This window comes from Sapajus apella, unplaced genomic scaffold (genome assembly GCF_009761245.1).
Source record: "Sapajus apella isolate SASKATOON/1434 unplaced genomic scaffold, GSC_monkey_1.0 scaffold24, whole genome shotgun sequence".
NCBI classification, from domain to species: domain Eukaryota; kingdom Metazoa; phylum Chordata; class Mammalia; order Primates; family Cebidae; genus Sapajus; species Sapajus apella.
Window position 1 is genome coordinate 21,387,633 of NW_022436964.1, and position 72,089 is coordinate 21,459,721.

General features: G+C 38.2%; 1 protein-coding gene across 1 annotated transcript; it reads right to left on the minus strand.

The window, feature by feature from the left end:
• Nucleotides 1-4,350: 4,350 nt before the first annotated feature.
• INSL6 (insulin like 6) lies at nucleotides 4,351-34,766 on the minus strand. Its single transcript, XM_032291058.1, has 2 exons — nucleotides 34,178-34,766; nucleotides 4,351-4,754 (listed from the first exon to the last, which is right to left on the minus strand). The coding sequence occupies exons 1-2, from the start codon at nucleotides 34,464-34,466 to the stop codon at nucleotides 4,396-4,398; spliced, it is 648 nt and encodes a 215-aa protein (XP_032146949.1). The 5' UTR covers nucleotides 34,467-34,766; the 3' UTR covers nucleotides 4,351-4,395.
• Nucleotides 34,767-72,089: the final 37,323 nt, after the last annotated feature.

Sequence of the window (72,089 nt, forward strand, 5' to 3'; positions counted from 1 at the left end):
CCCAGGAGGTGGAGGTTGCAGTGAGCCAAGATCGCACCACTGCACTCCAGCCTGGGCAACAAGAGTGAAACTCTGTGTTTACAAAAAAAAAAAAAAAAAAAAAAGGTAGGTAGGTCACAAAACAAATCTTAAAACATTCCAAAAAAATTTAAATAATATGTCTTCTCTGACCACAATGAAATAAAGCTAGAAAGCAATAACAAAAGCAATATAGCTAAAAGTGAAGTGCCTACATCAAAAAAGGAAAACTTTAAATGAACAACTTAATGATATATCTTAAAAAACTAGAAAGGCAAGAGCAAGCCAAACCCAAAGCTAATAGAAAAAAAGAAACACCATAGTATACATAAATGGAATTGAAAAGAAACAAAAGATCAATGAAACAAGTTGGCTTTTAAAAGCCAAAAAAATCTGACAAACCTTTAGCAAGACTAACTTAGAAAAAAGAAATTCAAAGGATCATCAGAGGCTACAATAAGCAACTATATGCCAATAAATTGGGAGACCTACAAGAAATGGATACATTCCTATACACATACAGCTTACCAAGATTAAGACACGAAGAAATCCAAAACTTGTGAATAGACCAGTAACATGTAATATCATCGAAGCTATAATAAAAACTCTTCAAAGAAAGGCTCAGGGACCAATGGTTTCTCTGCTGATTTTAACATTTAAAGAAAAACTAATCCAATTCTCCTCAAACTAATCCAAAAAGTAGATATAGAATACTTCCAAACTCATTCTATGAGACCAATATTACTCTGATACCAAAACCAAATAAAGGCACATCAAAAAATGAAAACTACAAGCCAGTATCTCTGATGAACACGAATGCAAACAACCTCAACAAAATACTAGTAAGCCAAACACAACAACACATTTAAAAAATCATCATAACCAAGGAGTATTTATCCCAGGAATACAAGAATGGTTCAACATTTGCAAATCAATCATTGTGATACAGCAACAGAATGATGGACAAAAACCATATGATAATTTCAAATGATGCTCAAAAAGCATTTGCTAAAAATAAAAACACCTCATGCTAAAAACCCTAAAAAAATTGAGTATAGAAGGAACATACCTCAACATAATGAAAGTCATATATGACAGACCCAGAGCTAGTATCGTACTGAATTAAGATATACTCAATAGGGATGCAGAATAAGGAATAGGGAAAAACTGAAAACCTTTCCTTTATTATCTGGAACCTGACAAGGTTGTCTACTTTCACAACTTTTATTGAACATAGTACTAGAAGTCCAAGCTAGAGCACTCAGCTAAGAGAAAGAAACAAAGGACATCCAAATTGGAAAGGAAGAAGTAAAACCATCCTTATTTACAGGTGATACTGTATTTGGAAAAATGTTTAAAGACTCCAAAAAAAAAAAAAAACCACTATTAGAACTCATAAACAAATTCAGTAAAGTTGGAGGATACAAAATCAATAGACAAAAACCATTTCTATGTGCCAACAGCAAACAATCCAGACAAGAAATTATGAAGATAATCCCAGCACTTTGGGAGGCCAAGGCAGGAGGATTACTTGGGGCCAGGACCCCAGAGACCAGCCTGAGCAACACAGCAAGACTATGTCTCCACAAAAAAATATTTAAAATTATCCAGGTGTAGTGGCATGCACCTGTAGTCCCAGCTACTCAGGAGTCTGAGATGGAAGAATCACTTGAGCCCAGGAGGCTGAGGCAGTAGTGAGCTGTGATCACATTACTGTACTCCAGCCTGGGCAACAGACCCTGTCTCAAAAAAAAAGGGCAATTTCTACTTATGATTTTATTGACATCAGTAGTACTGAACAAGATGTTAGTATTAAAATCTTGATCCAGTTCTACCACTAACTAGCAAGTAACTTAACATGGAGCCTCAGTAAGTTGCTTAATATTAAGGTATCTCAGATTTCTTTTTTTTTTTTTTTTTTTCCAATTTGGGTTTCCTCTAAGGAATCTATAAAATAAATGTGAGTGTTCTATCAAAATGTACCACATCGTTAGTGCAATTTTAAATATTAGAAGGCAGACTTAAACCAAAAAGCAAACTAAATACAACCTAACATACAAATTATTAAAAAGTGGGTAGGGAAGTATACAGCTATGCAAGTAACACACTTGGTTAATATCATGATTTTCTATATGGGACTTCTGATGTGTGTTTATAATAAGTAAGCTAACAAGCTGCGCTTTATTCTTCAACCACAAGTACAGATGTATACCATTTCAAACTGGATTGTGTACATGGCTGTATTTTAGCCAAAGCATAGATAATTCTCAATAAATGGAGCATTTTCATCTAATGCTTAGCAGACCTACTCCACTACTGAACCATAATATAAGCTGTCATTTTGTATCTACATGGGTAGCTCCCTATATTGACAGATAATTGCAGACTGTACCCTGAAACTGATGAAAAAAATCAACAATATTTATTAATGCACTGAAAGTATATATGACATAGATATAAGTGGAAAAGAACCTTTGTTGTAAGAAGTAATGAAGCCAAATAGAAATAAACAATTAAAAAGAACATTACAGCACATGTTTGGGAAAGAAACTAGAGAAAGATCTCAAATGCTACTTAGCCACAAATTAATGGGTACAAAGTAGAAATTCCATTTTGGGTTCACTGGGTTACATCTTGCTCTAATTCATAGTACTAAAATTATGTCATGTGTTGACAGGGAAAAAAACACCAAAAATTTAGTACTGTAACATCTACATTGAGTTGAGATATGCACCACTTGAATAGAAAAACTTCAACAATATTCATACAGTAACTCTATTACCAGTGGTTCTTGATCTTTAACCTACTTCAGAATAACCTAGAAGGCTTATAAACACAGATTGTTGGCCCCCATACCTAGAGTTTCTGATTCAGTAGGTCTGGTGTGAGACCTTAGGACTGCATTTCTAACACGTTCTCACATGATGCTGATGCTGCTGGTTTGGTCAGGGACTATGCTTTAAGAATCTTTTCTACAGATTTCTCAATCAAATATTGAGAATTATATGTTGACTCACATTATATCAGTACCTTCAGAGTAAAGACAGGGTATCTTGCAGAGATTTTAGTTTAGATTCACTAAATTCTATTTTAAGTCCTCAGTAGAAATTGTGAAGAGAAACTAATAAAATTCAAGGAATTAGAAGCGTAACTAGACTTCTAAGACCCATTGGTATGCTACATCCAGACCCATCTCACATGCAAGGATACACAAAGACTCAAAACAAAGGGATGGAGAAAAATTTACCAACCAAATGGAGAGCAAAAATAATAAATAGAAAGCAGGAGTTGCAATTTTCGCTGATAAAATAGACTTTTAAGCAACAAAGATCAAAAGAAGCAAAGAAGGATATTACATAATGATAAAAGGATCAATGTAACAAGAAGAGCTAAAGATCCTAAATATATACACACCCAATACAGGAATACCCAGATATGTAAGACTTATAAAGAGACTTAGACTCCCACACAATAATAGTAGGAGACTTCAACATCAATATCAGACAGATCAATGAGACAGAAAGTTAACATCGATATCCAGGACTTGAACTCAGATTGGGAACAAGTAGACTTAATTAACATTTATAGAACTCTCCATTTTAAATATACAAAATATACACTCTTATCAGTACCACATCACACCTCTTTACAGGTTTAAATGAAATATTGGTTGGCTGCTTGTTAGTTATTTTCTTCCCTCATTTTTTTTTTCCATGTCTCTATTACTAAACACAATTACAGGCATACCCATTTTTAGACTGCATTCTAGCCCGGGCAATAAAGCAACACCCCAGTTCTCTCTCCCTCTCCCTCTCCCTCATTCTTCCTCTCCTTCATTTTTTCTTTCTTTCTTTTTTTATTCTTTCTCTTTCTTGAAAAAAAAAAAAAAAAAAAGAAGTGTAACTACTATTATAGTACAAGGGCTTCTACTAGGAATAGTAGTTGATTAGTTATTTTTAAGTTGGTGGGACAGATAGGTTGGCCTTTTGGAGTAAGCCTAACAGTCATGGGCATCAGTTTGTGTGTCATGCAGATGGAAAGCAGAAGGTTCCATAATTCACTAAATGTAGCTTAAGAGAGTTTCAACCATAATGACAAGAAGTGAACAGATAACTCTTAGATGTCTGCATGGATCACACCACCTCCAGAAATATCACCTTCAAAAAGGTTGTGAAAACTAAGGAAAACAACAGGGTCACCAAAGAAAACACTAAGATTCTTATTACTACTATAAGGTATGGTCAAGTGCTTGCAAATATATTCAGACACTGTTCACAGCATATCACTTACAACCACAATTACAAAAAAAATAAAAATAAAAAAAGAGTAAGATAAATGTATTAAGCTTTTATTATGTTAGTATAATTTCTAAGATGGTTAGTATATCTTAGTCACAAGTGATGATCTTTCTTCCTTTAAGTTTTTAAAATCAATATATGGAAGACATGCAATACTAAGTTCTTCTCTTGTACATCCTGTAAGACAACACTTTTCTGAATATCCTCTGCGTTTTCTTTGGGGATGATTCCCCCAAAATAAATTGCTTAAGGTTTTAATTTTGTTTCTACTTTTCTTCTGAAATTTTGCATTCTCACGAATATACGGATTGACATTATGTGATGAAGAAAATTCTCTTGTCTTATCAAGGGGTGAGTATGGCTTTTTGTACTGATACTCAGGTAATGACTGCAATTCCCAACTGTTTACTGCTTCTTCCAAAGAGGCAGAAGTAGACACTGTTGAGAGAGAAGAAAAGAAATGCTCCTTTATTAAAATCTTCCTTTAGATGAAAATTGAGTACTGGAACAGTAAAATCAGCTAATTATTAAAAAATCAAGTAATCACATTTTAAATAAAGAATAGAAAGTACGGTTATTCAAAAGCAACATATATTTTAACTAAAGTAGGTGTAGTGTTTTCCTATAAAAAGGCTGTAAACCTTTGCTTATTTTTGTATTAACAATTTAAGTTAAGATATCATCACGTCATAAAATTATTCATTTTAAAGTATATAATTCAATGGTTTTTAGTATATTCACAGGGTTGTGAAACTATGACCAGGATGTGAAACTATAAATCTAATTCCAGAACATTTATATACAAAAAGAAACCCTATGCCCATTACCAGTCATTTCCATTTCCAACTCCTACTATCCCCTGGCAGTCACCAATCTACCTTATGTTTCTATGGATTTGCCTATTTCATATTGAAAGCACACAATATACGACCTTTTGTGTCTCGTTTCTTGCACTTAGTATAATGTTTTCAAGGTTTACCTATAGTAGCATGTATCTTTTCATGGCTTAATAATTTTCCATTGTATGGACATTCCACATTTTGTTAATCCGTTTGTCAACTGATGGACATTTGAGTGCTTTCCACTTTTTGGTCATTATGAATAGCGCTGATGGCCTGGCGCAGTAGCTTGTGCCTGTAATCCCATCACTTTGGGAAGCCAAGGTGGGCAAATCATTTGAGGTCAGGAGTTCGATACCAGCCTCACCAACATGGCAAAACCCTGTCTCTACTAAAAACACACAAAAAATTAGCCAGGCGAGGGGAAATCCAAGATGGCCGATTAGACACAACTCCAGCGCACAACACCCAGTGAGAGAGATGCAGAAATCCAGAGATCTCCTAGCTCCAACCGAGGTACCAGGTGCATTTCAACGGCTCTGGTCTCATGGTGAACAAAGCCCACTCAGGGCAGACCGAGGAGGGGAAGGGTGCTGCTTCAGCCAGAAAGTGCATCTGACCAGCGAGTCAGAGGCTTCCCTCTGGCAAAGCGGTCCAGATACAGTGCTTCCCCCAAAGCCTCAGCATTACACAGAACAGGAGATCTTTGCCAGTCAATTACAAGCACAGAGTTGAATAAGAGCCTGCAGACTGAGCTATCGCCCCCTCCCTCTGCCCGGAGAGAGAGAAGGCTGTAAGCGGGAGCAGCTGGGTGGACCCGTACCCCATGAGTGGAGAGAGAGGAAGCTGAAACGGGGAGACAGCCGAGTGCGGCTGGGCGGGTCCCTACCCTCCTCCACAAACCCCAGAGGGCTGAAGCTCTGACTCTAGTGGGTTGCGCAGCCAGTGCCACAGTCTGAGATAAACCCTGAATGATCCAGCCCGGTGGAGGAAGAGCACAACCCCACCACTAGAGGGGTAGGACTGGGCTACATGTTTTAACAAAAAACACAGGGAGCCTACGTAGCAACGGGATGGCATTCTTGACAACCCAGCAGTACCTACAGGTCAGCGGCCTAATTTCCCAGTATAAACAAAAAAAGACACTGGAAGCTTCCCTAGTAACCTGAAGGAGTCCCTAGAAACCCAGTAGCGCCTCCACAGGCAGACAAGCAACCTCATCAAGCAGCTCCCTGACACCACAGCCAAGCAAATCCACAAAGATGGGAAAAAATCAGCACAAAAAAAAGATGAAACCATCAAAGAGCAGAACACCTCTTCTCCTTCAAGGGATCACAACTCCTCAACACGGGATCACAACTTGACAGAGGAGTGCAACAAATTGACAGAAACAGGCTTCAGAAGGTGGATAATAAACTTTTCTGAGCTAAAGGAACACGTTCTAACTCAATGCAAAGAAACCAAAAACCTTGAAAAGAGGTTAGATGAAATGCTAACTAGAATAACCAGCTTAGAGAAGAACATAAACGACTTGATGGAGTTGAAAAACACAGCACGAGAACTACATGAATTAAGCAAACACAAGTTTTAAAAGCCGAATCGATCAAGCAGAAGAAAGGATATCAGAGACTGAAGATCAACTCAATGAAATAAAAAGAGAAGACCAGATAAGAGAAAAAAGAGGGAAAAGAAATGAATAAAGCCTCCAAGAAATACGGGATTATGTGGAAAGATCTAATCTACCATTGATTAGTATACCCAAATATGATGGGGAGAATGAAACCCATCTGGAAAATACACTCCAGGATATTATCCAGGAGAACTTCCCAAGCCTAGCAAGGCAGTCCAAATTTCAAATTCAAGAAATACAGAGAACTCCACAAAGATATTCCTCAAGAAGAGCAACCCCAAGGCACATAATCATCAGATTCACCAGGGTTGAAATGACGGAAAAAATGCTAAGGGCAGCCAGAAAGAAAGGTCAGGTCACCCACAGAGGGAAGCCAATAAGACTCACAGAACACCTCTTGGAAGAAACCTTACAAGCCAGAAGAGAGTGGGGGCCAATATTCAACATCCTTAAAGAAAAGAACTTTCAAACCAAAATCTCATATCCAGCCAAACTAAGCTTTGTAAGTGAAGGAGAAATAAAATCCTTTATGGACAAGCAATTATTGAGAGATTTTGTCACCACCAGACCTGCCCTACAAGAGCTCCAGAAAGAAACACTAAGCACGGAAAGGAACAAGTACCAGTCACTGCAAAAGCAAACCAGTTGGCAAAGACCAAAAATGCAATGAAGAAAGTGAGTCAACTAATGGGGAAGAAAACCAGCCAGTAACAAAATGGCAGGATCAAATTCACACACAGCAATATTAACACTGAATGTAAATGGCCTTAAATGCCCCAATCAAAAGACACATACTGGCAAACTGGATAAAAAGTCAGAATCCATTGGTGTGCTGTATTCAGGAAACCCATTTCACATACAAAGACACACATAGACTCAAAATAAAGGGATAGAAGAAGATTTACCAAGCAAATGGAGAACAAAAGAAAAGCAGGGGTTGCAATCCTAGTCTCTTGATAAAATGGACTTCAAACCAACAAAGATCAAAAGAGACAAAAAAAAAAAAAAAAAAAAGGACACTATATAAAGGTAAAAGGATCAATCCAACAGGAAGAGTTAACTATCCTAAACATATAAGCCCCCAACACAGGAGCACCCAGATACATAAATCCTTTTAGCAAGTTCTTAATGACCTAAAATGAGATTTAGACTCCCACCCAATAATAGTGGTAGACTTCAACACTCCACTGTCAATATCAGACAGATCAACGAGACAGAAAATTAACAAGGATATCCAGGACTTGAATGCAGAGCTGGACCAAGAGGACCTGATAGACATATACAGAACGCTCCATCCCAAATCGGCAGAATATATATTTTTCTCAGCACCACATGGCACTTACCCTAAAATTGACCACATCATTGGAAACAAATCACTCCTCAGCAACTGCAAAAGAACGGAAATCATAACAAACAGTCTCTCAGACCACAGCGCAATCAGACTAGAACTCACGATCAAGAAACACACTCAAACCCACACAACCACTTGGAAACTGAACAACTTGCTTCTGAGTGTCGACTGAATAAACAATGAAATGAAGGCAGAAATAAAGATGTTCTTTGAAACCAATCAGAAAGAAGACACAACTTACCAGAATCTCTGGGACACTTTTAAAGCAGTGTCAAGAGGGAAATTTATAGCAATAAATGCCCACCAGAGAAGAGAGGAAAGATCTAAAATCGACACCCTATCATTAAAATTGAAAGAGCTAGAGGAGCAAGATCAAAAAAAAAAAAAAAAAACTCAAAAGCTAGCAGAAGATAAGAAATAACTAAGATCAGAGCAGAACTGAAGGAGATAGAGACAAAAAAATCCTTCAAAAAAATCAATAAATCCAGCCGCTGGTTTTTTGAAAAGATCAACAAAACAGACAGACCACTAGCCAGATTAATAAAAAAGAAAAGCGAGAAGAATCAAATAGATGCAATAAAAAATGATAAAGGGGATATCACCACTGATCCCACAGAAATACAAACTACCCTCAGAGATTACTACAAACAGCTCTACTCACATACCAGTAAACCAGAAAGAAATGGATAAATTCCTAGACACTTTTACTCTACCAAGACTAAACCAGGAGGAAGTTGAAACCCTGAATAGACCAATAACAAGGGCTAAAATAGAAGCGGCAATCAATAGCCAACCAACCAAAAAAAGACCAGGCCCAGACGGGTTCACAGCCGAATTCTAGCAGATGTACAAAGAGGAGCTGGTTCCATTCCTTCTGAAACTGTATCAAACAATACAAAAGGATACAATACAATACAAACTGTATCAAACAATACTAACTCATTTTATGAAAGCAACATCATCTTGATACCAAAACCACACAGAGACTCCACTAAAAAAGAAAACTTCATGCCAATAACCATGATGAACATTGATGCAAAAATCTTCAATAAAATACTGGCAAACAGATTGCAACAGCACATCAAGAAGCTTATCCATCACGACCAAGGAGGCTTCATCCCAGGAATGCAAGGCTGGTTCAACACACGCAAATCCATAAATGTAATCCATCACATAAATGGAACCAAAGACAAAAACCACAGGGTTATCTCGATAGATGCAGAGAAGGCCTCCAATAAAATTCAACAGCTCTTCATGCTAAAATGGTAAAAGCTATATATGACAAATCTACAGGCAATATCATACTGAACGGGCAAAAGCTGGAAGAATTCCCTTTGAAATCAGGCACTAGACAAGGATGCCCCCTCTCACCACTCCTATTCAACATAGTATTGGAAATTCTAGCCAGAGCAATCAGGCAAGAAAAAGAAATCAAGGGTATTCAATTAGGAAAGGAGGAAGTCAAACTGTCTCTACTTGCAGATGACATGACTGTATATCCAGAAGACACCATCATTTCAGCCCAAAATCTTCTGAAACTGATAAGCACCTTCAGCAAAGTCTCAGAATACAAAATCAATGTGCAGAAATCACAAGCATGCCTATATACCAATAACAGAGAGCAAAATCAAGAGCAAACTCCCATTCACAATTGCTACAAAGAGAATAAAATACCTAGGAATACAACTAACAAAGGATGTAAAGGACCTCTTCAAGGAGAATTACAAACCACTGCTCAACAAAATAAGAGAGAACACAAACAAATGGAGAAACATTCCATGTTTATGGGTAGGAAGAATCAATATCGTGAAAATGGCCATACTGCCCAAAGTAATCTATAGATTCGACACTATCCCCATCAAGCTACCAATGACCTTCTTCACAGAACTGGAAAAAACCACTTTAAACTTCATATGGAATCACAAAAGACTCCGCATAGCCAAGATAATCCTAAGCAAAAAGAACAAAGCCAGAGGCATCACACTGCCAGACTTCAAATTATACTACAAGGCTACAGTAATCAAAACAGCATGGTACTGGTACCAAAACAGAGATATAGACCAATGGAACAGAACAGAGACCCCAGAAGAAACACCACACATCTACAACCATCTGATCTTTGACAAACCCAGCAAAAACAAGCAATGGGGAAAAGGACACCATGTTTAATAAATGGTGTAGGGAAAACTGGCTAGCCATGTGCAGAAAGCAGAAACTGGACCCCTACCTGTCACCTTACACTAAAATTAACTCCACATGGATCAAAGATTTAAACATAAAATCTAACACCATAAAAACACTAGAAGAAAATGTAGGCAAAACCATTCAGGACATAGGCATAGGCAAGGACTTCATGACTAAAACACCAAAAGCAATGGCAATAAAAGCCAAGATAGACAAATGGGATCTAATTTAACTCCAGAGCTTCTGTACAGCAAAAGAAACCATCATTAGAGCAAATCGGCAACCAACAGAATGGGAAAAAATTTTTGCAATCTACCCATCTGACAAAGGGCTAATATCCAAAATCTACAAGGAACTAAAACACAAACAAGAAAAAAACAACCCCATCCAAAAGTGGGTGAAGGATATGAACAGACACCTTTCAAAAGAAGACATATATGAGGCTAACAAACATGAAAAATTCTTATCACTGGTCATTAGAGAAATGCAAATCAAAACTACACCAAGATTATCATCTCACACCAGTTAGAATGGCGATCATTAAAAAATCTGGAGACAACAGATGCTGGAGAGGATGTGGAGAAATAGGAACACTTTTACACTGTTGGTGGGAGTGTAAATTAGTTCAACCATTGTGGAAGACAGTGTGGTGATTTCTCAAGGATCTAGAAATAGAAATTCCATTTGACCCAGCAATCCCATTACTGGGTATGTACCCAAAGAACTATAAATTGTTCTACTATAAAAACACATGCACACAGATGTTCATTGCAGCCCTGTGTACAATAGCAAAGACCTGAAACCAACCCAAATGCCTATCAATGATAGACTGGACAAAGAAATGGGGTACATATACTGGAATATTATGCAGCCATAAAAAATGATGAGTTTGTGTCCTTTGTAGGGACTTGGATGAATCTGGAAACCATCATTCTCGGCAAACTGACACAAGAACAGAAAGCCAAACACCATATGTCCTCACTCATAGGTGGGTGTTGAACAACGAGAACATGAGGACTCAGGGAGAGGAACATCACACACTGGCGCAGTTGGGGGGGTAGGGGAGAGACAGCGGGAGTGGAGAGGGAGGGGACGGTGGGGAGGGATAACATGGGGAGAAATGCCAGATACAGTATGCACCTAAAGTAAAATAAATAAATTTAAAAAAAATTAGCCAGGCATGGTGGTAATTGCCTGTAATCCCAGCTACTTGGGAGGCCTAAGCACGAGAATCACTTAAACGTGGGAGGCAGAAGTTGCAGTGAGCCAAGATAGTGCCACTACACTCCAGCCTAAGTAACAGAGCAAGACTCCATCTCAAAAAAAAAAAAAAAAAGAATAGTGCTGCCAGGAGCATTCAGGTGCAAGTTTTTGTGTGAGCATATGTTTTTAAAGCTAGGAGTGAAACACTGGATGATGTGGTAATTTGGTTTAACATTTTGAGGAACTGCCAAACTTTTTCACAGCAGCTACACAATTTTTTTAATTCCAGCATTGATGTAGTAGAGTTTCAATTTTTCTACATCCTCATCAAAACTTGGTATTTTTATTTTTTTATTACAGTTATCCCAATGGATGCACAGTGGTATCTTATTGTGGTTTTGATTTGCATTTACCTCATGGCTAAAGATGTTAAGCATCTTTTCATATGTTTATTACATATCCTCTTGGAGAAATGTCTGTTCAAATCCTTTGCTCATTTTCAAATTTGATCATTTGTCTTCTTATGCACATCTTATAACTGAGCAGTAAAAACCATTTTGTTCTTTATTAAAATATAAAGAAACAGAGAAATAGTAATATGCTCTAGGTACAATAAACTCATTGTCACTGTTATACTGCTCTTAATTCACTTAGCGATACTGAATACTAGAAACCAAAATAATTCCAGAATGTAATTATTTGAAGACTTACTGGACTTCCATTATGGCCCTTGCTCATCTACAGCCCCAAGAGGACATATTTGCCAATAGCCTCCACTGTAGAGCCAGTTCTTACACAGCCATGTTCTGAACCATGTGACTCTACCCTGTAGCCATGGTTGAACAAACTGGAGGTTGGCACCTGACCCCAAAGAAACCCATCTGTCACAATGGCCAGAAATCCACATCATGTGAAAAACATGAATCAACCCAATTAGATTTCCTCAGTTTGAAACTAGAACTAAGAAGTAATGAGAAAAAAATGAGTAAGAACCAAAGCTAAAAGGATTCTACGAGGTCTGTCATGACAAGTTAAAGAACAAAGGAACATAAATACTGAGAAAAGAAAAGATTCACAGAGAGAAAGACAGAAGATTTTTTTGTTTTGGAGCTAGTATGATTCCTCAGGCTTTCCAACATCTTTCTAAGTCAACTTCTATATCTTGTTTGTTTTATAACTACTATCCCCTTTTACCTTGAGGTTATTTAGGTGAATCTATGTACTTTGCAGTTAGAGGCCCTAATATTAGAGCACTCTTTAATAACATTTAATTACAAAGTTGCTTGTTTAAAAGAATAAGGTAGATCTCTATTCAGACTAATGAGGAACAAAAGAATGGAAACGAACAAATTACAGTCGGAAAAAAAAGAAAAATAAGTAGATAGAGCCAAGTTTTAAAATAAATTTTATGAATGCTTATATATTTAAAAATCAAGATGAAATGGATGAATTCCTGGAAAAATACAAGATGTCTTAATTTGTATACAGTGACATAGAAAACCTAAATGTACCAACAATATTCAAAGAAATGAAAAGGGTAGTCATAGTTATTGCCTTCAAAAAATAAAAACAGATATAGGTGACTTTAGAGAGGGGTTCCACTTATTTTTAAAGAACAGTAAATTCTAATCACATACAAATTGTTCCAGAAAAAGAGCAAAAGCTGCCCAGCTCATTTTATGAAGCTGGCATAACCTTTATTCCAAAACTAGCATGTTCTCACTCATAGGCGGGTGTTGAACAATGAGAACACATGGACACAGTGAGGGGAGCATCACACACTGGGGTCTGTGGGGGGGGACGTAGGGGAGAGACAGCGGGGGGTAGGGTGTTGGGGAGGGATAACATGGGGAGAAATGACAGCTATAGGTGATGGAGAGGAAGGCAGCAAACCCACATTGCCATGTATGTACCTATGCAACAATCTTCCAAGTTCTTCACATGTACCCCAAAACCTAAAATGCAATAAAATATATATTTTTTAAAAAAAGAAAAAAAAAGCAATGAGTTTTTTTAAAACCTTAAAAACTAATTTCATTTGCAAATGTTGATTTCGAACTCCTAAATATCAGTTAACTGAATCCATAAACATATTTTACAAATATATTAAAAAAGGGTTTGGGGGAGCAGCCAAGATGGCTGAAAAGAAACACCTTTGCTTGGACCGGTGCCGTGGCTCATGCCTGTAATCCTAGCACTTTGGGAGGCCGAGGTGGGCGGATCACCTGAGGTCAGGAGGTCAAGACCAGCCTGACCAACATGGAGAAACCCCGTCTCCACTAAAAATACAAAAATTAGCCAGGTGTGGTGGTGCATGCCTGTAATCCCAGCTGCTTGGAAGGCTGGGGCAGGAGAATCACTTGAACCCAGGAGGCAGAGATTGCAGTGAGCCTAGATTGTGCCACTGCATTCCAGCTTGGGTAACAAGAGCAAAATTTTGTCTCAAAATGAAAACAAAAATAAACAAACAACAACAACAAAAACCCTTTTACCTGCAGCTCCCATCAAAAAGAATGAAAATGGCAAATGGATTCTGCATCTTTAATTGAGTCACCAACATTCTCTCACTGGGACTGACTAGGAGGTTGGTGTGACTCACAGAGAGCAAGGTTTGAAAAGCAGGGTGGCATGAAGGCCCATCTGGGAGCCACATGGGGCAAAGGCAGGTCCCTCCCCAGCCAAGAGAGACTGTGAGGGATTGTGTTACCCCTACCTGAAAAGCATGCTTTTCCCAAGAACCCCTGCAACCTGGGGATCAGATCCCCTTATGATCCCATACCACCAAGGCCTTGGGTTCCAAGCACAGAGCCGTGCAATCGCAAGGTGGCTGCTTGGGTGGGCGGCGCTTAAGCAGGCACTGAGACCCCCGGTTCCTATGGGGAGAGGCAGCTGCCATCACTGTGTCTCCAGTCCACCATTTTTGCCTACTGTGATGCCAGCGCAGTTTGGACTTGGAGCAACTCCCCACAGCGCAGCACAATGGCTGGGACAGTTCATGGCCAGACTGTTTCTTTAGGTGGGGCTCCAATCCATTCCCCCTCACAGTGTGGGGCTTCTCTGTGGGAATTTTGGCATCCCCAGTGGAGGGTTTATGGATATAACTCTAATATCCCTGAGAAGATACTCTTAAGAGGAGGGGTGGCTGTGCTACAGTGGATCAGCCATCTTAGTCTTTACTGCCTGCTGGCTCTGGAGAGGGGGATTTCCCCTAGCAGAGCACACCAGCTCCACCAAAGGGCATCCAGACTGCTTATTTAAGTGGGTTTCCTGATCATACTCCTCCAAACTGGATGAGACCTCCCAACAGGAGTGTTCCGCTGGCATCAGGTCAGTGCCCTCCTTGCACGGAGCTCCCAGAGGAAGGAGCAGCCTGCCATCTTTGATGATCTGCAGCCTCCACTGGTGATACCTCCAGGGGCGAGAGAAACCCAGGTGAATATGGTCTGGAATGGACTCCCAGCAAACTGCAGCAACCCTATGGAAGAAAGGCCCTACTGCTAAAACAAAAATAAGCAAGAGCAACATCATCAACAAAAAACACCCCACAAAAACCTCTTCCAAAGGTCATCAGCCTCAAAAATCAAAGGCAGATAAACCCATAAAGATGAGAAATAATCAATGCAAAAATGCTGAAAACTCAAAAAGCAAGAATGCCTCTTTTCCTCCAAATGACCATAACATGTCTCCAGCAAGGGCACAGAACTGGGCTGAGTCAGAGATAGATGAATTGACAGAAGTAGGCTTCAAAAGACAAATAATAACAAACTTCCCTGAGCTAAAGGAGTATGTTTTAACACATTGCAAAGAAGCTAAGAACTATGAGAAAACATTACAAGAGCTGCTAACAAGAATAACTAGTTTAGACAGGAAGCTAAACAAACTGATGGAGCTGAAAAACAGCATGTGAACTTCACAATGCAAACCAAGTATCAATAGCTAAACAGTTCAAGTGGAAGAAAAAATATCAGAGCTTGCAGACTATCTTGCTGAAATAAGGCACGCAGGCAGACAATATTAGAGAACAAAAGAAGGAAAAGGAATAAACAAAACCTCTGAGAACTACGAGATTATGTTAAAAGACTGAACCTATGACTGATAGGGGTACCAGAAAGAGACAGGAAGAACAAAAACAAGTTTAAAATTACACTTCAAGATATCATCCAGGAGTATCTCCCCAATTTAGCAAGACAGGCCAACAATTTTGAACACAATACAAAATTTGTATTCAAGAAATCCAGAGAATCCCAGTTAAGATACTCCATGAGATCAACCCAATGACATACAATCACCAGTTCTCCAAGGTCAAAATGAAGGAAAAAATGTTAAGGACAGCCACAGAGAAAGGCCAGGTCACCTATAAAGGGAAGCCCATCGCACTAACAGCAGACCTCTCAGTAGAAACCCTACAAGCCAGGAGAGACTGGAGGCCAATAAACACAAACACACACACACACACATATATGTACATATATGTATGTGTGTATATATATATTTTTTTGAGATGGAATTTCACTCGTCACCCAAGTTGGAGTACAATGGTGAGATCTCAGCTCACTGCAACCTCTGCCTCCCAGGTTCAAGGGATTCTCCTGCCTTAGCCTCCCAAGTTCCTGGAATTACAGGCATGCACCAACATGCCCAGCTAATTTTATATTTTTAGTGGAGGCAGGGTTTTGCCATGTTGGCTAGGCTGGTCTCAAACTCCTGACTTCAGGTGATCCACCTTCCTCAGCCTCCCAAAGTGCTGGGATTTACAGGCATGAGCCACCGTACCCAGCCAATATTCTTAGAGAATTTTTAACCTAGAATACTATGTCTGGCCAAACTAAGCTTCATAAGCAAATAAAAAATAAAATCTTTTTCAGACAAGCAAATTCTGAGGGAATTCACCACTACCAGATCTGCCTTGCAAGAGCTCCTGAAGGAAGCAGTAAATATGGAAAGGAAAAACCATGATCAGCCACTACAAAAATGGACTGAAGTACATAGACCAGTGGACACTATGAAGCAACTACATAAACAAGTTTGCAAAATAACCAGCCAGCATCATGATGACAGGATCAAATTCACACACATAACAATATTAACCTTAAATGTAAATGGGCTAAGTTCCCCAATTAAAAGACACAAAGGGCAAGCTGGATAGAGTCAAGATTCATTGATGTGCTGAATTCAACAGACTCATCTCACATGCAGACACACATAGACCCAAAGTATGAAGGGAAATTTACCATACAAATGGAAAACAGAAAACAGCAAAGGTTGCAATCCTAGTTTCTGACAAAACAGACTTTAACAAAGATTAAAAAAAAGATAAAGGAAAGCATTGCATAATGGTAAACAGGTCAATTTAGTAAGAGCTATTCTAAATATATATGCACCCAATACAGGAGCACCCAGATTCATAAAACAAGTTCTTAGAGACCTACAAAGAAACTTAGACTGCCACACAATAATAATGGGAGACTTTAACATCCCACTGTTGATATGAGACAGATTATTGAGACAGAAAACTAACCAAGATAGTAAGACTTGAATTCAGTTCTGGATCAAGTGGACCTGATGGGTATCTGCAGAAAGCTCCAACCCTAAACAACAGAATATACATTCTTCTTGGCACCACATGGCACTTACTCTAAAGTTAATAACATTATTGGAAGTAAATCACTCCTCAGCAAGTACAAAAGAACTGAAATCATAACAATCTCTCAGACCACAGCACAATCAAATTAGAACTCAAGATTAAGACACTCACTCAAAACCACACAAGTACATGGAAATTGAACAATCTGTTCCTGAGTGACTCCTTGGTAAATGATGATTTTAAGAAATCAAGAAGTCCTTTGAAACCAATGACAACAAGGAGACATGTACCAGAATCTCTGGGACATGACTAAAGCAGTCTTAACCGGGAAATTTATAGCACTAAATGCCCATGTAAAAATGGCAGAAAGATCTCAAATGGACACCCTAATGTCAGAACTAAAAGAAACAGAGAACCAAGAGCAAATAAACTCCAAAGCTAGAGAAGACAAGAAATAATGAAGCTCAGAGCAAAACTGAAGGAGATAGAAACATGAAAAATCCTTCAAACAATCAATGAGTCCAGGAACTGCTTTTTTGGAAAAATTAATAAAATAGACCACTAGCTAGGCTAACAAAGAAGAAACAAAAGAAGAACCAAATAGACACAATAAAAATGATAAAGGGGGTATCACCACTGATGCCCCTGAAATACAAACAACCATCAGGGAATACTATAAACACCTATATGCCAATAAACCAGAAAGTCTAGTAGAAATGGATAAATTCCTGGACACATACCTCTACGCCAAGACTAAACTAGGAAGAAACTGAATCCCTGAATAGACCAATAACAAGTTCTGAAACTGAGGCAGTAATAAATAGCCTACCAACCAAAAAAAAAGCCCAGGACCAGATGGATTCACAGCTGAATTCTACCAAAAGTACAAAGAGGAGTAGATATCCTTTCTTCTGAAACTATTCCAAACAATCAAAAAGGAACTCCTCCCTAACTCATTCTATGAGAGCAGCATCATCCTGATACCAAAACCCGACAGAGATGCAACAAAAAGAGAAAACTCAAGCCAATATTCCTGATGAACATCAATGTAAAAATCCTCAGTAAAATAATGGCAAACCTAATACAGCAGCACATCAAAAAGCTTATCTGCCACAATCAAGTTAGCTTCATCTCTGGGGTGCAAGGCTGGTTCAAAATATGCAAATCAATAAATGTAATTCATTACATAAACAGATCTAAAACAAAAACCACATGATTATCTCAATAGATGCAGAAAAGGTCTTCTATAAAATGCAACATCCCTTCTGTTAAAAACTCTCAATAAACCATGTGTTGAAGAAACATACCTCAAAATAATATGGGTCATTTATGACAAACCCTATGTCAATATCATACAGAATGGGTAAAAGCTGGAAGCATTCCCCTTGAAGATAAGGATTCCCTCTCTCACCACTCCTATTCAACATGGTATTTGAAGTCCTGGGCAGGGCAATCAGGCAAGAGAAAGAAATAAAGTGTATTCAAATAGGAAGAGAGGAAGCCAAGTTGTCTTTGTTTGCAGATGACATGCAAACGTAGACACCCCATCTAGAACACACCATCACAGGCCAAAAGCTCATAAACAAATTCAGCAAAGTCTCAAGATACAAAATCAATCTGCAAATGTCACAAGCATTCCTATACACCAAGAACAAGCAAGCAGAGGGCTGATTTATGAATGAACTCCCATTTATAATTGCTACAAAGAGAATAAAATACCTAGGAATACAGTTAGCAAGGAAAGTGAAGGACCTCTTCAAGGAGAACTACAAACCACTGCTCAAGGAAATCAGAGAGGATATAAACAAAAAACATTTCACATTCACAGAGTCAATATTGTGAAAATGGCCATCCTGCCCAAAGTAATTTATATATTCAATGCTATTCCCATTAAACTACTATTGACATTCTTCACAGAATTAGAAGAAACTATTTTAAATTCATATCAAACTAAACGAGCTCAAACAGCAATGACAATCCTAAGCAAAAAGAACAAAGCTGTAGGGAGGCATAATGCTACCAGACTTCAAACTATACTACAAGGATAGAGTAACCAAAACAGCATGGTACTGTTACAAAGCAGACACATAGACCAATGAAATTTCTGTTCCAGACCTCAGAAATAAGGCTGCATGCACATCTATGACCATCTGATCTTGGATAAACCTGACAAAAACAAGCAATGGGGAATGGATTCCACATTTAATAAATGGTGCTGGGAGAACTGACTAGCCATATGCTGAACACTGAAACTGGACCCCTTCTGTACACCATATAGAAAAATTAACTTACAATGACTAAAATACTTAAATGTAAAACCAAAACTATAAAAACCCTAAAAGAAAATCTAGGCAATACATTTGCAACATAGGTATGGGCAAAAATTTCATGACGAAATTATCAAAAACAATAGCAACAAAAGCAAAAATTGACAAATGGGATCTAATAAAACTAAAGAACTTCTGCAAGAACTAGAGGAGCAAGAACAAACAAATTCAAAAGCTCGCAGAAGAAAAGAAATAACTAAGATCAGAGCAGAACTGAAGGAGACAGAGACACAAAAAACCCTTCAAAAAAAATCAATGAATCCAGGAGCTGGTTTTCTGAAAAGATCAACAAAATAGACAGACCCCTAGCCAGACTAATAAAAAAGTAAAGAGAGAAGAACCAAATAGATGCAATCAAAAATGATAAAGGGGATATCTACAAACTACCATCAGAGATTACTACAAACACCTCTATGCAAATAAACCAGTAAATCTAGAAGAAATGGATAAATTCTTGGACACTTACACCCTGCCAAGACTAAACCAGGAAGAAGCAGAATCCCTGAATAGACCAATAACAAGGTCTCAAATTGAGGCAGAAATTAATAGCATAACAATCAAAAAAAGATCCAGGACCAGACGGGTTCACAGACAAATTCTAAAGGAGGTACAAAGAGGAGCTGGTACCATTCCTTCTGAAACCATTTCAAACAATACAAAAAGACGGAATCCTCCCTATTTCATTTTATGAGAGCAACATCATCCTGATATCAAAACCTGGCAGAGACACAACTAAAAAAGAAAATTTCAGGCCAATATCCATGTTGAACACTGATGTGAAAATCCTCAATAAAATACTGGCAAACAGAATCCAAAAGCACATCAAAAAGCTTATCCATCACGATCAAGTCGGCTTCATTCCTGGGATGCATGGCTGGTTCAACATATGCAAATCTATAAACATAATCCATCACATAAACAGAACCAAAGAAAAAAACCACATGATTATCTCAATAGATGCAGAGAAGGCCTTCAACAGCCCTTCAAGCGAAAATCTCTCAATAAACTAGGTATTGATGGAACGTATCTCAAGGTAACACAGCTATTTATGACAAACCTACAGCCAATATCATACTGATTGGGCAAAAATTGGAAGCATTCCCTTTGAAAACTGGCACAAGACAAGGATGCCCTCCCTCATCACTCCTATTCAACATAGTATTGAAAGTTCTGGCGAGGGCAGTCTGACAAGAAAAATAAATAAAGCATATTCAATTCGGAAAAGAGGAAGTCAAATTGTCTCTATTTGCAGATGACATGATTGTATATTTAGAAGACCCCATTGTCTCAGCCCAAAATGTCCTTAAGCTGATAAGCAACTTCAGCAAAGTCTCACAATAAAAAATCAATGTGCAAAAACCACAGGGATTCCTATACAGCAATAACAGTCAAACAGAGAGCCAAATCATGAGTGAACTCCCATTCACAATCACTACGAAGAGAATAAAATACCTAGGAATACAACTAACAAGGGATGTGAAGGAACTCTTCAAGGAGAACTACAAACCACTGCTCAAGGAAATAAGAGAGGACACAAACAAATGAAAAAACATTCCATGCTCATGGTTAGGAAGAGTCAATATCGTGAAAATGGCCATACTGCCCAATACAATTTATAGACTCAATGCTATTCCCATCAAGCTACCATTGACTTTCTTCACAGAATTGGAAAAAAACACCTTAAACCAAAAAAGAGCCTGCACAGCCAAGACAATCCTAACAACAACAACAACAACAAAAAACAAAGCTGGAGGCATCACACTACCTGACTTCAAACTATACTACAAGGCTACAGTAATCAGAACAGCATGGTACTGGTACCAAAACAGAGATATAAACCAATGGAACAGGGCAGAAGCTTCAGAAATAACACCACACATCTACAACCGCCTGATCTTTGACAAACCTGACAAAAACAAGCAATGGGGAATGATTCCCTATTTAATAAATGGTGATGGGAAAACTGGCTAGCCATATGCAGAAAGTTGAAACTAGATCCCTTCCTTACACCTTATACAAAAATAAACTCCAGATGGATTAAAGATTTAAACATAAGACCTAACACCATAAAAACCCTAGAAGAAAACCTAGGCAATACCATTCAGGACACAGGCATAGGCAAGGACTTCATGACTAAAACACTAAAAGAATTGGCAACAAAAGCCAAAATAGACAAATGGGATCTAATCAAACTTAAGAGCTTCTGCACAGCAAAAGAAACTATCATCAGAGTGAACCAGCAACCAATAGAACAGTAAATTTTTTTTTTGCAATCTACCCATCTGACAAAGGGTTAATATCCAGAATCTACAAAGAACCTAAAACAAATTTACAAGGAAAAAAAAAACAGCATCAAAAAGTGGGTGAAGGATATTAACAGACACTTTTCAAAAGAAGGCATTTATGCAGCCAACAAACATATGAGAAAAAGCTCATCATCACTGGTCATTAGAGAAACGCAAATCAAAACCACATTAAGATACCAACTCATGCCAGTTAGAATGGCAATCATTAAAAAGACAAGACACAACAGATACTGGAGAGGATGTGGAGAAATGGGAACGCTTTTACACTGTTAGTGGGAGTGTTAATTAGTTCAACCATTGTGGAAGACAGTGTGGCAATTCCTCAAGAACCTAGAAATAGAAATACCATTTCACCCAGCAATCCCATTACTGGATATATACCCAAAGGATTATAAATCATTCTATTATAAAGACATAAGCACACATGTTCACTGTGGCACTGTTTACAATAGCAAAGACTTGGAACCAACCCAAATGCCCATCAATGGTAGACTGGATAAAGAAAATGTGGCACATATACACCATGCAATACTATGCAGCCATAAAAAACGATGAGTTCATGTCTTTTGCAGTGACATGGATGAAGGTGGAAATCGTAATTCTCAGCAAACTGACATAAGAACAGAAAACCAACACTGCATGTTCTCACTCATAAGTGGGTGTAGAACAACGAGAACACATGGACACAGGAAGGGGAACATCACACACCAGGGCCTGTCAGAGGGTGGGGTGCAGGGGAAGGATAGTAGGAATGGGGGTACCGGGGAAGGATAGCATTAGGAGAAATATCTAATGTAGATGACAGGGGGATGGACGCAGCAAACCACCATGGCATGTGTATACCTATGTAACAAACCTGCACGTTCTGCACATGTACCCCAGAACTTAAAGGATAATAAAAAAAAATTTAAAAAAAGAACTTTTTCGCACAAAAGAAACTATCATCAGAGTGAACAGATAACCTACAGAGTGGGAGAAAATTCTTGTAATCTATCCATTTAACAAAGGTCTAATATCCAGAATCTACAAGGAACTTAAAACAAATTTATGAGAAAAAACAACCCCATTAAAGAATGGGCAGGCCGGGCACAATGGCTCATGCCTGCAATCCCAGCACTTTGGGAGACCTACATGGGCAGATACCTGAGGTCAGGAGTTCGAGACCAGTCTGGCCAACGTGGTGAAACTCCATCTCTACCAAAAGTACAAAAATTAACCAGGTGAGGTGGCACACGCATGTAGTCCCAGCTACATGGGAGGCTGAGGCAGGAGAATTGCTCACACCTGGGAAGTGGCGGTTGCCGTGAGCCGAGATCACACCATTGCACTCCAGTCTGGATGACAGAGTGAGACTCCGGCCTGGGTGACAGAGTGAGACTCCAGCCTGGGTGACAGAGTGAGACTCCATCTCAAAAGAAAAAAAAAGGTGGGCAAAGGACATGAACAGACAAAAGACAACTTTCATGCAGTCAACAAGCATTTGAAAAATAGCTCAACATCACTGATTACAGAAATGCAAATCAAAATTACAATGAGATATTATTTCACACTAGTCAGAATGACAAAGTCAAGAAACAACAGATGCTGTTGAGGTTCCAGAGAAATAGGAATTAATTCCCACTGTTGAGGGAATGTAAATTAGTTCAACTATCGTGGAAGACAGTATGGCGATTCCTCAAAGATCTAGAACCAGAAATACCATTTGACCCAGTAATCCCATTATTGTGTATATACCCAAAGGAATATAAATCATTTCATTACAAAGATACATGCATGAGTATGTTCACTGCAGCACTATTCACAATAGCAAAGACATGAATTCAATCCAAATGCCCATCAACAATAGACTGGATATAGAAAATGTGGTACATATATACCATGGAATACTACGTAGCCATAAAAAGGATGAGATCATGTCATTTACAGGAAAATGGATGGCACTGGAAGCCACTATCCTCAGTAAACTAAAGCAGAAACAGAAAACCAAACACCACATGTTCTCACTTATAAGTGGGAGCTGAACAATGAGATCACATGGACATGGGGAGGGGAACAATACACAATGGGGTCTGTCAGAGGGTGGGGTTGGGGAGGGTAAGCATTAGGAAGAATAGCTAATGCATGCTAGGTGATGGGTTGATAGGTACAGCAAACTGCCAAGGCACATGTTTGCCTATGTAACAAACCTGTACAACTTGCTCATGTACCCCTGAACTTAAAAATAAAAATTAAAAAAAAAAAAAAAGAATGAAAGCATTCATCCCAGAAATGCAAGGATAGGTCAAGATCACAAAAATCTATCAATGTACTTTGCCATGTTAATAGACTCCCATCCTCACTCACAGCTGGATTTCCTGTCTACTTCAGAAAAAATTGAAGCAATCTGAAGAAAACTTGCACTGACTCCCTTTGCCAATTTATTTTACTCATCTCTTAACACGTACACCCATACACTCTCCCTTTCTATTTCTACAGATGAACTATACATTCTAAATCCAATTTCTACACTTACGTATTACATTTCATCTCCTCTTGCCAACTTTAGGATACTACTCCAGTAATCCCTCTCTGTATTCATCAGTTGTTCATATCTATTGAATCACTCTTATCAGAAAACTTTTTTCTCCCACTTATAAAACAAACACACAAACCCATGCACCCTTTTCTTGGCCTCACTTATCCTGCCAGCTACCATCGTATTTATTTTCTCTTTTCTGTAACAAAGCTCCTTGATAGAGTTTTCTATATTTACTAATTTGTTCTTTTCTCATTGTCTTAAACCAACTCTAATCAGGCTTTTGTTTCATCACTCTACCAAAACTTCTCTTATGAAGGTCACAAACATATTGCCAAATTCAACAGTCATTTGCATCTTAATTGATTTATCAAATACACCTGTTCCTGATACTTTCATCATTTGATTTCCACAACATTACAGTCTGTTTTCTTCCTACCTAACTAGTTGTCCCTTTTCTATCTCCTTTACAAGTTCTCCCTCCCCAACTTTTTAATGTTGGTGTTTCTGAGGACTCAGTTCTTAGCACTATTTTCTATCTATACTTATTCTTCTGGTGATCTCCTCTGTCTTATGGCTCAAAAAATTATGTATCTACCTGTGACTCCTAAACTTCTATCTGCAAACAAGTTTACTCTTTCAAACTCCAGATTTATATACCTTACTCCCTACTCAACACTTCCACATCAGTGTTTCAAATTCAACATTGTTTAAAACTCCACCTGAAGTTTTCAAGTTCAACATGTCTGAAACTGAACTACTGATACTGTCTTCCAAAGGTGTTCCACTTGAGGTCTTTCCTATCTCATTTGCGACAATCCCATCCTTCCAGGTGTTCCACATACAAAACTTTAGAATCAATAATGTTTTGGAGTCATTCTTGATTTCTTTTTTTCTCATATCTCACATCAAATATGCTCAAGTATAACTAGAATATAACAGTTTTCACCACCTACACTTTTATCATCCTCATCCAAGACCCTCCCTAACAGGTATCTCTGTTTCTACTCTTGCTTCTCTACAGTCTATTCTCATCACAGCAGACAGTGATCCACTTAAAATGTCAATTATGTCACTTTTCTGCTCAAAAATCTTAATGACTTCCTTCATCACTCAAAAACAAAGTCTTTAAAATGGTCTAAAACAGGGGGTCCCCAACCCCTGGGGACCTAACTGGTTTATGACCTGTTAGGGACCAGGCCACACAGCAGGAGGTAAGCAGCGGGCAGGGAAGCAAGCAAAGCTTCATTTGTATTTACAGCTGCTCCCATTGCTTGCATTATCATCTCAGCTCTGCCTCCAGTCAGATCAGGGGCAGCATTAGATTGTTATAGGAGTGTGAACCCTATTGTGAACTGCACATGTGAGGGATCTAGGCTGCATGCTCCTTATGAAAATCTAATGCCTGATGATCTGTCACTATCTCCCATCACCCCCAGATGGGACCATCTAGTTTGAGGAAAACAAGCTCAGAGATCCCACTGATTCCACATTATGGTGAGTTGTATAATTATTTCATTACACATTACATTTAATAGTAATAAAGTTCACAATAAATGTAATGTGCTTGAATCATGTGAAATTCTTGCTCTGTTTGTCTCCCTTATTTTGTTCTGTTTTCCATTTTTCTTTCTATAGCTTTTACTACCTTCTGATATTTACTCATGTTTATTACTTAAGCAAGCTCTATGAAGCCTTCAATCTTTGTCTGGTTTATCCACTGATATATTCCCAAGATTCTAAAATTGTGGCTGGGTGCTTAGTGGGTACCCAATAAGTACTTGCTTAATTAATAAAAGAAAAAATCATAAGACTAGGCAAAAGGATGCTAAAAGAAGACCTTAATAATGTTCAGCCCTATTTACAATGATTAAAAAAAAAATACCTCTGGCCGGGCGCGGTGGCTCAAGCCTGTAATCCCAGCACTTTGGGAGGCCGAGGCGGGTGGATCACGAGGTCAAGAGATCGAGACCATCCTGGTCAACATGGTGAAACACCGTCTCTACTAAAAATACAAAAAATTAGCTGGGCATGGTGGCGCGTGCCTGTAATCCCAGCTACTCAGGAGGCTGAGGCAGGAGAATTGCCTGAACCCAGGAGGTGGATGTTGCGGTGAGCCGAGATAGCACCATTGCACTCCAGCCTGGGTAACAAGAGCGAAACTCTGTCCCAAAAAAAAAAAAAAATACCTCTTAGCAAGCTTCCTTATCTTAGTGAAGATTATATAGCATAAACCTACAAGCAACATACCAAATGGAGATATTTAAATGCATACCCTTTAAGCCTGGGAACAAGACAAGACAACAAGTCTCACTATGACCGCTAGTTAACACAGGTAGAGGACCTGGCCTATGTTATATAAAAAGCAAAAAAAAAAAAAAAGAATGGTATGAGTTTAAAAAGAAAGTGATAAAACTATCATTTTCAAATGATAAAAACCCTACAGAATCAACAAACTATTATAACTATGAAGATGGTTCAGTATGGTTTCTGGGTAAAGAGCAACCTATAAAAGTAAACTGTAGCTGGGTGTGGTAGCTCATACCTGTAATCCCAGCACTTTGGGAGCCCGAGGCAGGTGGATCATGAGGTCAGGAGTTTGAGACCAGCCTAACCAACATGGTGAAACCCTGTCACTACTAAAAATACAAAAATTAGCCAGGTGTGGTGGCCCGCACCTGTAATCCCAGCTACTCAAGAGGCTGAGACAGGAGAATCATTCAAACCTGGTAGCCAGAGGTTGCAGTGAGCTGAGATCACGCCACTGCACTCCTGCCTGGACGACAGAGTGAGACTCTGTCTCGAAAAAAAGAAAATTGCATTTCTCTAGCCAAGTCACTATTAAATATAATTCACAGGTATTTACAAAACCAAAAAAAAAAAAAGTATTAAGCATTAACTTAACAAACAATATAGTAAGTTTCCATAAAGAAAACTTTAAAATCCTAAGAATAGAATATAAGTAATTTCATGACTTTGATTAGGATAACTTTATGTAATAAAGACATGAAGAGGGGCTTTGGGGGGACAAGATGACCAATTAGATGCAGCTGTGATCTGTGGCACTCAGGGAAAGGAATAAAACAGGTGAGTGAATTCAGTACCTTCAACTGAAATATCCAGGTTCTCATACTGGGACTGGCAAGGCAAACAACTTGACCCATACAGCATGAAGAAATGCAGGGTAGGGCAATGGTCCACCAGGGAACAGCAGGGAGCCAAAGGAACCACCAACCCCAGCCTAGGGAAGTGGTGAGTGACTGTGTGACCTCGACTGGGAAACAATGTTTCTCCCAGATATCTCTGAAACCCAGATCAGGAAATCCTATCTTTGATCCCTGATCTTTGCAGATCAGGAGATCCCATTGTGAGCCCAAACCTCTAGGGCCTTGGGTTTAATACACAGAGTTGTGTGGAGTCTCAGTAGAGCAGATGCTCACATACACAGAGACCCAGGAGTTTTATAGACTCCAGCCCCAGGATCCCAGCAAAGCAGGAGATATGACAATGCATATCCCAAGGAAGGGGGCTGTACATCCCACTTCCACAGCACCTCACAAGTTAAGACCTACTGACTTGGAATTCCAGCCAGCCAGGGCAAAAGCTGGAGTCCGCCTGAAACGAATGGAGTTCCTGGGAGGAGGGGCAGCCGCCATTTCTGGCATAGGTAAACTCAGCTGTTCCAGCCTCCCAGCTTTGGAGAATCCAAACAGTCTGGAGGAGGAAGGGTCCCCCACAACACAATACTGCTGCCGTGCCAGACTGTGGCCAGACTGCTTCTTTTTTTCTTCTTCTTTTTCTTTTTTGAGGAGTCTCACTCTGTACTTAGGCAGACTGTGGCCAGACTGCTTCTTTAGGCAGGATCCTGATCCTCACTGAGCCATTACTCATCACTGGGCAGGACCTCCATGTGGAGGTTTCAGCCACTCCAGCTAGGGTTGTACAGACAGAGCTCTGATTCCACTTTGGGACAAAGCTACTGTGGGGAGGGGCAGCCACCATCTCTGTGGTTCTCTGCATCATGCTACTGAACTTCAAACTATACTACAAGGCTATAGTAACCAAAACAGCTTGGTACTGGTACAAGAACAGACACACAGGCCAATGGAACAGAATAGAGAGCTCAGAAATAAGATCACACACCACATACCTACAACCATACAATCCTAGATAAACCTGACGAAAACAAGCAATGAGGGAAGAATTCCCTATTTATTAAACAGTGCTGGAAGAATTGGCTAGCTGTAAGCTCAAAATTGAAACTGGACCCCTTACTTATACCCTACACAAAAATTAACTCAAAATGGATTAAAGACGTATGTAAAACCCAAAACTATAAAAACCCGAGAAGAAAATCTAGGCAATATCATTCAAGACATAGGCACAGGCAAAGGTTTCATGACAAAAACATCAAAAGCAATTGCAACAAAAGCAAAAATTGACAAATGGGATTTAATTAAACTAAAAAACTTCTGCACAGCAAAAAAACCATCACCAGAATGAACAGACAACCTATAGAATGGGAGAAAACTTCTGCCATCTATTCATCTGACAACAGTCTAATATCCAGCATCTATAAATAAATTTACAAGGAAAAAAAACCATTAAAAACTGGGCAAAGGACATGAACAGAAACTTCTCAAAAGAAGACATACATGTGGTCAACAAACATGAAAAATAGTTCAACATCACTGATTATTAGAGAAATGAAAATCAAAATTACAATGAGATACCATCTCATGCCAGTTGGAATGGCTACTATTGAAGTTAAAAAGTAACAGATGCTGGCAAGGTTGTGGAGAAAAAGGAACACTTTTACACCGCTGGTGGAATTCAAACATTGTGGAAGACAGTGAGATGATTCCTCAAAGACCTAGGGGCAGAAATACCATTTGACCCAGAAATCCATTACTGGGTATATACCCAAAGGAATGTAAATCATTCTATTATAAAGATGCATGCAAGCATATGTTCACTGCAGCACTATTGACAATAACAAAGTCATGGAATCAACCTAAATGCCCACCAATGACAGACTGGATAAGAAAATTTGGTACATATACACCATGGAATACTATGTAGCCATAAAAAAGAATGAGATCATGTCCTTTGCAGGGACATGGATGGAGTTGGAAACCATCATCCTCAGCAAACTAATGCAGGAATGGAAAACCAAATACCATATGTTCTCACTTATAAGTGGGAACTGAATGATGAGAACACATGGACACATGCAGAGAAACAACACACACTGGGGCCTGCCAGACAGAGGGCCTGGAGGAAGGGAGAGTATCAGGAGGAAAAGCTAATGGATGCTGGGCTTAATACCTAGGTGATAGGATGATCTGTGCAGCAAACCACCATGGCACACGTTTACCTATGTAACAAACCTGCATAGCCCACACATGTACCCCTGAACTTAAAAGTTGAAGGAAAAAAAGATGTCAGTCCTCTTCAGATTAATGTATATATTCCATGCATCCCAATTAAAATTCCATGTGGATTTTTAAAAAAGAAGTTCAATAAGCATACTTTTAAATATATATGAAAGAATAAAGGTTGAAGATTAGCTTAGTCAATCTTAGAGGGAAAAAAATAAACAATGAAGACTTGGCCTGCCAGATAAACCCTAGAGAGTGACAGTATCAAAAACAGTAATGATACAAGGTCAAATAAATGAGCAATTAAATAAAATAGGAAGCTCAAACTTATCAATAAAGGTTATCCCACAAATTAGTGAGAAAAACAATTAGTAGAAAGGGTTCAGAAAACTAGCTCCCTATGTAGAGAAAAATAAGACATTGAGAAACTGAGATAATATTCCTCCCTAGACAAGAATTAAAAATTAGCCTAAGAATAATTAAGGACTTAATGTGAAAAGTAAAACTGTAAAGTTAACAGAGGTACAGAAGAGGACCTCTAATACGTAAGGCAAAACACTTACTGCCTAATTAGAAAAGTAAAGGCTTTCTGTCAAGCAACACCAATAGACAGATGTCAAAATGGGAGAACATATTTGTGACACCTAAAACCAACAACTAGTTATTATTGTATCTATATTTCATTAACTCCTACAAATCAATTGGAAAATAACAATTCCAACAAGAATTGGGCAAAATACATAAACAGGAAATTTTAAGAGAAAATCCAAAAGGCTGATATATATATGAAAAGGTGTTCAGACACAAAGCAAGTGAAAATAAAAATACAATGCCATTTTACATCTATTACCCTGCTGAAAGTTAGTAACTGTATAATGCTAATTGCTGGCATAGATATGAGGACATAGGATTGGTATAGTCATTCTGAAGAGTAATCTGTCACTCTTCAAGCAAATTAAACATACACATACTTCATGACACAGCAATTCCACTTCAGGTGTGTATCCCAGAAACAATTCCAGGTCCACAAGTGGACACATACAATGATGTTCATGGCAGTATTATTTACAATGGCAGGAGTTCAAGGCTATATAGTTTATGTGTTCATAACTGAAGAAATCAGTAAAATGTGAGGAATGTACATGAATATTATGCAGTAGTTAGAAGCAATGGACTAAATGTTCACATTCCAACAATAAGATACAGATCTTAAATGCCATTTAGATATATCTTAAAAACATATGCACAGGAAAGAATGCATAATTTGCAAAAACTTATACAAAAAATATATAATAAACACATTATAACAACTGCCTATGAGAGGAAGAGAATGGGAGTGGAGAAAGGGGAATAGTGAGGACAATCATCTTCTGTAAATTATAATTTACTTATGTTTGTTTACTATTCTGTACGCTTCATGAGAGTAGGAACCTTCATTGTTTACTCTGACATCCCAAGCACCAAGAAGAATGACTAACACATAATAGGTACTCAAAATTTGTTGAACTAATGTATAAAGAGAAAGGCCCTTTACAGACTAGCTATGATGATATCTGAAACATAAACAAATAAACAAAAACACAACAATATGTGAAATGAAGACCAAGAATATGGGAATATGATTAATCTAACTGGAATAGGGGTTATGGATTATGAAAAGCTGATTTTGAAACATTAATGATTTCACCTGGCACTAATATCTGGGAAGCACAATATTAAGTCATAATTTAGAAATATGATGTCAGCTTCATCTTGCCACATTCTGGGGTAGGTCTTGGAGATACTGCCTACACCTTCAGGATCCGTTAACAAGAAGCACATAATTATAGATTCAAGTTATGTATGAATAACTTTGAAAAATGGCACTTTTTAACAGCAGTGTACCAAATTATATTTTTCTGTGTCAGACTCAACTAGATCATCAGGATATTAACATTTCAGACAACTGACTTGATCTAACACAACTTGTCCTGCTGGCAAAAGTGAAATAAAAAGTTATCAACTTTTCAGCCACATTCGTATATAAAAATGACATAATTATGCATTCTATATTAGAAACACATACATCTCTGCAACTTCTAAATTATTTCCCAGAAATTAACAGGACAGAATAAATGTCATCTTCCCTTAGAGATTAATAATTTTAAAAATCATAATACAATGCATATTGATAACCTAATCCATTTTTCCATCCTCTACATATTTCAATATAACTGTGGTTTTAGTGCTACATATTATTTCCACTTCAGCAAACTGTCCTTTAGTTTCCCTAGTAACAGGTTTTGTGGTATAATAACTTTCAAATATTGTCAGACATATTTTTATTTTCTTTAAGTCTTGCTTCATTGCAGCTCCCTGCTCATTGAATTAATGACATTTATTCTTCCAGGGGAGTGTGAATAATACCTACAACAAAGGAATCATTAATCAGCTGAGTTTTAAGGTTCAACATTTTTATTAAGGAAATTGTCTTTAGAGCAGATTTTGAGAAAAGGCATTCCAACCTTTCTTTAACAACCTCAAGCTTGGAGGTCTGAAAACAAAATTTTGACTGTAGTATTATAGCATAGGTAGTGAAGGCACAGTATTTGATGTCAGAGAAATGCCCACCCAATATGAAGCAGAAAGGGAAGGCTCTCCTTGCACTCCTGGGAGAAAAGAGTAAGAAAGAGGAGTTTAAAAAGAGAGACATGGGCCAGGTGTGGTGGCTGACGCCTGTAATCCCAGCACTTTGGGAGGCCAAGGAGGACAGATTGTGAGGTCAGGAGTTTGAGACCAGCCTGGCCAACATAGTGAAACCCTGTCTTTACTAAAAATACAAAAATTAGCCAGGTGTGGTGGCATGTGCCTGTAATCCCAGCTACTCAGGAGGCTGAGGCAGGGGAATCACCAGAACCCAGGAGGCAGAGGTTGCAGTGAGCAGAGGTAGTGCCACTGTACTCCAGCCTGGGCTACAGAGTGAGACTCAGTCTCAAAAAAAAAAAAAAAAAAAAGACAGTAAACTGGATCTTGTTACTCAGAAGGGTGGGCCACCAACTAGCAGCATCAGCATCACCTGGGAGCTCGTTAAAAATGAAAAATCTCGGGCCCCACCCCAGGGGCCTATCAACTCAGAGTCTGTAAGTTAACAGGATTCCCAGGTGATTCATATGCACATTAAAGTGTGAAAGTCACTGAACTAAAGCACAAGTAGAAGACTGTGAGAGACACTTCCTTCATTGTAAGATTAGGACAAGATGAGGTTTGTATGTGGGTTGATTTGAAAATGATCAAGAATCACAGGCTCAGGGTTTCTGTCTTTAAAAGTTTTCATTCTCTTAGCAACAGTGATTTTATAAATTCCATTAATTCATTCCAAAAAAGTTAATGAGTGCCTACAATGTGAACTGTTTGACTTTTTTCAGTACTCTACATTAGGGTCTCTTTTTGGCATGATAGTTTACTCATTTCTTTAATTTCAGAAATCTTCACTTTTGCAAGATTTGTCCAAATCAAATCAACTGAATTACTAAAAGGCAATAGTTTTCTTCCTATGGATAGGCTATAAACAAAGTGCAATTTCTTTTAAAATGGCAAATCATATTGGGACTAAAATGTGTTAGTCACAAAATGTAAAACCATACCAATGAACATGTAAAATTATACCAATGAGTATGAAACAAGAATATTCTTCCTGCAGACTGCTTGAAAGTATTAACTATAAATTCAACACAATAAACGCATGCTATGTGCTAGGCCATCTGCTAGGCATTTCAGACAAAAATATGCATGAAATAGTCCCTATATAGTCCCTATAACACGGTGTGGTATACTGGGCTGACTTTATGGGACTGAAACCGATGCAGTCACACAGGCCTTGCATTTGGTTTAAATGTTCTATTGTAGTCGAAATTCTCAATAAATTCACTTTTGAAACTGTAAGTGAATTAAGTACAAGTACGTGAACTTTTAAATGAAGCCTGATAGGAGAATGGACCAGGCCTATCTTCTGGTACGTCAGCAGGGGATACGAACAAGAAAGGAAAAAAGCTTTATATTTTGTTACCTTCATTTTAATTGCCCTTTCCTGCTTTTTTGAACAAGGTACTCTGCATTTTTATCTTGTACAAAGTTGGGCTGAATCTGTAGCCAGTGACGATAGTTAATAGTACTATGTGCTAGATACTGTGACAGAAAGGACAACGTAGCTATTGGCTATGAAAAGGTCAATAATGACTTCACAGGGAAAATGATATTTAGGGTGGACTTTGAAGGTCAAAACGGAGTTTGCCAGATGACAAGGGCACTCTAGAAAGGAACAACATTCTTACATAAATATGTAGACTTACAGATGTACACTTATTTCCACTTAAGCTCCTGTAAGTTTTAAAAAAACAAGTGCTTCACTGAAGTTTTGTATATTTTCATTACACTGCTTTTTTACAATCTTTTTAAAAGCTGTGTACTAGGCAGAAGTTCCACTTCCTGGGGAAGCTTACCTTGTGGCAGAGCAAATGCAGAAATAAGATGTGAACAAACATAACTTCAGTTCAGATTTTTACCTGGATTTGTGCCTCTACTCCAGACCGGAAAAGTGGTTTGGGGGCTTTCGAACTGGTCAGGGACGAAAGCTTCGACCTTCTCCGAGGCCTGTGGAATCAACCGTGTGAAAGGGGTTTCCTCCTCAGAACGGAACTGGCTCCAGTTGGCGTGGCCGCAGAGGTTTTCTATTTCTTTCACCAAGTACCTGCCGCACAGCTTCCTAGCACTACTGATGTCGCTCAGTTCACCAGAAAACCTAACCAGCAAGAGTTCAAGCCACAGCAGGCATAAGCAGAGGAGCCGCAGCATCCCTGCGATGCCAAGCGAGTCCTCTGCGTTGTGCAATGGCGGTCGGCCTGACCAAAGTCCTGTCTGCGCCTGCGCCAAGCCGAGCCGTGCGCACAAACCTGTGGCATTCCGAGCGCGTGGGGGCCTCGCGAGAACATCAAGGAAAGACGTGTTGGCTGCGCCAAGGTTTTCGCGCCTGCCCTAGGATCTCAGGTGGTCGAAGGTGGCAGGCCCTGCCTCCTAAAATGAAAGCCAAAGATCCCCTCACTATCCCGCCACCGCCCCCACCCCCGCGACTTTGATTCATTTTCCTTTCCTTCCTCACTAGGAGATTCCTTACCAAGTGTGAGGACACAGGATCCCTGTTACCTGACAACGTAGGTTAAAAGGTGTTGGTCCCTCCACCTGGAATGTGTTTCCCGTTCTTGATTGCCAGGTTGTTAATAAAGCTTCGTCTCCCTCACAGAAACCCTCTCTCCTCTCTTTCATGGTTTTAATCGACCTGTTTCCATTTGTGGGCACGTAACCTCTTTCCTGAGACCCCCTCCTTCGTGAAGGCAGGGCCGGCGTCTGTTTTTGCTTTACATTGTACCCCGGTATAGTATAGGGCTGACTTTATGGGACTGAAACCTATGCAGTCACACAGCTGCTGTTACTAGTATGTTGGCGTGGAAGGATGTAATACCCGCCACCAGAGGGCATTCGGGGGCTGTCTCAGGAATAGTCAGTTTTAGGATGCTGAAGCCACAAGTGCCAGCTTATCAGTGATCTCAGTATTTCCCTATACAATTTTATTTTTTCTCCCTCTTTTCTGTCTTTTGACTCTAAGTCTTTTTTTCATTTTCCATTTCCCCACCTTTTCCCTGCTTCCCAGTCGCATCCATGAATGTTGTTAAATTAACTGTTGATTGGATTTTTTAAATGGCTGATTTAATATAGATTAGTAAAATTTCTTTACCTTCCTTGAAAAACAACTCATGTCCATACTATAGTGGGCCATGAGTCCTAGTCAGAACTTTATCAGGTAAAGCCTTTGAGAAAGGAAAATATTCATCATACTGGAGATGAATGTAAGCCTTGGGGTAACCACAAGGCAAAACCTGTAGTAGATATATAAAACATAAAAAAGAAGAAATCAAAGCATATCACTACGGGAAATCACCTAATCACAAAGAGAGCTAGAGAAAAAGAAAAGAACAAAGAACCTACAAAATAACCACTAAACAATTAACAAAATGATGGTAGTAAATTCTAACCCATCATTAACTACTTTAAATGTAAATTGATTATGTTCTGTAGTCAAAAGACAGGGCTGAACGGATTTTTAAAAAAAGACTAAACTATATACTGCCGATAAGAGACTCATTTTACTTCTAAGGACACACATAGACTGAAAAGGAAGGGATGGGAAAAGATATTCCATGCAAAAGGAAACTACAAGCAGAGGTAGCTATATTTATAACACAAAATAGACTTTAAGTCAACAACTATAAAAACAGACAAAGTCTAATTAATGATAAAGGGATTAATTCATCAAGAAATTATTACAAATGTAAATGTATATGCACCCAACATTCAAAGTACCTAGATATATAGGGGAAATATTAATAAATCTTAAAGGAGAGAGATAGACTGCAATAAACTAAGAGTAGGAGACTTCTATACTCCACTTTTAACGTTGGACAGATCAGCTAGATGAAAAATCAAGAAGGAAACTTTGGACTTAAACTATACTTTAGTCCAAGTGGAGCTAACAGATATTTATGGAACATTCCCTCCAGCAGCCACAGAATACACATTTCGATAACAGCAAGTTACAACTAAAAAGTTCAAACTTTTGGCACCAGCAATAGGAGAGTACGGACTGAGTGTGGGCAGCCAATGAGATTTCAAAGTAGGGCCCTGGGAGCAGTGATTCTGATTGGTTATCAGCTTGAGGGCAACCAATAGAAAGTACAGAACTAGTCAGGAGTAGGAACTCTCACCTGGCAGTCCTTCAGATCCCAGTACCTGCTTCTCCTTGATGCTGAAGATCCTCCTTTAAGTTTTCTTGCAAAACACCTCAAAGCCATTCACAACTGTGTTGTTACATGATCATTTCGGAAGGCATTTCATTGAGCTGGCTTTGCTCTGCATGGTTAACTGGCTCAGTAGCACCCAGACTCTTAGCAGGTTGTACAAGAACAGACTGAGCTTCCTGGGCCTAGACTTTTTTACTCTGAAACTTCAGCCTTTTTCTGGGAACTGCTGCTGTTACCTACCAAGCTGTGTGTGTGTGCCTGATGCTGCTCTCTCTTCCTGGCTCACCTGGGCTTTTATATACTTTGGTCTGTCACTAAACTTAAGTCAGTGGTTCCAGCTCCAGTCCTTTCCCTGCTTGCCTTCTTAGAATTTTTTTCCTCAGCTTTTTTTCACCTTCCCAACTCCAGCCTCAAATCCCCCCACACTTTATTACAACACTTCTTATTAATTACCATATTTCCTTTTACCAAGTTTATTATGCCTATTGAGAAAATTATAAGACACACTAAAAGGCAAATACATTGTTGAACTAACATAACATTCATTAGGATTCAACCCGGTGTGATAAGAAATTGGAATTAACAATGGGGAATTAAAAAAAAATTTCACCTCCATTTTCTCAATGTGAACAACTGGAAGTTTGAAGTAACTACAATTAATATTTTATGGATGCTAATAAATAAAGTAGACAGCATTCATGTCTGTCATTACCTATCTGTTATGCATATCTGTTATATGCATAACAGATAGGTAATAAAAGCAGAGAGATAGAAATTCTAAGAAAAAAAAACAATGAAATTCTAGGCATTAAAAATACTGTTAAAGAAATGGAGAATGTTTTTGGTGGCTCACAGTAGACTGAAGATGGCTGGAGAAAGTTTTTCTGACCTTGAGTATGTCTTTACAGAAAATTTAAAGACTGAAGGGCAAGGAGAAAAAAGTTGGAAAAAAAAAATGGAACAGAGTATCCCGGATCTATGCAACAAATGTAAAAGGTGTAACTTTTGCTTAATAAGAATATCAGAAGACAAATTAAAAGAAGATGAGAAGAAATATTTGAAGCAAGAATGACTAAAAATTCCCCAAATTAATGTTAGACACCAAACCATTGATCTACGGATCTCAGAGAGCAACATGCAAAATAAATTTTAAAATGCTATACCTGGGTGCATTATATTTAAATTATGGAAACAATGATAAAGAAAAACTTTTGAAAATGTCTGGTGGGGGGATAAAACCTTACCTTCTAGAGGAGGAAAGAAAAGAATTACATCCAACTTATCCACAGAAGCCATGCTAGCAAGAAGAAAGTGAAATATAAAAAGCACTGGGAGGAAAAAATCATTCACCTATAATTCAGGAACCTATGAAATTATCTTTCAAAAGTGAAGGAGAAATAAAGACTTTCTCAGATGAACAAAAATTGAGAGAATTTGTTGCTATGAGAACTTTCTTGAATTAAATATTAAAAGACATTCTTCAGGTTTTTTTCTAAGAAGGCAGAATAGAGGCTTTGCCAGCTTGCTGCACCTGCTTGGAAATAGCAAAATAGTTTGTAGAGGTTCACACTGTGAACTTTTATACAAGAAGGAGCTTGTCAGTTCAACAGAAAAATGAAAGAAAACTTCAGATACTAGAAAAAATAAGGCAAGCAGAAGCCTACATGGTGGGGTCCAGTGGAAAACTACGCATGAATCCACAGTGCATGATATGGGGAGACAGTATTGTCTTGATACCCATTCCCACTGAAAAGCCAGGAAATCCATGACAGAGATCCTTGACCCTACCAGGCCCTGAATATGACTTTGGGAGCAATTGGGAGACTGGAAGAAGGAATTGCCCTGTGATATGCTCTTCAGGTTCTCCCACAGATATGCACACCAATAGAAGAATGCCATTCCTGAACATAGCTCATAGAGGAATTCACAGTAACCTTCCAGCTGGCAGGGGCAGCAGTCACTGGTTTGGAGAGTCTCAGGAGAGAATTTGGCAATTTGATTTAGAGCAGGGGAGGGTCCCCTAGAGCCAGACCTGAGATATAGGTGTGGCATGGGCCCCAGCTGCATAGACTCCAACTGGCAAACTCCTCACCCCTTAATGGGACCACAGCAGATGGATATTTGCCTAGGAGGTGTGGTATTGGGCTAGGCAGTGAGTTTTATGGCCTGGGACAGTAGTTTTACTGACTGAAACCAAACTGTGTCTGACTTGGTTAATGGTCCAGACTTGGTGCTGAGGTTAAGCCATAAGCCAAGCGAGACCTGCTGGGTCTGAAGCTTGAGAACACTGCCGCTTTCTAGGCTGATCAGGTGGAGCTGCACCTCCTTCCTATGTCTTTGGCATAGCAGCAATTGCTCCATTCCTTGCTGGGTGCTTTTCTGGAGGCCTGAGGACTGCCCAACAAACCCCATTGGGACCAGTGCTTGTGCCTACCTCTAGGAGGCCTGAGTGTGAACTTACCTGGCCCAACTTCACCAGTTTCACCTTCTCTGCCTAAGAAGCAGAGTGCAGAACACAGACCACTGAGAGTTCTACAGCCTATTCCATCCCCCGGGACACCCAAATTCTTCTCCTATTTAGCAAAGATAAAACGTAAACCCTACTGCTCCCACAGCAGCTGGCTGTCACCAGCAAGTGCCATCTATTGGCCCGGAGGTCGACCCAAACAGCTCATTACAACATCTGCTGACACAAATGCATAGTGCTTGGGAAGGAGACGAGTGAGCATCTTGCAACCTCTGCTACTACTATCACCCATGCTACCCTGGCTATCCAGGAGGCTGTGAGCCTGCTCACCCGCTCAGTACACCATTATTACAACCAGCATTTGAGAAGGCCACCACACTAAGGCTGTTTATAAGCAAGTAAATCATACAGTCTTCACTAAACATGCCTAGAAGCAAAGCCAAATGCACTACTCAACCAATATTATAGTTACATCCTGAAGTGAAAAAAAAGAGTCCTACTCTAATGAAAGTAACTTCAAATATAAGAAGAAGTAACTGTTTCTCTAGATGTGACGAAATCAGCACAATAATACTGGAAATATGAAAAAGCAGAGTATCTTGACACCCTCAAAGGAATACAGTAATTCTCCAGTAATGAATCCTAACCAAAATGGAATATTCAAAATACCAGGTAAGTAATGCAAAAGTTATTTTTAAAGAAGCTCAATGAGATCCAACAGAAATCTAAAAATCAATAAAAAGAAATCAGAAAATCAATCAATGAGACTACATAAAGTGACCAAACTTACCAATCATTGGTACACCTCTGAGGGAGAAGTTAAAGCAAAATGTTTAGAAAACCTATTTAGGAAAATAATTGACAAAAACTTGCCCATTCTAGCAAAAGATTTAGACATCCAGGTACAAGAGGCCAAAGAACACTAAAAAATATATACAATGCAAGATAGACTTTATGACATATATTCATCAGACTGTCTAAAGTCCATGTGAATAATAAAATTCTAAAATCAGTGAAAGAAAAGCATCTGGTCCCCTAAAAAGAAAACCCCATCAAACCAACAGTGAACTTTTTAGCAGAAACCTTACAAGCCAGAAGAGATTGGGATTTTCACAGTGTTTAAGGAAAAACATGTCAATTATGAATCTTATGTCCTGCCAGAATAAGCTTCATATATGAAGAAGAAATAAAGTATTTCCCAGATAAGCAAACAGTGACAGAATTCACCACTAGACCAGAAATGCTCAAAGGAGCTCTAAACATAGAAATGAAAGGTCATTATTCACCATCATAAAACACATGAAAGTAAAGACTCATAGGACTTTAAAAAACACTTACACAAAGGAGGAAGAGAAATCAATCAAATGGTAACATGAAAGAACTCCACCAAGCTACAAACAGATAGGAGGGAGAAAAAGCAAAAAAAAAAAACTACAAAACAATTAGATAATAATTAACATTCTGAAGGAATAAAATCTCACATACCAATATTAACCTTGAATGTAAATGAATTAAATGTTCCACTTAAAAGATACAGATTGGCAAAATGGATTTAAAAATATGAAACAACTATGTTCTCCTTACAAGAAATTGACCTTACTGGTAAATACACTTATAGATGAAAGGCAAAGGAGTGGTAAAAGATACTTCACACAAACAGAAACAAAAGCAAGCAGGAGTAGTTACACTTATATTAAATAAAACAGACTTTATATCAAAACAGTTAAAAAAAAAAGAAGACGACAAAGGTAGGAAAATAAAAAAATCATTGGCTAAGTTAATCAAGGAAACCTGAGAACAAAACCAATATTTTAGGTAAAAATGGGATCCTTAATTTCTGAAAAACTGAGTTCCTTCTGGCTTACACATTTAGCATGGGAAACAGAGAAGCCTTACAGAAATAACAAAATCTTACTAAAGGTAACTTACAGTGGAATGTTCTAAATAAAATACAACACACTGAAGTGCACTTAAAAATGAGGGCTTTCCAAAATTTAGACTGCTAATCTTTCAGCTTAGTTACCATCCTAACCCAAAGGAAAGAGACTGCAGCACCAATTGGCTTACTTTGGATAAATAATGAGGTACATTTTACCTGAGTAAAGGATGGGATTGGGTTAGAGGCCCTCCCCTCAGTAAAGTCCCTCTTGGTTAAAAAATGGATTCGAGAGGACAGAGCCCAACCCCGGGCAAGTTTGAGCATTGCAAGTTCAATACTGAGCGGTAAGCAGAGTGGCTAAGGTCTACGTTTTGTCACATGTATTTTGCTCTAGCCAGAATGAAAAATGTTAATTGGGTTACCCTGGAAACCCCTTAGGTGTCAACTTGCAGAACTGACAAAGTTTTGCCTGTGGTTCCACAAAACAAAATAAAACAAAAGATAATTTTTCCTTATGATTCAGCTTGGCCCCCAGGGCTTTAGTGTGTGGCAAGCAGGGTCATTAGGGCCACCCAGGGAAAGGGAATTCAGAAGCCTGGCATTCCAGGAAAAGGATAAGAATTTCTTACCAGTCAGACTTCTGGCCTCTGTCTTTCTCTGTGCAAACTGGTTAAATGAATGGTAAAAGTCACTGTTTATCTCCTCTTTAAAGTTTTAATTAATACAAAAAAGAATTCCGAGGCTGGTCTTAAGCTGTAGTGAATCTGGTGTGCTTTGCATGTCTTTCTGTATTATTTTGTCACAAAGAGGGATTTCATGGGGTAAAATACATGCCTAGGACCTCATAAGCACGCTCTTCAAGACAGCCCAGCAAACTGGTCAGTCATGTCCTTGGGAGCTCAACCTTGTGACCATGTGTCCATACTTCCTCTTTTCACAATGGCTTCCTGGGTTTAGGGTTCAATTCCCAGCTTAGGGAATGAGTGCTTTCTGATTTGATATCTGTGTGACCTTTACCATTTGTTGATTCTCCTCCCCTCCATGAACCATCTTAAAATTTCCTTTCTCTGAGCACAAAAATATTGGCCACTTGGCCTAGCCAAGGTTGGATAACAAAAGCTTTAAAAAGACTTTTTAAAAAGAACACTGTAGTTAAAAGTGAGCTTAATTAAAAGTGGATATTCAAGCTCTAGCATCCTGGAACTCCTTGGGGAAAAGAGAAGGTGCCAAGAGACCTTGTTTTGGGGTGGGGGGGGAACAAAACCAGTTTTCCTCATGGAGCCCCAGGAATTGGAAATGAATAGATCCCCTCAAAATCTAAGGCTCTGTTCTTTTGGGATCCAGCATCTGGTATAAAATGGGACCCTTAATTTTGGGGCATCTGTTTTGCCTTCCAGCTGTACCTATTTATTATATTAGGCCCTAGAAACTGCATACTTTCCTGGCCCTGTTTTTTCAAAGACTTTACCCTAAACCCAATAATCCAATTTAAAAGAACTTAAAAACTGGCAAATAAAAAATCTTACAACTACTGGATCTTCCTTCTGTGTAGTTAAATATGTGTTGTGTGTGTAATGTTTATATACAAAATAGATTTGATTAATTGATTTAATAAGAGCTTAAATATTTTGTCAGGAAAGTTAAAAGTGTAATGACTTTTAGTTCATGTGACTAAAGTAATCTCTGGGAAATAGAAACAGTTTTATATGAAAGATGTGTAAAGAAAGTGAAATGTGTTTTTTGTAAAAGATTTTAAGAAGGCATGGGACTGAATTTCTTGCCTAAGTTTAGAAGATTAAATTATTGTTTTAAGTTAGGATGAAGCTGAAGGTTTAAGTAAGTTATGGGTTTGTGAAAAGTTAATCTTAAAAAAAATAATTCTGTGTGTGAACATATTGACTAAATTTAAAGTGATATTTTCTGGGTTTTCTGTAAGTTGAACATTGAAATAAAAGTACAAACAGGGGTTCCTTAAAGCACTGATCTGCTCTTTAACAAAAATTTGTAAAGGGTTATAAAAGGTTATAAGAACTTCACCTTATGGTCAAACTGACTAAGATTGGAAATACTTGTCTATAATGTTTTATTAAAAATTGGGGTTATTAATAGTACACTAATACGAGGGTGAAATTTGGCTTTCTTTCTTGAATAAGATAGTCATCTAATGTTAAAATGAAATATTTTGTTTTCCTTTTGAATAAATTACTGAAAAAAAAGAAGGGAAAGATAAGAGACAGATTGTTTGGAAATCTAAGTCTTCCCTCTGTCAATGAGTAAAGGCTTTTACCTTTTAAACATTTTTTGAGTCATCATTTTTGCTAAATGGATGACTGTGGTAACTTGGAATTCTGTTTCATAATGTCAAGTGTTTTAAACCTTTAACATATTTGATAGGCTTCCCAAAATCAAATTTCAGCTTCAAAATTATCTTTTCTGACCTCTAACTTTGACATGCTACAGAGGGCCCCTGAAGCATCCAAAAGAGAGGTAAACAGAATTATTTGATGCATTTAGTTACATGGGAAGCATTGTCAAAAAATACTGTAATCTTCTTCAGGTTATATTTTAGTAAATGATATTAATGTGTGTTCCAAAATTATATGGGGTTTCTAAAATTCTAATATGTCTGAGTATAGGCTCTCAATCATAATTATGATTATTCAGTTATTATAGACCACAGAAATAACCAAATTTTCTTGTGTTTTTAACTATTACTATTTAAAGTCATTTCCACTGTTAATTGCTTAGTGCTGATGCAGTTTGCAAAAACTTCATAAGCATGCAAAATCCTAGATTATGGTATCTTTTAGGAGGTTCATGAAAGGATAGAAAGAACCCTAAAAAGCACTCTTGAATACAGGCTTCTAATAACTTTAGAATCATATTATTTGAACTGAGTAAAATTCCTGGAACTTTAATAAAAAGACTGACTGTGTTATAAAACTGCTAACCCAAGTAGGAACAAAAATTAATTAAATACCTAGAAAATACGTTGCCATATTTTCATGCTAAATCGATTGATACTGAAATTGTTTACATATACAATTTGAATGAACTCCATGGTCTAAGTCAAATTAACTATGATAAGCCATCTGTTATCAATGCTATGCACCTAATTTGACGAAACAACTGGTATTCGAGAGGATATAAGTATAATGTTAATTAAGCATGGTCTCATACAGAACTAGGATAGCCACCTTGTCCTTCCTCAGTCCATAAAGTTTTAGTTATTAATAGTTCTGTATTCCATGACTCATCATGGAAAAGATACAATGATCTAAATTGAATATATTGGTGTGGTGACTTATAAATTGCTAAAATAGCTTATAATCAATGGTTGGTCCCATATTCTTGGGAGAACAATCAAAGCTTTGGGTACATTTGGTCACCTGGTGGACCATTTACACATTTTATAAAGGGATTTCATTCAATTGTTTTTTTTTTGTTTTTTTTGAGACGGAGTTTCGCTCTTGTTACCCAGGCTGGAGTGCAATGGCACGATCTCGGCTCACCGCAACCTCCGCCTCCTGGGTTCAGGCAATTCTCCTGCCTCAGCCTCCTGAGTAGCTGGGATTACAGGCACGCACCACCATGCCCAGCTAATTTTTTGTATTTTTGGTAGAGACGGGGTTTCACCATGTTGACCAGGATGGTCTCGATCTCTTGACCTCATGATCCACCCGCCTCGGCCTCCCAAAGTGCTGGGATTACAGGCTTGAGCCACCGCGCCCGGCTCAATTGTTATTTTTAAGACATGTTTTCTGGTTGTATAATTGCTCTCCCATGCAAGAGGGCTGATGTTACAATACTAAGTTATTATGACACCGTGTATTTTCACCCTGTAAAGAAAGCTTTTTATGGTTCCCTGAAAACAATTAACCCTTTCACAATCTAGAATCCAAAGATTGGATCTTCTGAGAACATCAGAGAAAGACTGTCCTTGCCATCCACTGTACAGCAAAACTTTGGGACCTTGAACTTTGGGTTCATAATCTCACAACTAACAAGGATTCCTCCACATTCTTGGAACTATATATCCATTGGAATACTTAAGGTAAAGCTAAACAGGGAAGTCTTTCCCCAGAAGAAGATGGTATTCTTGATGTGAACAGCTTTTCCCACCATGGTAGATAGACTTCTACCATCATGAGACTCATATCTTTGAATATTTTTCTTCTTTATGCCTCTATGAATAATAGAAATGAAAAGGTGATCTGTTATGTACACTTACAGGGTATACTTTTATTTGTGAAGGATTTTTAAGCCAGCCTTATGCATGGATAACCTTGTACTTTAATAGGTAAAACATGAAGGCCCAATATAGGTGAGAAAATTCAGTGGTACATATGTTGCCTCATAATCAGTCAGAAACAGAACATTGATTCACTTTTCTTAACCCACATCATAAGTTAATGAGAACATTGCCAGGTGGCCTTCACTATTCTATAATAGAAGGGCATCATTTACTAGGTCTTTTTTCCATGGTTTAGAATAAAAGAGGGAATGATTAAAGATGGATCCCTCATAATAGGTTCTATAACAGATTCTACTGTAAAGGCTATAGTTACACAGCAGACTTTAAATTCTCTTGTGAAAGTTATGCTAAATAATAGAATTGGCTAAGCAGAAAAGTATATGTGCAGCTGCTGGCACTTACAGCCTATGGCAAAAATATCGGGTATCATAGAGATTCAGTTGTAGGGGATTAACGAAGAGGCTGCTTAGTTAAGCAGTTAAGTTTATCTAGCTCATTCACATAAAATATTCTCCAAGACAGACTATATGTTAGTTAGGTCACAAAACAAGACCCAATAAGTTTTTAAAAATTGGAATCATATCAACTGTCTTCTTAGACCACAATGAAATAAAACTGGAAACCAATACTGAGCAGAATTCTCAAAATTACACAAATATACGGAAATTAAATAACACACTCTTGAATAATTTTTGAGTCAATGGTGCAATTAAAATGGAAATTTTACAAAATTTTTTGAAATGAATGAAAATGGAAATGCAGCATACCAAAAACTCTGGACACAGCAAAAGTAGTCCTAACAGGAAAGTTTACAGTATTTCATGCTTACATTTGAAAAATAGAAAAATCACAAGTTAACAACCTAAACAAACATTACACCTCAAGGAACTAGAAAAGCAAGAAAACAAACAAACAAACAAAAAAACAAAAACCAAAGCTGGCAAAACAACAAAGGTCAGAACAGAACTAAATATAATTGAGACAAATATTCAGCAACATAAAAAGTTTGTTATTTAAAAAGATAAACTAGTCTTGGCTAGATTAACCAAGAAAAGAAGTGAAAATACCCTAAAAAACACAACCAGAAATGAAAAAGGAAGCATTACAACTGACACCACAAAAATAGAAAAGATCAGCAGAGACTACTATGATCATCTTTATATTCACAAACTGGAAAACCTAGAAGAAATGGATCAATTCCTCAAAACTTGCAACCTCCCAAGACTGCAAGAGGGAAAAATAGAAATCCTGAAGAAAAAAACAAGCAAGAAGGGATCAGCAATAAAAAAACTCTCAACAACAAAAAAGCCCAGGACCAGATGAATTCACAAATTCTATCAAACATACAAAAAAGAATTGGTATCAATCATCCTGAAACTGTTTTTAATAAATCAGAGAGGAAGGTATTTTTCCAACTAACTCTATAAAGCCAGTGTTACCCTGTTACCAAAGTCAGGCAAAAGCATGATGAAAAAGAAAACTACAGACCAATATCTGTGCTTCACACAGATACAGAAGTCCTCAACAAAATACTAGCAAATGAAGTCTGGTAGCACATCAACAAGATAAATACACCACTATTAAGTGGGTTTTATTCCAGGCATGAAAGGATGGCTCAACATAGGCAAATTAATAAATGTGATTTATCACATAAACAGATTTAAAGACAAAAAGCATATTATCATCTCAATAGACGTAGAAAAATCATTTCATAAAATTTCACAGCTATAATAAAGGCTCAACACACTAGGCATAGAAGGAGCATACCTCAAATTAATAAAGGCCATTTATGACAAACCCACAGCCAACATCATAATGAACAGGGAAAAACTGAAAGCAATCTCCCTAAGAACTGGAACAAGAAAAGGATGCCCAGTTTCGCCACTTCTCTTCAGCATAGTACTGGAGGTCCTAGCCAGAGCAACCAGACAAGAGACAGAAATAAAAAGCATCCAAATTAGAAAAAAGGAAGTCAAAGTGTCTTAGTTCACTGATAGGATTTTATACCTAGAAATCTCTAAAAATTTTCCTCTGGAAAAAAATCTTACAAAGAAAACTACAAAACACTGATGAAAGAAATTGTAGAGCACACAAATCAGAAGAATTGCTATCACTAAAATGATCATACTGACCAAAGAAATCTACAGATTCAATGCAATCTCTATCAAGATACACATGACATTTTTCACAGACTTAGAAAACACAATGCTAAAATTCATATGGAAGTAAAAAGAGTTCAAATAGCCAAAGCAATCCTAAGTAAAAAGAACAAAGCTGGAGGTATCAAATTTCCTGATTTCAAATTATACTACAAGGCTATGGTAACCAAAACAGCATGGTACTGTTATAAAAATAGACACATAAACCAAAGGAACAGAGCAGAAAACCCTGAAACAGAGACACATTTACAGTCAACTGAGTTTTGACACAGGGACAAAAACACACTGGGTAAAGGACAACCTATTCAATGAATGGTGCTCGGAGAATTGGATTACTACATACAAAAGAAATAAACTGGAACTATATCTCTTACCATACACAAAAATAAACTCAAGATTGATTAAATACATAAATGTAAGGCCAAAACTATAAAAATACTAGATGAAAAGCTAGGAAAAACTCCACTAGATATTGGTCTAGGCAAAGAATTCATGACTACAACTTCAAAAGCACAGGCAACAAAAATGAAAACAAACAAACAACACTTAACTAAAATGTTTCTGCATAGCAAAATAAATAATCAACAAAATGAACATACAACTTCATAATAGGAGAAAATATTTAGAAACCATGCAACCAACAAGAGACTAATAGCCATAATTTATAAGGAATTCAAATAACTCAAAAACAACAAAAACAAATAATCTCATTAAAAAGTGAGGGAAGGAAACGAATACTTTTCTAAAAAAGACATACAAGTGGCCAAGAAGCATAATAAAAAATGCTCACAATCACTAATCACCTGAGAAATGCATTTTAAAACTACAATGAGATAACATCTTATCAGTCAGAATGGCTATTACTAAAAATTTTAAAAATCAACATGTTTACAAGGATATGAAGGAAAGAGAATGCTTATACACTTTTGGTAGGATTGTAAATTAGCACAACCTCTGTGGAAAACAGTATAGAGATTTCTCAAAGAATTGAAAATAGAACTACCATTCAATCCAGCAATCCCTCTACTGCATATCTACCCAAAAGAAAATAAATTATTTTATTTAAAAAAATGCCTGCACTTTTATGTTTATTGTAGCACTGCTTATAATAGCAAAGATATGGAATCTACCTTGGTGTCTGTCAGCAAATGATTGGATAAAGAAAATGTGGCATATATACACAATGGAATACTATTCAGCCATTAAAAGATTGAAATAATGCCTTTTGCAGCAACATGGATGGAACTGGAGGCCATTTTCTTAAGTGAAACAACTTAGAAATTGAAAATCAAACACTATATTTATCACTTATAAGTGGGAGCTAATCACTGGGTACACATGGACATGGAGGGTGGAATAATAGACACGAAATGAAAGGGTAGGAGGATGGAGGAGGGGCTGGGGTGAAGGATGAGAAATTACTCGATGGAAATAATGCTTACTATTCAGGTGATGGTTATGCTAAAAGCCCTGACTTCACCAGTATGCAATATAGCCATGTAACAAAACTGCATATGTACCCCTTAAATTTATACCAAAAAAACACATCTTAATTTTATTGATCTTTTCTATTGTCCTAGCTTTATTTTATTTCTGTTGTGATCATTCACATTTTTTCTTTTTGCTCACTATGTTCCTCTTTTTCTAGTTTATTTAGAAGTAAAGTTTTGTTGTTTATTTAGTACCATTCTTTTTTGGTGTAGGCCTATGCCATAAACATTTTTTTAGAGATGTGTTTGATATATCCCATAAGTTTTGGTATGTTGTATTTCTATTTTTAATTGTCACAAGTTAACTTTCGATTTCTCTTTTGATTTCTTGCATGACCTAATGGTTGTTTGGAAAGATGTTTAATTTCCTCATATTTGTAAATTTTTCAATTTTTCTTATATTATTGAGTTCTGGTTACTTGAAATGTAAAGCCTAGGTTGTTTATTTGTAATCTATTATTCTGCTTGTGGTGTTTATTGCTATAGACTTCCCTCTTAGAATTGCTTTAGCTGCATTCCAGAAGTTTTGTTAGGTTGTATGTCCATAATCATTTGTTTCACGATATTTTTAATTTTTGCTTTTAATTTCCTCTTTGGTCCATTTTTCTTCAGGAGCATGATGTTTAAGTTCTATATATTTGTGAATATTCTGAAATTCATCCTATAATTTCTAATTTCATACCAATGTGGTCAGAAAGAATAATATGAATTTAATCTTATTAAATTAGTTAGCACTTGTGTTTTTTGCCTCACATAAAATCTGTCTTGGAAAATGTTCCATGTGTGTTGAAAAAATTGTGTATTCTGCTGCTGTTAGATGGTAAGATGTGTATATGTCTCTAGGTCCATTCAGTCCATTATTCAAGTGTACTGTTTCCTTATGGATTTTCTGTCTGGATAATCTATCCATTGTTTAAAATGGACTACTAAAGTCACTTATTATTATTGTATAGCCATCTATTCCTTTCTTAAGGTCTGTTAGTATTTATTTTATATATTTAGTTACTGTGATGTTCCGTGCATTTATTTTTACAATTTTTATGTCCTTTTGATGAAATGATCCTTTAATTATTACATAATGACTTTCTTAATGTTTTTATGTAAAATGTCTTAAATGTAACATTTCTTAAATGTAAAAAAATGTAATATTTCTTAAATAGTTTTACTCTTTATTTCAATAGGTTTTTGGGGAAAAGGTGATGTTTGGTTATATGAATAAGTTATTTAGTGGTCATTTCTGAGATTTTGGTGTACCCACCACCCAGGCAGTGTATGCTGTACCCAATGTGTTGTCTTTTATTCTCTTGCTATGCCCATTTTTTTTCTCTCTCCAAAGCCCAATGTATCATTCTTATGCCTCTGTGTCCTCATAGCTTAGCTCTGACATATTAGTGAGAACTATGGCTTGGTTTTCCATTCCTGAGTTACTTCACTTAGAATAATAGTCTCCAATTCTATCCAGGTTTCTGTGAATCCCATGATTTCATTCTTGTTGTGGATGAGTAGTATTCTATGGTGTGTGTGTGTGTGTGTGTGTGTGTGTGTGTGTGTGTGTGTGTGGTGTGTATCACATCTTATTTTGGGCATTAGGGCTAGTTCCATGTTTTTACAATTGCCATGGTGCTGCTATAAACATGTGTGTGCAAATATTTTTTCATGTAATGACTTCTTTTCCTCTGGATAGATATTTAGTAGTGGGATTGCAGGATCAAGCGGTAGATCTACTTTAAATTCTTTAAGGAATCTCCACATTGTATTCCACAGTGGTTGTACTAGTTTATATTCCCTTCAACAGTGTTAAAATATTCCCTTTTCACTGCATCCACATCAACATCTATTATTTTTGATTTTTTGATTATGGCCATTCTTGCAGAAATGAGATGCATTGCATTGTGGTCTCGATATGCATTTCTCTGATAATTAGCAATGTTGAGCATCTTTCCATATGGTTGTTGGCTATTTGGATATCTTCTTTTGAGAATTGTCTATTCAGGTCCTTTGCCTACTTTTTGATAGGATTGTTTTTTTTTTTTTCTTGTTGATTTATTTGAGTTCCTTGTAGATTCTGGATTTCAGTCCTTTGTATAGATTGTGAAGATTTATTTCTACTCTGAGTTGTCTGTTAATTCCACTGAATATTTCTTTTGCTATGCAGAAGCTTTTTAGTTTAATTAAGTCCCATTTATTAGTCATTGTTTTTGTTGCATTTGCTTTCAGGTTCTTGGTTGTAAAATCTTTGCCTAAACCAATGTATAAAGGGTTTTTCCGATGTTATCTTGTAGAATCTTCATGGTTTCAGGTCTTAGATTTATGTCTTTGATCCAACTTCAGTTGATTTTTGTGTAAGGTGAAAGATGAGAATCTAGTTTCATTCTTCTACATGTGGCTTGCCAATTATCCCAGCACCATTTATTGAATAAGGTGTCCTTTCCTCTCTTTATGTTTTCATTTGCTTTGTTGAAGATCAGTTGCCTGTATTTGGCTTTATTTCTGGGTTCTATATCCAGTTCCACTGGTCTGTGTGCCTGCTTTTATACCAGTACCATCCTGTTTTTCTGACTATGGCCTTAAAGTATACTTTGAAGTCAGGTAATGTGATGACTCCATATTATTATTATTATTATTATTATTATTATTATTTGTGCTTAGTTTTGCTTTGGCTATGAGGGCTCTGTTTTGGTCCTATGTGAATTTTAGAAGTGTGTTTTCTAGTTCTGTGAAGAATAATGGTGGTATTTTGATCGAGATTGCTTTGAATTTCTAGCTTGCTTTTGGCAGTATGGTCATTTTAACAATACTGATTCTATCCATCCATGAGCATGGGATGTGCTTCCATTTGTGTCATCTATTATTTCTTTCAGCAGTGTTTTGTAGTTTTCCTTATAGAGGTATTTTGCATCCTTTGTTAGGTATATTTCTAAAGTTATTTATTATTTATTTATTGTGGCTATTGAGAAAGGGGTTGAGTTCATGATTTGATTCTCAGCTTGGTAGCTGTTAGTGTATAGCAGAGGTACTCATTTGCGTACATCAATTTTGTATCCTAAAACTTAACTGAATTTATTTACCAGTTCTAGGAACATTTTGTATGAGTCTTAAGGGTTTTCTGGGTATTATGGTCATATCACAAGTAAACAGCGACAGTTTGACTGCCTTTTTACCAATTTGGATGCTCCTGATTTCTTTCTCTTTTCTGATTGCTCTGGCTAGATTTCCAGTACTATGATGAATAGAAGTGAAAATGAGCATCTTGTCTTTACCAGGGTGAATTTTTTAGACTTTTCCCCTTTCAATATAGTGTTAGTTGTGGGTTTGTCAAAGATTACTTTTATTACATTGAGGTATGCCCCTTGTATGCCAGTTTTGTTGAGGGTTTTAATCATGGAGTGATGCTAGATTTTGTCAAATGCTTTTTCTGTGTCTATTGAGATGATCATGCTATTTTTGGTTTTAATTCTGTTTATGTAGTGTATCACATTTATTGACTTACATATATGTTAAAACATCCCTGTATGCCTAGTATGAAACCCACTTGCTCATGGTGAATTTTTGTTTTGTTTTGTTTTGATATGTGGCTGGATTCCGTTCACTAGTATTTTGTTGAGGATTTTTGCATTTATGTTCATTAGGGATATTGGTCTGTAGTAGTAGTTGTTGTTGTTGTTATATCCTTCCCTGGCTTTGGTATTAGGGTGACACTAACTTCACTGAATGATTTAGGGAGGGTTCCTGTTTCTCTATCTTTTGAAATAATGTCAGTAGGATTGGTGCCATTCTCCTTTGAATGTCTGATAGAATTCAGTTATGAATCCATGTGGTCTTTGACTTTTTTTTGTTGACTTTTTAAATTACCATTTCAATCTTCCTACTTGTTATCAGTCTGTTGAGAGATTCTATACCTTCTTTGTTTAATCTAGGAGGGTTGTATCTTTCCAGGAATTCATCCATCTCCTCTAGATTTTCTAGTTAATGCACATAAAGATGTTCATAGTAGCTTTGAATAATCTTCTGTATTTCTGTGGTGTCAGATGTAGTACCTCCAGTTCTGTTTCTAATTGAGCTTATTTGGATCTTCTCTCTTCTTGGTTAATCTCACTAATGTTCTGTCAATTGTATTTATCTTTTCAAAAAACAAGCTTTTGGTTTCATTTGTCTTTTGTATTTTTTGTGTCAATTTCATTTAGTTATTCTCTGATCATCATTATTTTTTTCTGCTGCTGGATTGGGCTCATATTGTTACTGTTTCTCCAGTTCCATGAGGTGTATCCTTAGATTGCCTATTTGTGCTCTTTTATACTATTTGATGTAGGCATTTAATGCTGTGGATTTTCTTAACACTGCTTTTGTTGTATACCAGAGCTTTTGATACGTTGTGTCACTATTATCATTCAGTTAAAAGAATTTTTGAATTTCCATCTTGATTTCATTGTTGACCCAACAACCATTCAGGAGCAGGTTATTTAATTTGCATGTATTTTCATAGTTTTGTGGGCTCCTTTTGGAGTTGATTTCCAATTTTATTTCACTGTGATCTGAGAGAGTACTTGATATAATTTTAATTTTCTTAAATTTACTGAGACTTGTTTCATGGCCTATCTTGGGGAAATTAGTTCAGCCATTATGGAAGACAGTGTGGCAATTCCTCAAGGATCTAGAAATAGAAATACCATTTGACCCAGCAATCCCATTCCTGGGTATAAGCCCAAAGGATTATAAATCATTCTACTATAAAGGCACTTGGACATGTATGTTTACTACGGCACTATTTACCATAGCAAAGACTTGGAACCAACCTAAATGCCCATCAATGATAGACTAGATAAAGAAGAGGTGGCACATATACACCATGCAGCCATAAAAAAGGATGAATTCATGTCCTTTGCAGGAACATGAATGAAGCTGGAAACCATCATTCTCAGCACACTGACAAAAGAACAGAAAATCAAACACCACATGTTCTCAATCATAAGTGGGAGCTGAACAATAAGAACTGATGAACACAGGGAGGGGAATATAACACACCTGGGCCTGTTGGGAGTGGGGGGCTAGGAAGGGATAGCAGGGGGTAGGGGAATTGGGGAAGGATAGCATAGAAGAAATACCTAATGTAGATGATGGAGGGGATGGATGCAGCAAACCACTATGGCACATGTTTTCACGTTACCAGAATTGTTTCTCTGTTTCCTTCTTATTTGGATAGGCTATGTCAGAGGAAAGATCTGAGATTTGAGGGCTATTGTTCAGGTTCTTTTATCCCACAGACGTCTCCCTTGATGTGGTGTTCTCCCCATTCCCGTAGGAATGGGGCTTCTTGAGAGCTCAACTGCAGTGACTGTTTTTGTTCTTCTGGGTCTATAGCCACCCAGTGGAGCTACTGGGCTCTGTGCTGGTACTGAGGAGTGTCTGCAAAGAGTCCTGTGATGTGATCCATTTTCAGGTCTTGCAGCTATGGATACCAGCACCTACTCTGGTGGAGGTAGCAGGGGAGTGAAGTAGAATCTGTGGTTCCTTGGTTGTGTTTTTATTTAGTGTGCTAGTTTTATGTTGGTTGCCTCCAGGCAAGAGGTGATGCTTTAAAGAGCACATCAGCTGCAATCCTATAGGGAGGATGCAAACTTGCCCTAGGAACACCTAGTTAAGTATTTAGGTTTCTCAGGTGGTGGACAGGGCCATAGAGCTCCCAAGAGATTATGACCTTTGTCTTTGGCTACCAGGGTGGATAGAGAAAGACCACCAGGTGGGAGCAGGGATAGGTGTGTCTGAGTTCAGTTTCTTCATGGGTGGGGCTTGCTGCAGCTACTGTAGGGGATAGAGGTATGGTTCCCAGTCCAATGGAATTTTATTCCTAGGGAAATTATGGCTGCCTCTGCTGAGCCACACATGTCACCAAGGAAGTGGGAGAAAGCGGGCAGTCACAGGGCTCCCACGCAGCCCACAGTCCTAAAGGCCAATCTCACTCCTACTGTGCCTGCACACCCCAACAGCACAGAGTCTGTTTTCATGCAGCCAGTGACCAGGGCTGAGAAATTGACCCAGATCACCATCCTCCCCACTGAGAAAGCAAGCAGACTCACAGCTTTTTGGCCTCTCAGGAAGCCTGCAGGTGTAATCCAGTTCCTTCAAAGTGTCTGTGGATTCTCTTGGCTTTCCTGGTGTGTTCCTGCAGTAGTTTTTGGAGCAAAAGTTTATGATGTGAGTCTTCACACACTGTTCTGTCAATCCAAGTGGGAGCTGCAAGCTAGTCCTGCCTTTATCTGCCATCTTCTATCTTCATATTTCATGTCATAATTATGACAGTTGTTGACTTAGAGTATATTTTGTCTAAGTGTAGCTGCCCCTGCTCTTTTTTGGTTACTGTTTGCATGATATATTATTTACTATCTCTTTATTTTCAGCCAATGTGTGTCCCTAAAGATAAAGGGAGTGTCTTGTAGGTAGCATAGAGTTGGGTCCTAATTTTTATGGGATCTAATTAAAGAGCTTCTGCACAGCAAAGAAAACTATCATCAGAGTGAACAGGCAACCTACAGAATGTGAGAAAATGTTTACAATGTATCCATCTGACAAAGGGCTAATATCCAGAATCTACAAGGAACTTAAACAAATTTATAAGAAAACAAAAACAAAAACAAAAAAAACCCATCAAAAAGTGGGCAAATGATATGAACAGTCACTTTTCAAAAGAAGACATTTATATGGCCAACAAACATATGAAAAAAAGTTCATCATCGCTGGTAATTAGATAAATGCAAATCAAAATCACAATGAGATATTATCTCATGCCAGTTAGAACGGTGATCATTAAAAAGTCAGGAAACAACAGATGCTAGAGAGGATGTGCAGAAATAGGAATGCTTTTACACTGTTGGTGGGAGTGTAAATTAGTTCAATCATTGTGGAAGACAGTGTGAAGATTTCTTAAGGATCTAAAAATAGAAATATCATTTGACCCAGCAATCCCATTACTGGGTATATGCCCAAAGAATTACAAATTATTCTAATATAAAGACACATCATGCACAAGTATGTTTATTGCAGCACTATTAGCAACAGCAAAGACTTGGAACCAACCCAAATACCCATCAGTGATAGACTGGATGAAAAAAATGTGGCACAAATACATCATGAAATACTATGCAGCCATAAAAAAGAATGAGTTCATATCCTTTGTAGGGATATGGATGAAGCTGGAAACCATTTTCTCAGCAAACTAACACAGGGACAGAAACCAAACACTGCATGTTCTCACTCATAAGTGGGAGCTGAACAATGAGAACATATGGACACAGGGAGGGGAACATCACACACCAGGGCCTGTGGGTTGTAGGGGGCAGATGGCAACATATTCAAGCTTATGTGCAAGACATTTGAGGTCAGGGCATGGAAAAATACTGAGGCAATGGGTATGTTATTTGTGCATGGGCATGAAACTCCTTGACCCTGAAAACAGAACAGGTAGTGGAGTGTGTGTGGGGTGACAAGGAATGCTGAAAACAGCCTCCTGAGAATGCAGTTTGAATGTGTACAAAGTCACAGGTGCCTCAGCAACCCACCTCAAATGACCATCTAGTGGATGTTTGTAGTTAATACAAGCCCTTTCAATAAATACTTGGTGGATAGATGCTGAGGTGGACTCTCTCAGAATAGCTACCCCCAACCCCGCTCAGCGGGAACTGTCTATGTACTTCGTTCTTGGAGTTCACTGCAAGCTATAAGCTCTGCAACTAGTGATCCCGAAGTGATCACCTTGAATTTATGCCTAAAGGTGAAGAGCTCATCAATTCTCAGGGAATCCCTATAAGGGACAGTCCTGATTCCCATCAGGAGGATGAGACACATGCATAAAATATCAGGGGCTAGGTTATCATGGGTCAAGAAATGACCAAAGAGCAGAAAGTATTTTTTAAAACAGTATTTTTTAAAACTGCTACTTAAGGCTATTCAGTGCACTGTAGAGCCTGGAGCTCTACACAAGCTTATTCTCTTAATTCAGCAGGAATGTCTTTGGTTTCCTGATCAAGGAACCTTAGATTTAGAGTTATGGGAACAGGTAGGTTGCTGCCTGAAAAGAGGATATGAGCAAGGTCATTTTACTAATGTTACTATTTTGACCACCTAGGTGCTGGTACGCTTTGCGTTGTATTCTCTTTATCTGCTAGATTGTGGTAAGACCGCCCATCTTTTTCACCTGAAGGGAATTCAGGAGATTTAAAGGATATGGAAAAGCAGGAACCAGAACAACAGGGAGAGATTCCTCTCCCTCCTTCATTCCCTTCTATGGGGAATAAGGAAGAGTTTTTTTCTAGTGAGTATAAGGACAGACCAGAGCCTTTTCCTCCTTCTATAGAAAAGCTATTGCCCTCTTTTCCTCCATGCTTAAAGGAATGTGCATCTGTTGGTGCCCTTCAGGCAACAGCGCCTCCAATCCCCCTTAAGGAGATTGGAGGCCACCTAAGGGATGGTTCTTGGATAAGACCCCCATCGACAAACATCTATGGGATCGGGTGGCTGCGTCTCCTTGACAAACTTCCCTGCTGGAAGGGTGCCTCTAGGAGGGAAGAAAAGTGGCTGCTTATGACTCTTCCTAATGTGCAAGTTCTTACTCCCTACTTCCAGCATCAGCCTTCCTGGCCTTGTCTTTTTTCTGTTTCCCTGGAGTATAATGGAAAGTTGCATGCTGCCTCCTGGGTTTTATCCCAAATAGCTCTGGCTTCCTTGCTGCCCACAAAGGTTTGGGGCAGGAGAGTTGCTAATATGCCATGGAGTGCCCATTTAGTCACTAGCAGTTTAGGCAAGTTGCCCATTTCTGGGTTTGCAGTGATGGAGGGGAGGACAAGAGGCACAGACTGAGTCCCCGGGTGGCTGCAGGAAGCTCCAGCCCGGTCCTAAGAATCCTCCTTACCATAGTCACGTGCCTTAGTAACTGTGCCCAGAGAGTGGCCTGCTGCTTGCTGTGCTGCTGCTTTTCCTACTTCTGCCCTTCCCTGCCAGCCCTTGCATGCCTCAGCTGACAAGCAATTCCTTGTTCTCCCTATGGAAAGGACTAAGAAACAGTCCATGTGCACCTCGACATTATTAACCTAAGGTGGGCAGAGGGGTGTGGAGCAGCCTAAAGTACAGAGCCCTGGGGAGGAGCCCGGTTATAAGGGGTGCTTTCCCATAGCCATATGTCAAATGCTAGGCTGAGGTGGATGAGCTATGCCAGCTGCTGTCATCTTCAGAAAATAGATGCAGCAGTAAGGAATGTTTGTTTTGTTTTTTAATAAAATGTTTCAAAACACTGTGGCTGGGAAATTTTGAAGCAGACCCTGTGCTGCACGTCTGCTCTTCCCCTGAGCCTCTCTGCTTGGGGGTAGTAAAAATAATAAAAAGCCCAGTATATTTTCAGCACCTTACCTAACAGGGTTGGCTCCAAGCGTAAGTGGTCTGGAGGATGAGGGGAGAGGTCTTCTCCCAGCCTGCTTCCCTCTTGCCTCCTGCCTCCATGCTTATATTCCTATACTTTACCACCTGGTCATTTTCTGGCCTCTTGCTGCTACTCGTGGTCTTCCTTCTTTCCTCTCAAGGTAAGAGCAGCAACAGGTGGCAGGCTTTTAAGAAGAGAGGCTGCCTAAGGAGCCTGGAGCTGGTGAAAAGAAACTGACCATAGCCCTGCTTTCCCAAGCTCACTTCTAAAACATTCCAGCTAAAGGCTAATGCAAGAAAATGGCCAGCACCTAAAAACATTTTTAAAAGTTTTTTTTGTGTGTGTGTCTGTGTTTTTTTTTTTTTAACACACTTAAGCAAACTCAATGCAGGTTTATTATCCTGTCGACTTGCAGTCACATTCTAATGACTTTCAAAGGCCAAAAAATATGGTTAAAAAATCACTTAAAATATCCATCCCTTCCATACCTTACTTTAACAGGTAGGTTTTATCTTTTGCCATTTCTGTATTTTATGTGCTATTTACCTGTCTCATAATCCCTCTAAGCACATACAAAAGACAACAGATTTAATAACTTCTCTTATCATAAAGGGGCACCAACATTGTGTCCAATTATCAAAATATGACCCTGCTACTCTTTTCTCACCATTAAGCAAGGAACAATTTCATACTCTCTTAGCTTGTGATATTAATTGGCAAGTAGCAATGGCTAACTTTATTGGTAATACCAGCTTTCATTTACCAGCTCCCCAGCTCCTGAACTTTTTACAAACTGTGCCTGTTAAATTTGTATCTATTGCTGTCTCTGGGCCCTTGCTTCATGCCACTACTGTCTTTACAGATGATTCAGGAAAAAGTGAAAGACCACGTACAGTGTAGCAAGATGCCATGCAAAACTGGCAGCATAAAATCCAGGAACATTTTAAAACTATGCAACAGGTGGAGTGAGGTGTCCTGACATTGGCTTTACAAACTATTGCTCATCAAAATATAAACATAATTAGTAATTTCACTTATGGGGTGTATAGCATTACTCATTTAGATCTTGCACATGTGAAGGGCACTACTAATGAACCTTTACTAGCTTTGCTTCTTGCAGTGAAAGAGCTCCTCTGTGCCCATCATCACCATCTTTATATCACACATATTCACTCTCATTCTAGATTACCTGATCCCTTATCAGAAGGGAACGCTCAAGCTAATGCACTGGTATGACCGCATATGTGGTTTTCAGACTTTCCTGCTTTGTTTCAAGCTCAAGCTGACCATGCTTTTTTTCATTAGAATGCCCACAGTCTTAAACAACAGTTTTATCTGACACTTGCTAAAGCTTGCATGAGTATTGAAACTTGTCCTAATTGCCAACAGCATTTTCCCTCCCATTTCTCCTTAGGGCTTAGTGCCAACCCATGAGGTCTTGTGCCTAACGCTATCTGGCAAACTGATGTTACTCAGTATCCACACTTTGGGTGCTTTAAATTTCTCCACATTACCATAGACGCTTATACAGGCTTAATACATGCTACTCCCTGGCCCAGACAAAAAACTCAAAATTCAATTGATCATTTGTTTGAATCTATTATAACTTCAGGCCTTCCACATACTATAAAAACTGATAATGGACTTTACCATCTTAGTGCTCAATTTATATATGCATTGCAACTTTAACACATACAATACAATACTGGCATTCCCCTATAACTCAACTGTTTAGGCCATTGTTAAACAAGCTCATTAAACTTTTAAAGTATATCTTAATAAACAAAAAAGGGAGCATGTGGGCCTCTCTTCTTGAGAACAGGACCTGTTGTTAGAGAATCGACCAGCAATGATGGTGATGACTTGGAAGTCACCTGACATTACCTGAGAATGCTAAAAAGATTGGACCAACAAGCAACCATCTGGCTTGCCACCATGGAAGCCCTTGCAACTGCAGACAATCAGTTTCCTATGTATCTGGCGGTAATTGAGGAAAGTTCTGAGAAAGTAAGACAGACATGGATGTTAGGGTAATTCTTGTCCTTCGCCAAGTGGGATCAGCTCAAGAACATGTTTATTAGAGCTTTGTTCTTAATCGCCCTGTTTTTAACGTTATTACATGGTGGGATGCTGACCCACTTTTGTCATCTAATGATACTTTTTGGACAGGAGGTCAATAGATGCCTCTGTCTTACCCCTTAATTGAAAATTTGAGACGGAATAAACTTAGTTACTCCCTGACTTTATTGTCTAGTAATCCCTCTCTGTTTTTCCACAGTAGCACATGATAAGTGTGCTACTCTCATTCCTCAGGAGTATCTTTACTATCAGCCCAAAAAGGATGCTTAGCTTGCAAATTTGACCTTTATTTCTGCTGTTGGCCACTAATCTTACTGAGGTCTCTAATGAAGCTACACAGGTGCCTGATCTCCCTATATGCTGTCCAAGTAGGGACTGGTGATATGTTTGAGGCCGTCCAGTGGTCTCCATGCAGACAACTGGTGCCGCATCAAGGGTCTGTGTTTAATAATGGCACTTTATTTGATTGGGGTCCCCATGTTTATCTTATGCCTGCAAATCAAACTACTTGATTTGGGAGTTCCTCCAATAGTTCTATCACCTGGTCAGAGTATGGGCTTTCGGGACCAACATTACACCTAAAAGGGAAACAAGCTTTAAGTCCTGCTCATACCCAAATTTGGAGACTAGATCTTCTTTTTTTGAAAACATGATGAGTACATTACTAGTGGTGGCAACTATGCCCTCTCTTTGCACAATAATGTTACTGATACAGTCCTGATTTGTGCTACACACCCCTATATGCTTCTGTTTGGGCACGGTGTTCCTAACATAGAGCAGAATCAATCCTTTTATAGTATTAAAATCTTTTCCAGTAGCTGATATGCTACATGCTTGTCTCATCAAAACGTTATACAGTTAACTATAACCTATAACCTCATGATTTTAGAATGTCATGCAGAATTGTGGCTACCTATAAAGTTATTGCAGAACTGGGAAGGAGATTCCACCTTGCAGTTATTTAGAAAAGTACACCTGCAAAGGGCTTATCATGACAATTTGTCTTCTTAAATTTCCACTCTTGCGTGTGAATTAAAGAAACAATTTGAAGAATAGTCGCAGCAATTACAAACAAGTACCCTGCAGCAACTACAAGAAGGCTTTCAATGGTTAAACCCAAATACTTGTTTGTCTAGGTTAAACATACACATTTGGGTAATAACCGCTATACTTATTCATTTTTGTATCTGTTTGCTAGGCATCTGCAGCTGGCTCTGTGCTGCCACCTAATGCATCTATGACCAGAGAAGAACGATAGAAGTTTACCTTGCATTGGATGACCAGCATGCTCTAAGAATTAAAGAAGGAGGAGATGTAAAGGGTGCATGGCAACATATTCAAGCTTATGTGCAAGACATTTGAGGTCAGGGCATGAAAAAATACTGAGGCACTGTGCATGTTATTTGCGCATGGGAATGAAACTCCTTGACCCTGAAAACAGGACAGGGAGTAGAATGTGTGGTGTGATAAGGAATAATGAAAACAACCTCCTGGGAACACAGTTTGAATGTATGCAAAGTCACAGGTGCCTCAGTAACCCACCTCAAATGACCATCTAGTGAATGTTTGTAGTTAATACAAGTCCTTTCAATAAATACTTGGTGGATGGATGCTAGGATGGAAGAGCTACCCCCTATCCCCGCTCAGCTGGAACTGCCTGTGTACTTCATTCTTGGCATTCACTGTAAGCTTTAAGCTCTGCATTGGTAGGTGACAGACAAGGGGAAGGACAGCATTAGAAGAAATACTAATGCAGACGATGGGTTGATGGGTGCAGCAAACCAACATGGCACATGTATACCTATGTAACAAAACTGCACATCCTACACATGTATCCCAGAACTTAAAGTATAATTTTTAAAAATCCATTCAGCCACTCTACAACTTTTTATTGAAGAATTTAATGTGCCTACATTAAAACTAATTAATGATAGGTAAGGATTCACTATTACCAATTTGTTCATTGCTTTCTGAAAGTTTTGCAGTTTTGTTTTTCTGTTCTTATCTTGCTTCTTCCTGTGTGATTTGATGAAATTTTAGTAGTTGTATGCTTTGATTCCCTTCTCTTTGTCTTTTGTGTTCCTACTACAGGTTTTTTTTTGTTTTCACCATGAGGCTTATATGCACTATCTTATAGTTGCAATACCTATTTTAAGCTGAATACAACTTAACTTCAACTGTATGCAAAAATTCTACAATTTACTTTTTCTTCCCCTGCTATTTTATGCTATTAATGTCACAATTGACATCTTTTATATATCTTGTATGCATTAACTATTATTTTAGCTACAGTTATTTTTAACAGTCTTGACTTTTAACTTTTATATTAGAGTTGAAAAACTTATACAATATATTATAGTATTAGAGTATTCTGAATTTGACTACATTCTTTCCTTTACAATATGTTTTTATGTCCACAGAGTACTTTTGTTACAAGTTGTAGAAGTCCCTTTATCATATTTTGTAAATCATATTTAGTGGTGATAAATTCTTAAAGCATTGTTTGTCTGGCACAATCTTTATCTCACCTTTCATTTCTCAAAGACTGGCTTGCCTGATATAGTATCCTTGGTTGACTGTTCTTTCTTTTACCACTTTGAATAATATAATCCTACTCTCTCCTGGCCTGCAAGCTTTCTGCCAATAAATCTGCTGAACTAACGGGGGTTCCCTTGTATGTGATGAATTGCTTTTCTCTTGTTACTTTCAATATTCTCTTTCTTCTTGACTTTTGAGAATTTTCTTTTGTTATGTATCTCAATGGACATCTATTTATATCTGATCTATTTTGAATTCTCTGGACTAAATGGATCTGAATGTTCATGTCTCTTTCCAGATTAGGGAAGCTTTCTGTCGTCAAATCTCTAAGTAGGTTTTGTGCTTCTTTCTCTTTCCCTACTCCTTCTAAGACTCTCATAATTTATATTTTTGTTTGCTTAGTGGTGTTCCATATGTCCCATAGGTTTTCATCACCTTTTTCCTTTATTTTTTCTTTTTGCTCTTCTTATTTTGTAATTTCAAATAACCTATCTTTAAGCTTACACTTTATTTCTTCTGCTTTATCAAGTCTGCTGTTAAAGCTCTCTATGACGTTCTTTACATTAGTCTTTGTGTTCTTCAGCAGCAGCATTCTGTTTGGCACATTTCTATGGTTCCTATATCTTTGTCAAATTTGAATATGACTGTTTTGAAAATGTTTTTAGGCAGTTCATAGGTAGCTCTCTTCAGAGTAGGTTACTGGTGGTTTATTTTGTTCCTTTGGTAGTATTGTATTTTCCTAATCAGTCACGATCCTTCCGACCTTTAGTTGGTGCATGTACATTTGAAGAAGTAAGCACCTCTTCCAGTCTTTACAGATAGGACTTGGCTGAAAAATCCTTTATCGATCAGCCCATCCAAAGATTCTGGGCAGGCTACCTGATGAGCTCCATGGGCATGCTTGTAGCAGGAGTCTACATGTGGGCTAACTTGATGCTTAGATCAGTGAATGGGCAGGCCTAGAACTTGAGTCTGTGGACAGGCCTGAGTAACGAGAACATGGGTATCTTTCTGGCAATTGGATCCACGGGGTTGGTTCTGTAGCCTGAGTATATGGTGTTTGACCCAGCATTGGAATCCACTGGGGTTGACCCAGATCTTGGTTTCTCTGGAGCTTGTGTCTTTAGGGACCAGTCTGGAACCTGGAGTGGACCTGGAACTGAGGAAAGATTGGTGCCTTAGATGATGGGCGCTGGCCTAGATCTAGAACCTGTAGTTGCTGGTCAGCAGCCTGGGGCAAGCCTAACATCTTGGGCCTCAGCGGCATTGGGGCTGCTCTAGAGTCTAGACATAATTGGATTCTGAATCTTTGTGGACTAGCCTGCCAGCTGGAGCTGTAGGACTGACCCTGCTCTGGAGCAGACCTGTAATTTGAGATTGTAGAGGATGACCAGCAGCCTGTGACCTGTAACTAATTTTTTCATGTTGTGTTTTGTATTATGCATCTTTACTGAGTTCATTTATTACACTTTTTTTTTTTGCATGGAATTTTTAAGATTTTCTACATATAAGATTATTTCTTCTGCAACCAAAATATTTTACTTTTCTGTTTATGGTTTTTATAATTTTCTCAACCTTATTACTCTGGCTAAAACTTCCAAAGCTATTGAATAGAAGGGGGAAAATGAGTATTCTGGTCTCCTTTAATGTACAGGAAAATATTTCAGTATTTTACCATTTTGTTGTGTGTTTTTTATGCTTTGGTCATGTTCAAGAAAGTTTATTTGGTTTATAAATTATTGCATTTTTTATGAAAGGCTGTTGGCTTTGCCATATTTTTTGTAAATGAAGTTAATCAGGAAGTTATTTCCCTTCATTTTACAAATGTGTTATGTTATGCTGATTTTTTTTTCATGTTGAACCTTCATGCTTTCAGGAACATATTCTATATAACCTGATACATAATAGTTGTAAAATGCTACTACAATTTTCTCTTTTTTTAAATATTAGTTTTTGTATCAGTATTCATAGCAGATATTGGTCTGTAGTTTTCTTTCTTAACAGTTTTTGTCTGAGGTTGGTATGATAAAAATGCTGACTTCATAAGATTTAGTTAGATAGTGATCCCATGTCTTCAAAATTGTGGAAGAGTTTGAGAATATTTCTGTTAATTCTTCCATAAATATTTGGTGAAACCACTTTTGTGAATTTTTTATATGCATTACTATAGTGTTCAGTTCCTGCATTTCTGTTTCCTTTCTATCATTTTTATCTTTGTTGATATACTTGTTTTGTTCATGTATCAGTTCCCTAATTTTAGTAGTTTGTCCACATTTTCCTTAGGCCTTTTTAGTATATACAAGACAGTTGTTAGAGGGGGGTGCCAAGATGGCCGAGAGAAGCCAGTGCTGGGATGCAGCTCACAGTGAATGCGATGCAGAGGGCTGGAGGACTTCATGGTTCCAAACGAGGTTCCGGGTTCTTTTCTATGGTACTGATAGGGCACTGGAATTGGGCCCAGGGAAGGAGCCACAGGGCAACAGCCACTCAGGGGGCAAATCAAGACGGGTTGAAATGGGCAGCCAGCTCGGAGGGTTGGGGGACTAAACCCCTCAGAGGTCCATTTCAGATCCTGTGCTTGCCTCATCCCTCCTGCAACCCAGAGTCCACAAGGGCCCTGCCAGATGGTGGGGTGCCATGGGTAGTTGATGCAAATCTCAGCAGCAGCTACCGCCCAGCTTGACAAGTTGTCACAGGGACCTGGGTGGGAGTTTGGACTAACACCATCAGGATGGACTGTCCCACTCTGGGAGAGATGCCATTGGGAAGGCAGGGCCAATCTCACCTGCAAGCAAACTCCAGGGAAGGACCACCCAGCCAACAACCTGACAGAACCCGAGAGAGCCCAGCAATGCCCTCTACAGTCCAAAAAATATATACCTCCAACCTCGATAGAAAAAAAAATCCACTCAGAGACTCCTGAAATCACCAACTTCAAAGATTAAAGGGAGATAAATCCATGAAGATGGGGGGGGAAAAGCATAAAAAGGATGAAACCACCAAAGAACAGAACACCTCTTCTCCTCCCAGGGATCACAACATCAAGGGAACAAAAAAAGACAGAGCATGAATCTGACGAATTGACAGAAGCAGGCTTCAGAAGGTGGGTAATAACAAACTTCTCTGAGTTAAAAGACCATGTTCTAACCCAATGCTAAGAAACTAAGAAGCTTGAAAAAAGGTTAAATGAAATGCTAACTAGAATAACCAGCTTAGAGAAGAACATAAACGACTTGATGGAGCTGAAAAACACAGCATGAGAACTTCACGAGGCATACACAACTTTCAACAGCCAAATCGATCAAGCAAAAGAAAGGATATCAGAGATAGAAGATCAAATCAATGAAATAAAATGAGAAGGCAAGATTAGAGAAAAAAGAGTGAAAAGAAGTGAACAAAGCCTCCAAGAACTATGGGATTATGTGAAAAAACCTAATCTACGCTTGATCGGCATACCTGAATGTGACGGGGATAATGAATCCAAGTTGGAAAACACTCTTCAAGATATTATCCAAGAGAACTTTCCCAACCTAACAAAGCAGGCCAACATTCAAATCCAGGAAATACAGAGAACACCCCAAAAATACTCCTTAAGAAGAGCAACCCCAAGGCACATAGTTGTCAGATTCACCAGGATTGAAATGAAGGAAAAAATCCTAAGGGTAGCCAGAGAGAAAGGTCGAGTCATCCACAAAGGAAAGACCAACAGACTCATAGTGGATCTCTCGGCAGAAACCCAGCAAGCTACAAGGGAGTGGGGGCCAATATTCAACATCCTTAAAGAAAAGAACTTTCAACTCAGAATTTCACATCCTGCCAAACTAAGCTTCACAACTGAAGGAGAAATAAAATCCTTTATGGACAAGCAATTGCTGAGAGATTTTGTCACTACAAGACCTGCCTTACAGGAGCTACTGAGGGAAGTACTAAACAGGGAAAGGAACAACCAGTACCAGCCACTGCAAAAATGTACCAAATGGTAAAGAATAACAATGCAATGAAGGAGCCATGTCAATTAATGGGCAAAACAACCAGCCAGTAACAAAATGGCAGGATCAAATTCAAACCTAACAATATTAACGTTGAATGTAAATGGCCTAAATGCCCCAATCAAAAGACACAGACTGGCAAACTTGATAAAAAGTCAAGACCCACCGCTGTGCTGTATTCAGGAGACCCATCTCACATGCAAAGACTCACATAGACTCAAAATAAAGGGATGGAAGAAGATTTACCAAGCAAATGGAGAGCAAAACAAAAGCAGGAGTAGCAATCCTAGTCTCTGATAAAACGAACTTTAAACTAACAAATAAAAAGAGACAAAGAAGGGTGTTGTATAATGGTAAAAGGATCAATGCAACAAGAAGAGCTAATGATCCTAAATATTTGTGCACCCAATGCAGGAGAACCCAGATATATAAAACAAGTTCTTAAAGGCCTACAAAGAGACTTAGACTCCTGCACAGTAATTGTGGGAGACTTTAACACTCCATTGACAATATTGGACAGATCAATGACTTTCTTTCCTTGAGACAGAAAGTCAACAAGGATATCCAGGACTTGAATGCACATGTGGACCAAGCAGACCTAATAGACATTTACAGGACACTCCACCTCAAATCCAGAGAATACACATTCTTCTCAGCACCACATTGCACTTACTCCAAAATTGGTCACATAATTGGAAGTACGTCACTCCTCAGCAAATGCAAAAGAACAGAAATCATAACAAACACTCTCTCAGACCACAGCGCAATCAAATTAGAACTCAGGATTAAGAAAAGCACTCAAAATGACACAATCACATGGAAACTGAACAACTTTGCTCCTGAATGACGGATGAATAAACAATGAATTGAAGGCAGAAATAAAAATGTTCTTTGAAACCAATGAGAATGAAGACACAACATACCAGATCCTATGGGACACATTTAAAGTAGTGTCTAGAGGCAAATTTATAGCAATAAATGCTCACATGAGAAACAAGGAAAGATCTAAAATTGACACCCTATCATCAAAATTGAAAGAGCTAGAGGAGCAAGATCAAAAAAACTCAAAAGCAAGCAGAAAACAAGAAATAACTAAGATCAGAGCAGAACTGAATGAGATAGAGATACAAAAAACTCTTCAAACAATCAATAAATCCAGGAGCTGGTTTTTTGAAAAGATCAACAAAATGGACAGACCATTAGCCAGACTAATAAAAAAGAAAAGAGAGAAGAATCCAATAGATGCAATAAAAAATGATAAAGGGGAGATCACCACCGATTCCTCAGAAATACAAACTACCATCAGAGATTACTACAACTCTATGCACATAAACCAGTAAATCTGGAAGAAATGGATAAATTCCTGGACACTTGCACACTCCCAAGACTAAGCCAAGAAGAAGCTGAAATGCTGAATAGACCAATAACAAAGTCTGAAGTTGAGGCAGCAATTAATAGCTACCGACGAAAAAAAGTCCAAGTCCAGATGGGTTCACAGCTGAATTCTACCAGACATACAAAGAGGAGCTGGTACCATTCCTGTTGAAACTATTCCAAACAACAAAGAAAGAGGGAATCCTGCCTAACTCTTTCTATGAGACCAATATCCTGATAACAAAATCTGGCAGAGACACAACTAAAAAAGAAAACTATGTTCATCTATGATGAACATTGATGCAAAAATCTTCAATAAAATACTGGCAAACCAAATCCAACAGCACATCAAAAAGCTTATCCACCACAATGAAGTAGGCTTCATACCAGGGATGCAAGGCTGGTTCAACAGACGCAAATCTATAAATGTAATTTACCCATAAACAGAACCAAAGACAAAAACCACATGATTATCTCAATAGATACAGAGAACGCCTCCAACAAAATTCAACAGCCCTTTATGCTAAAAACTCTCAATAAATTAGGTATCAGTGGAACATATCTCAAAACAATAAAAGCTATTGGCCCACAGCCAATATCATATTGAATGGCAAAAAATTAGAAACATTGCCTTTAAAAACTGGCACTAGACAAGGATGCCCTCTCTCACCACTCCTATTCAGTATAGTATTGGAAGTTCTATCCAGAACAATTAGGCAAGAAAAAGAAATAAAGGGCATTCAATTAGGAAAAGAAGAAGTCAAATTTTCCCTATTTAAGGATGACATGATCGTATATTTAGAAGACCCCATCGTCTCAGCCCAAAACCTCCTCAAGCTGATAAGCAACTTCGGCAAAGTCTCAGCATACAAAATCAATGTGCAGAAATCACAAGCATTCCTATATACCAATAACAGACAAACAGAGAGCCAAATCATGAGTGAACTCCCATTTAAAATTGCTGCAAAGAGAATAAAATACCTAGGAATACAACTAACAAAGGAGGTAAAAGATCTCTTCAAGGAGAACTACAAACCACTGATCAAGGAAATAAGGAAGGAAACCAACACATGGAAAAACATTCCATGCTCATGGTTAGGAAGAATCAATATTGTGAAAATGGCCATACTGCCCAAAGTAATTTATAGATTCAATGTTATCCCCATCAAGCTACCATTGACCTACTTCACAGAACTGGAAAAAAACTCTTTAAACATATGAAACCAAAGGAGAGCCTGCATAGCCAAGACACCCCTAAGCATAAAGAACAAAGCTGGAGGCATCAAGCTACCGGACTTCAAACTATACTACAAGGCTACGGTAATCAAAACAGCATGGTACTGGTACCAAAACAGAGATATAGACCAATGGAACAGAACAGTGGCCTTGGAGCTAACGCCACACATTTACAACCATCTGATCTTTAACAAACTGGAGAAAAAGAAGCAATGAGGAAAGGATTCCCTGTTTAATAATTGGTGTTGGGAAAACTGGCTAGCCATATGCAGGGAGCTGAAACTGGACCCCTTCCTTACAGCTTATAAAAAAATTAACTCCAGATGGATTAAAGATTTAAACATAAGACCTAACACCATAAAAACCCTAGAATAAAACCTAGGCAAAACCATTCAGGACATAAGCACAGGCAAGGACTTCATGACTAAAACACCAAAAGCAAGGGCAACAAAAGCCAAAATAGACAATTGGAACCTAATTAAACTTAAGAGCTTCTGCACAGCTAAAGAAACAATCATTAGAGTGAACCGGCAACCAACGGCATGGGAAAAAATTTTTGCAATCTACCCTTCTGACAAAGGGCTAACATCCAGAATCTACAAAGAACTAAAACAGATTTACAAAACAAACAAACAAACAAACAAACAAAAAAACCCATTCAAAAGTGGGAAAAGGACATGAACAGACACTTTTCAAAAGAAGACATATATGAGGCCAACAAACGTATGAAAAAATGCTCATCATCACTGGTCATTAAAGAAATGCAAATCAAAACCACATTGAGATACCATCTCATGCCAGTTAGAATGGCGATCATTAAAAAATCTGGAGACAACAGATGCTGGAGAAGATGTGGAGAAATAGGAACACTTTTACACTGTTGCTGGGAATGTAAATTAGTTCAACCATTGTGGAAGACAGTGTGGCAGTTCCTCAAGGACCTAGAAATAGAAATTCCATTCGACCAGCAATCTCATTACTGGGTATATATCCAAAGGAGTATAAATCATCCTATTATAAAGACACATGCACATGTATGTTCATAGCAGCACTGTTTACAATAGCAAAGACCTAGAACCAACCCAAATGTCCACTGATAATAGACTGGACAAAAAAACGTGGCATGAATACACCATGGAATACTATGCAGCCGGAAAAAACGATGCATTCATGTCCTTTGTAGGGACATGGATGAATCTGGAAACCATCATTCTCAGCAAACTGATGCAAGAACAAAAAATCAAACACCGCATGTTCTCACTTATAGGCAGATGTTTAACAATAAGAACACATGAACACAGGGAGGGGAACATCACATACTGGGGTCTGTTGGGGTGGGTAGGGGAGGGACAGCGGGGTGTGGGGAGAAATGCCAGATATAGGTGACAGGGGGATGGAGGCAGCAAACCACCCTGCTATGTATGTACCTATGCAACAATCCTGCGAGATCTGCACATGTACCCCAGAACCTAAAGTAAAATAAATAAATTTAAAAAGAAAATTAGGCTCAATTAGCCACTTGGTATACATCTTGAAAGACTGGCTCTTTCAGGTTCACATTTGTTTACAGACAGAATAACAACACTATCCTCTTTAGTTTGAACTCTATTCCTCAATAGAATGACTTTGGCTCAGCCAATGGTCTATCTTCTCCTACCCAAACTAGGCATTAATCTTGCTCAGTCATTCTCTATTGTTATTGCACATTTCATTCCCTGGGGAAGATTTTAATAAAACTCCCAATACCTATGTTGCCTATTTGAAACAATCAAATCAATATATCTTGGTATCAGAACTTAGCATCAATATTTTGAAAGAACCTTGTTTTCTGTAGTGTGCTGCAAAGTTGCAAAACCAATCCAACCCACAGCCCAAAGACCCTGCTGCAAAATATTAAAGAGTATTTCAATTGTTTTTGTTACCTATACATCCATCAAGAATTGGAAAAGTCACAACCTTGATATATACTCCAATCATTAGGACAAATGTGTGAACTATCAGAGGGGAGTCAAAGGGAATCCTAAAGGTACAGATACCACAATTTGTAAATTCTTGTTCAGCCAAAATGTTATGCGGTGGTCTCTCACAAGACATAAGACAAAGTAAGGAGGTGAGAGATATACAGATAAAGAGATCAGTATTTCTAATCTATATCTATATCTAGTTCAAGTCCTGGTTTCTGCTGTACACTGCTCAATGGTAGAGTCATAGAGAATTGAAGATCTTAGGGTGGGAGATGTGTAGGATCCCAGGATATAGACAGCAACTTTTGGCAAAGTTTTCTTCCACCCATGCAGAGAGACAAGCAGTAAGTGAGGCGTCCATTCAGACTAGCACTTAGTGTGTTGAGGCAGGAGCTGCTGTACATGGTGGGCCCTGAGATCTTTGATGCTTTGGTACTAAGGCCCAGGATTCATGACATAATTCAATACAGAAGTCATTAAAAAAAAAAAAAATCTGTGGATAAATTTTTCACCCAATGGAAGAGTTCAACTTCTTTCATTTATTAAAAATAAGTAGCATATTTCTTACCCATCAGAGTATATACTTATAAATTTATGACTGTTACACACAGAAACAATCTCTTAAGACTAATGATTTTCTGATGTAATCCCAGCTACTGAGGCAGGAGAATTCCTTGAGCCTGGGAGGTGGAGGTTGTGGTGAGCCAAGATCCCACCACTGCACTCCAGTGTGGGTGACAAAATGACCCTTTTTTTTAAAAAAAAAAAAAGGACATTATTTGAATAA

What these genes read in the sequence shown, in the direction of transcription:
- INSL6 (XM_032291058.1), bottom strand. Translation starts at nt 34,466, where the DNA reads ATGCTGCGGCTCCTCTGCTTATGCCTGCTGTGGCTTGAACTCTTGCTG. An exon ending in GAGTAGAGGCACAAATCCAG is followed by an intron (nt 4,755 to 34,177) that starts GTAAAAATCTGA and finishes CTCTCTCAACAG; the next exon opens with TGTCTACTTCTGCCTCTTTG.